Consider the following 67,828-nt stretch of genomic DNA (forward strand, 5'->3'; position numbering starts at 1 on the left):
CAATTTAAAATTAATGATAAAAAGTGAGTCCAACAAATAATAGTAATGGGTTTTAAACCCTTTTAATACTTTTAATTCATAAAACTTCAACGTAGATCTTACTTATAAAATTGTTGAATCTAATTTATTTATTTATATACTAAAACAAGGGTCTTGTTGCTTAACTAGTCTCCAAATCTCACATTTTGTAAAGCTATTCACCCCTTATTTTAGGATTGAAACAATAAATAAAGTAGGTAGAAATCTTTAAGAAATAAATGTGGCAGATATAATGCCAACCTCTATTTCTTTAAAATAAAAATGACTCCCATAACCAAGGATTCAACATTGGATAAAGACAATAAATATATGTTTTTTTTTGTGCTAGCAAAGATATCCCTCATATTTTTTGAGTAAGGAACTGATTCACTTCGGGGTTTGTGATTGTCTCTCCCAATAAATATCACTCTTAGGAATTGAATTTCGAACTTGGGATTTAATATGACCTTATATCACTAGACTAACATATTGATATCAAAATGTAAACTATTTTAAAAATAAAATAATAAATTATCAAACACAACTTTATCCCACATTCAAGTACCATAGATGATCCAGCCTCATATCTTTGTCTACACTTTACTATAACATCAAGAAAATCAAATGTATGGTGAGAGAGGCAATGAATTTTCTTATTGAGAGGGTTGGCTACATATTTATGAGGGTGACATGTATAACAATGTTTATAATATAATCATCTCCTTTTACATTAGCGTTGTTCAACATGCCACATGGGTTTGGTTATTTATGACCCCAAATTGCCTAATCAGGAATGACATGGTGCTTCTTCAAATATAAAACTTCTAAAAATAGAAATGACAAATAAAAAAGAGTAATGTTATATTCTCTTACTAATCCTCCGAGTGATACATATTATTTGTAAATCAATCATTAATGAATAAAATATCACTTTATAACGTATGTCACATTCTTATGGTCAAAAAGATTAATATGAAAATTTAGTACGAGGATATATCATTTTTCATAAAAAAAAAATACTTGCCAGCGGTTCATTTTCAAAATTATGCAAATGTGCTTTCTTAAAACTTGTGTTCATATTAGACCTATACCCTAGCAGAATAGTGCCAAACATTGTGAATTTTGATTAATACAAGGAAAATTAAAATAAAGTAAGTAGTGGTTGGAATAAGGTTGAATTTGTGGTGCTCATGGCACATTTAGCTGCCATTTTTCAATAAATTATTCGAAGGTAACAAGACAACCTTTATTTTTTTCATTTTGTACAGATTTGAGGTTGACTTATGAAGTCATGCAAAAGAAGATATTAACCACTCACTCAAAAACAAGATAAATCGATATTAACCTGACATATTTTCATTGGTACGAAACTGAGATAAAATTGATTTGAGAGAGCAAATCCCTTGTAAGTCCAGGACCACAATGCAACTGTGCAATAATATCCCTTCTACAATCATAATAACACAAAAGGAAACTCAAGACTTCAACCATATTCTTCATATGAAGTTACATGTGATGTAGTTTGGGACTCAATTTCCATATCCTGCTCTATAGCCACAAAATGAGGTTTGTCATACTCATATCTAAGTCATTTATCACTTTCCTTTTAATGGTATATTGCTATGTAACTTGTCTATGATTTCCTGCACAAGTACCATATTTTCTCATGAACATGAAAATCTACCTCCATTTTGTGCTAGTTTCACTCTATGTTTTAGTCTATTGTTGCTCCACTGAAGAAAATAATATCATGCTGGTTGTATGAAATATAACCCATCCAATAAATTGCAACACTCCTATAGAAAAGGGGTGAGGGTGTTGAAGCCCCTATCTAGTTCAAACTATAGTTACCAAAGTTGTAGTACTCTATGATATGCATACATGGTAATGGTACATGGTTCCTTATATTGTGAAGTACCATGAATTAGTACATGGTTCGTGAGGTTATTGAGACAAATCTATAACTATGGTTCAACCAAAAAAATGTAACTTGTACATAATAGTATCCTATTTTGTAGCTTCAATATTTATTCTGAAAGGTCTTTCATAGTTCATTTTTCTAAGATTATTTAGTAAAAGCTAGTGTTTTTTTGATGCAGCAATCAAATTATGGGCTTATTAAGATGTGGAACCATGTTTATCTATGTGCTCCTTCTGCTTGAAATCTGCATGGCCAATGATCAACACATTCACCAAATATATCCTGGTTTCGCCGCATCTCGCTTGGATTGGAATGACCATGGTGGGTTTTTCCTGCTATCAAACAGTTCAGCTTTTGCTTTTGGATTCTTTGGTACCTTAGATGTTTCATTGTTTGTATTAGTTGTGATTCATTTGAGCAGCTACAAGGTGGTTTGGACTGCAAACAGAGCCTTACTTGTAAGAAATTCTGATAAGTTTGTGTTTGATCATAGTGGTAATGCTTATTTGGAAAGTGGGAATGGTGTAGTTTGGGCAACAAACACCACAGGACAAAAAGTTAGAGCAATGGAGTTAGAAGATTCAGGGAATTTGGTATTTCTTGGGGAAAATAGGAAATCTATTTGGCAAAGTTTTGATCATCCCACTGATACCCTTTTACCTGGTCAAGCTTTTGTGGAAGGGATGAGACTCAAAAGCTTCCCAAACAGAAACAACTTGTTTCATTATCTTGATTATATATCAGGTGATTTGGTTCTCTATGCAGGATTTGATCCTCCACAGCAATATTGGTCCTTATCTGAGGTAGCACAAAAATATGACAGTGGCAAGTTTCACTTAGCTTCTTTGGTTTCCAATTCTTGGAATTTCTATGATAAAAGTGGAACTTTGATATGGAAATATGTCTTCTCTGACCATTCAGATCCTAAGTCATTGTGGGTTGCTATTCTAGATCCTAATGGTGCAATCTCTTTCTATGATCTTAACAAGGGTAAGTCTGCTATACCTGAGGTATTTAAAATACCACAAGATCCTTGTGGTATTCCTGAGCCATGTGATCCTTACAATGTTTGTTTCTTCGAGAATTGGTGTGAATGTCCTTCACTTCTTAAATCTCGCTTTAACTGCAAGCCTCCAATTCCAAACAACTCGACCTGTTCTAGGACTAGGAATTCAACCGAGCTTGTATATGTTGGTGAAGAGCTTGATTATTTTGCACTCAAGTATGCTGCACCTGTATCAAAATCATCCCTTAATGCTTGCAAAGAAGCTTGTTTAGGAAACTGCTCTTGCCTTGTGCTTTTCTTTGAAAATAGTACTAGTCGATGCTTCCATTTTGATCAGACCGGGAGTTTCCAACGCTCTAAGGGGAGCAGCGGAGGTTATGTTTCTTATATGAAAGTCTCTGTTGATAGTGATAGAAGTGGCAGAAAAAATGTAATGACTGAGAGGCTGTTAATTGCTGCAATAGTAATTTTTACACTTCTGGTTATAGTTGGTCTTATAACAGGATTCTGGTACTACAACAAGAAGCGGAATTTTGGTGAGTATCCTCAAGAGACATTGGAGGAAGATGACTTCTTGGATAGTCTCTCTGGTATGCCGACGCGATTTACTTATCTCGCGCTTTCTAGAGCAACTAAGGACTTCTCCACTAAAATTGGTGAAGGAGGTTTTGGCTCGGTGTATCTTGGTGTACTGGAAGATGGGACACAATTGGCTGTGAAAAAATTGGAAGGTGTTGGACAAGGGACTAAAGAGTTCAAAGCTGAAGTGTCCATGATAGGAAGTATCCATCATGTTCATCTGGTTAAGCTGAAAGGGTTTTGTGCCGAGGGTCCTCATCGCCTTCTCGTCTATGAATACATGGCAAGAAGTTCTTTGGACAAATGGATCTTCAAGAACAGTGACAACACTTTGTTGTTGAATTGGGATACAAGGTACAACATCGCAATAGGCACTGCAAAGGGATTGGCCTATCTTCATGAGGAGTGTGAAGTGAGGATCATCCACTGTGATATTAAGCCTCAAAACGTTCTTCTTGATGATAACTTCACTGCCAAAGTTTCAGACTTTGGATTGGCTAAACTAATGAGCCGAGAACAAAGCCATGTGTTCACAACTCTAAGAGGAACAAGAGGATATCTAGCACCCGAGTGGATTACTAACTATGCAATATCAGAGAAGAGTGATGTATTCAGCTATGGTATGGTGTTGCTTGAGATTATCGGAGGGAGGAAGAACTATGATCAATGGGAAGGGTCAGAGAAAGCACATTTTCCTTCTTATGTATTCAGAATGATGGAGGAAGGAAAACTTGAAGAAGTACTTGACCAAAAGATAGACATTGATGATAAAGATGAAAGGGTTGTGACTGCTCTTAAAGTTGCACTTTGGTGCATACAAGATGATGGAAGTTTAAGGCCTTCAATGACTAAGGTAGCTCAAATGCTTGAAGGTCAGTGTCCTGTACCAGACCCTCCATCATTATCTCAATCTGGTACTTATTCAGCTTTCTTGAAAATGACTAGTAGTGGAGAAGCTACTTCATCAGGACAAGGTAGTTTTTATAGTAATGTACCACTTTCATGTGTTCAGCTATCTGGACCAAGATGAGGTGAATGGATATGAATCATGCAAACCTATTTTTTTATGTTTAGTTTCATTGTACATTCTTTTATGGAAGTGTTAGATAGATTATTGAGGCTGAGTAGTACCAAAAGGTGTTACTTAAATTAAGCCTCAAATCAATTCTGATGTTGTTTCTATGGTGTCCAACACTGTTACATAATCTGTTGCAGTACTTGTGAGTGAAATTATTCTATGCAAATAGTAAAGTAGAAATTAAGCAAATATAAGTAATATGTTAATGGATGTAGTAACAAAATTATGCTAGAGAATTAAGAAATACATTATTCATAAAATTACATCAAAAAAATGACCATGGTATATATATGGCTCTTATCTCAGCTAAATAATTGCTATAGTTGGTCCATTTCATCAACAAATTTCTATCCCACCCCTTGAAATCTCAACACTATCACTTTTATTTGCCTTAGATTTCTTGTCATCTAGATAATGTTGATAAATATAGGAAAGAAAACCCCATAATGCTAACAACAAAGCTATAACCTTCACCCCATTGATGTTGTCATGAAAGAAAATAACAGCAAGTATAGGGACTATAGGCAATGCCATAGTACCTACTACATTAGAGAATAATGAAGATACCTCAAAAATCAATCCCAATGTACCAAGTGAAAAAATTTGCCATGACACTGCAGTCCACAAAAGAGTCATTATATATGACACTTTTCCCTTTTGGTATTCCTTCATTTCATGGTCTAAAGTTTTCCAATCTCCACTTGCAAACAATCCCACAACAGAAGCACATGTAGCCACAAAACATGTGTAAAATTGCATGTCCAAGACAGTAGAAAAAGTTTTTCTCTTTATAACTTTCTCAAAACAAAGCTCAGTCAGAGAGAGGTTTAAAGAAAATGCAACAGATGCACCAATAGTGCAAAAGAAACCAATGATATACTTTTCTCTTGAGAGACCCAATGAGTTCTCAGAATCAACATTGACTGCAAGCAATGAAGCTGACATAGTAAGGAGGATAATAGAATTGAATATGAGTGCTGTGAACTTTTGAGAATTGAAGAAAAAAGAAAATATTGCATTGAAGATTAACTGTGTTCCACATAGTAGAGAATATGTAGAAACTGGTAGATATAAAAGACCATAGGAATACATCATGTTATCACCTACTACAAGTAAGCCAAGAAATACATAGACCAAAACTAAGGTGGAAATTTTTGACTTAGTTTTTGAGGAATCATTGTTTGAGAATTTTGCATGGAAATGAAACATGATTGGAAGTAGAAGTGGGAACCCAGATGATTGAACAAATGTTGCCATCCATTCACTATTACCACCTTTGTCAAAATACAACCTTCCTAGAAGTGTTGCTGCTGATTGGCCTATAAGAAGAAAAATAATATAGAAGGATACTCTAATCCACCATTTGTATTCTTTGAATCTTGGATGTTGAGGTTGTTCATTGTTACTCATGGTGATGTTTGAGTTATGCTCAATTTTGTCACCTGTGGAATCAGCAAAAGAATGAAATAATTCTAAAATCCTTTTTATTACTCTCTAAATGAATTAAACATAGTGATGAATCACAAATATATTTGTCTCTTAGAGATACCCTTCAAATGCTAAGGGTAGCTGTTCAATCAACATTCTAAACCGTGGCATGCCAATATTCATGTGTTTTAATTAACAATATATAAAAATACCTTTTTTATTTTAATAATGGAAGCCAAGAGGTACTTACAATTTGGAGGATAAGCACCAACTTAACGATATTATTGGAGGTACACTTAAAGAAAAAAGGGTTGTTTCAAAGTCAAGTCCAAAAATAATATGATAAGCATGTTTAATTCATGTCAAATCATCACGTTACATTCAATGAAATGAATAGTGTGCAAGTGAGACCAATAACACTTTAGGCAGCCACATGCAATATATGTTCATGTGTTCCTTTATATCTAATAATTTGTGTATAACTCATATACAATCATTGCCATCAATAATGAGGAGAGAGTGATATGGTATTATTCCATTTACGGGAGGATGTCGTGTAAATGATTTATTTCCTTCTAAAAGTATACGTGTGAATCAAAGGAGAATTATTTATTTCTCTCTTATTAAAGTATACATGTGAATCAAAAGAGAATTATTTATTTCTCCCTTAAAGTATGTGTGACATTCAAGGATACACATTTGTTGTCTCATACTTTGTGTCATTCCATGTCTCATGTACATATGATTGATCAGAAAAATATATTTAAGTTAAAATTTAATTATTAAATATTTTTCTGACCAATCATAATCTCATCCCATGGTACATGTAGTGACATAAACGTGACAACAGATGTGCTCCCGACATTCAAAGGAGAGAGGGTTGTATGAATTATTTCAATTCTTGATGGATGGACATATAAATTAAGAATGAATGATTTATTTCCTTATGGTGGTTTGTAGTTCAATGATGAGAAGATTGTATGATTATTTGTTTCCTTACTTGGACGATTGCAATGCAACTTAAGGAGAGATGATTGGTTTCCTTTTGTAGCCTTATGATTAAATGAGAGAGTTTTGTATGATTTTGTTTCGTTTTTTTGGTCGTGTGGTTCAATCATGAGAACGAGGTATGATTATTTATTTCATTTATGGGAGGATTGCAGTGCAACTAAAGGAGAGATGGTTTGTTTACTTTTGTGACCTTATGTAATTTAAGGAGAGAGTTTGATATGATTTGTTCCGTTTTGGGTTACATATGAATTATGATGATATTTAATAGTAATTTTATTTATTTCCTTTTTACTCTTTTTGAATTCAAAATAATAAAAAAAATTGTAACAAGATTCGTGTGATATGATTTATTTCATTTTTGGGTTACTATATAATTATGATAATATTTAATAGTGTTTTTATTTATTTCCTTTTTAGTCTTTTTGAATTCAAAATAATAACATTTTTGTAACAAAATTTGTGTGATATGATTTGTTTCCTTTTTGGAATACCATGTGAATTATGATGATATTTAATTATGTTTTTATTTATTTCCTTTTTAGTCTTTTTGAATTCAAAACAATAACATTTTTCTGACAAAATTCGTGTGAGATTGGGGCTTATTATAATCAGCCATTAATTAATTTTTATTGTCATAACTAGTAAGTTATCTGTGCATATATATATCAATATTTTTTTGTCACATAATTAAGAACACATATGCTACATATATTAAATAAAATTGCTCATGTCAAAAGTTCCAACCAAACCCTGAGTTGAATAACCAAACTTTCTAAGAGACAACTTCATATTACAAAATTGTATCATATTATTAAAATAATTGCACACCTCTCATAGCCTTTTTTGTATCCGTCCTGAATATAAGTTGATATAGTGGGCCTCCGTACTGATTTATTGGACTCAAGGCCTCATATTGTGAGGCCCACTTATATGGATTCTTTCCTACGTGTCAAGCCCACTCTTCCCATGCAAATCTTGATAGTTATAAACATTCAGATTTCAGAATGACCCGTTAGATTCCAGAATGATTAAAATTCTTAAGGGTTCGATTATTGTGAATAAAAGTTATCGGAGAAATAATCGCGCACCAATTAGTTCCTTACTAGGTGATGTAGTACCAAAAAACTCATTCCAAAACAAGTAGAAGCTGAAGTGGAATGACTAATAAGGTAAACGAGGAAGAACCAAAAATTAACAATTAAAAACTAATCTCATCTAAGGAAGTGAGTACAAGTAAGTACTAGGTAGCTTGTGAATCTTGTACAACCAAAATTATTTTCTTTCGCTAATATTTTTTTATTACACTGAAAATATATCTTTCTCTGGCTAATATTTCATATGGAAGATAAGAGAACGTGCTTTGAAATCGAAGTATAAGATTTTTTCAACCAAAGTCAGGAATCTTTTTGATCTATATTATTACTGTAGTTTACAATTTCTTTTGAGTATTTTGAGTGTAAATGAAGAAGCAATGGAACGTAGCGAAAAAAGCGTTGGGGCATGCATTTGCTTCATGTGCTTAGTGCGAAAACAAGGTCTTGATTTCTACAAGCCATGTGTTTTTTCCAACTAGATTGTGTGAACTTTAATTTCTCCAACCCCATACCCATAATATTCTCAATTACTACTATACCTCAATATATATAAGATCCAAATGTTTTAAATAAATGAATAATAAGATAATAATTTAAGAGTGTAATATCCATGTATTATGTATTAATAATGTAAAGATTTACACATAATCAATACATCATGAAATCGTGACGATATATAAAAAATTCTTATATCATTAATGTATATTTTTTCTCACTGTTGTAATTTTTTTTATTTCCCAGTTTTATCTTTGCACAAGATACAATGTTGTATAAGCCGGGAATATCCACAAGTATGTGAGACTAACTGTCAAAGCTTTCTGCTTTTTATATAGCTCCGGATCATTTGAAAGGATGAAATTTCCTTTCACCCTCCTCCTAAACATTGAAGATTAAGCTACTATCTAGTTAAAAATAGCCTTGAAACGCAAGTTATTTATTGTATCAATAAAGAGATAGCAAAATTAACGTCTAAAGTCAGCTTCCAAATACAATATTGCTGTAGCCTTTATATATAGATGGAATAAGAACCTCAGAGTTACATAACATAGACATTGAGAGTGTGAAAAAAACTTCTCATGGGGCTCAAGAACACTACAATGTTTGATATAATGGTTAGGATATATACCTATACAGTCTCATTATTTAAGCATTTTCATATTCTGGTTTTAACACAATATATAGCTGTTATTATATGCTTCATTACTTCTTTGATTTAAGTATTATTCATTATATATATTTACTAATCTTATCATGTAAAATTAATGTTTCATGCAGGAAATTTTGTTCACCTTATTAGTGATTTTGAGCGTGGCTAAACCTGGATTAAGCAGCACAACTAAAACTTTCAATGTTTTGCATTATGGAGCAGTTGGAGATAAAATAACCGATGATTCCCCAGTAAATTAATTTTTTATTAATTAATCTGATAACATGGATTTAATATGTATACTATGACAGTTTAAGTATTTTTATAGTGTCAACAAATCATTCATCATTCGTATGTTAATTATTATTAACTCTCAAACAAAGTAATACAAATCAATGATAGATGATATGCTAACAGTGTAAACACTTACGATAGATAGATTTTAAACCGTAAAGTTTTCTCAACTGATCTCTTTATGAAGTTACATCAATAAAGTTATAGAAAAGCTTACTTAATAAGCTCTTTTTAACTTATCTTGTAAGTGATTAATTACATTAATTATTTACCAAAACATACCCTTATTGGTTTCAATCTCTTGAATAGGCCTTTGAGAAGGCATGGAAAGATGTATGCCAAAGCAAGTCAGATATATCTCAATTGGTTGTACCTGCAGGCAAGACATTCTTATTGAAGCCTATTACCTTCACTGGTCCATGCAAATCTACTTATACTTATATTCAGGTACTTATTTTTAACATTTTGCAATATAGAACAATTTTATATATCTTCAACCTTCCTTTAATTTGAATTTCTGAAAGACTGAAACTTGATCAATGGTGCAAAAACTCAAGGTAACAAAAACTTGTCTGTTTCAACTTTCAAGCAAATTGCATTGAAGGGTGGATATAGTATATATGTGATCGATTAATGCTACATAACAGAAGGAAAATTGTCATAATTAAGTTAGAACTTCTGATATATTTAAACTAGTAATTTCGATATAAGACTCATTAAAAATAATGTTAACTCATTCCAACAACAATTTTGGCAAAAACTTCTACCTGGTTAATAATTTCTTATATGTTCAATTAATATATTTATAGCATTAGAAATAAATGTAGATCAGTTGTCTCCAACTTTATCTACAAATATGTCGCAATCTAATAAAATTATGATACTTATTAAAAAATTGAGTAACGCAAATATATATGTTAATTTTTATCCAGTGTTAAAATTTTATTGAAATTGTCAAGGTTAGGGTTAGAAACATGCTTTTCAGATAATATATATATATATATGATCTAATTGACTGATAGTAAATGAATTAATATGTGTGAGCTCTCAGGTTTTAGGGAACATTGTTGCACCTAAAACAAAATCAGAATATTCAGGGCACCACACTAACACATGGCTAGGCTTCTCAAACATAAATGGTCTTATTATCAAAGGAAAAGGGATAATTGATGGTAGAGGCTCTGCTTGGTGGCAACAACCTTGCTTAGGAAATCCATCACCTGTAAGTGAATATGTGCTAGTTTTTTGGCCTCTCAGATTTTCTTTGATTTTTGTCTGTTCTTACTTTTCTTATTAATATTAATCCAATGTTCTATAGTTTTACAATATTGACCTAATTCTTATGATTTTCATTTTTCTTAGGGTACAAAGTGTCGTCCACCATCAGTAAGTATCAGATCTATCTTTAATCGTTGCATTCAACTCCATTGTTAAGAATGATACCAAATTAAATTTCACTAATCACAGTTTCTAGATATCTCTCTATGTGTGAGTGTATATTTATATTTATATTTATAGAGTATGTATAAAACAAAAGAAACAATGCTAGTAATGCACTCTTTTAAATTCATGTGAGACTATAAAGGGTTAACCCATATGTGATTTACAAGGAATCTTAGAAAGAGTGTGTTATTAACACTTTTCTTATTGATTTCTAAGAGGAAAAAAGAAAGTCAAAGAGCACTCATGAAGGAATCAAAATAATTCCTGCTTCAACTTTAGAGACTTCACAATCATTGTTTAAGTTTTTTAACCAATTCTTTCGCCACTTAACACGTGCATAAAGATTAACGGACACTCTTCCAAACACTTTTGTATCTGAAAAGGTCCATTTGAGATAAACAAATTCTTAATCTTAATTTAACAAATACATATCCCTTGACACACTTTATCATTAGATTTTATTTTCTGCAACTTACAAATTAACCAAAACTTGTTAAAACAACACCAACTTTCTCAAATATTTCAATCATGTAGAATTGATCACATAAAGGATATAGCATAAACACTTAATAGAAAGTTGTATAAGCATTAACAACTATATTTGTTTTTTGTTTAGGCATTAACACTGAATAGATGCTATCGGTTTCAAATAAAAGGATTGACACATATTAATCCTGCAAGAAGTCACATAACACTAACAAGTTGCAAGCATGGAACCCTCTCTAATCTCCGTTTAATTGCTCCTGGAACATCCCCTAATACAGATGGTATTGATATTTCTGGCTCAAGAAACATTCAAGTACTTCATTCTTTCATTGCAACAGGCAAGTAACACTAACTTTTCTAGTTTAATTAAATCTTTCAATGTCAAATTATAATTCGATGGGGACTTAATTATGTCTGCTAAACAAAAGAAAATACATGGTTTTTGTACTGATTGCAGGTGATGATTGTATTGCTATTAGTTCTGGATCCTCTAAGATCAAAATAAGTGGTATAACATGTGGTCCAGGCCATGGTATCAGGTTGGTACTTTGGTAATACTATAATGTATTGAATTATATATTACCCATTTGCTTCAATAGGATCACATACTTTTTTTCTTTTGTTGCTTAATTAGTTCATAATCAAAAGGAGGTTGGATTTAATAAATGCTCAACTTTTTATGAAATGGAGTCAACTTTGCATTTTCCCTATTCCAACTTACCTAGGATACATCACATGCACATGTGATTTCCTAACATCATATGTAATATAATTTGTGTCACTCAAAAAAATTAAATTAAAATTATACTCATAGAGTTTTCTCTGACTAAGGGAATTCCATTTTTTTGCAGCATTGGATCTTTGGGAACAGCTGGAAAAACTGACACTGTAGAGGACGTGCATGTGAAGAACTGTACTATAACAGAAACATTAACTGGAGTAAGAATCAAGACATGGCAGGTAAATATATATATATATATATATATATATATATGTTTCCTTGCATTTTTGATCATATGAGATTAAGTAAATTATTTAAAAAATATATCTTTGATGTGTATTTTGTAATAGGGTGGAGCTGGATTTGCTAGGAGGATATCTTTTGAGGATATTAAGTTTGTTAGAGCCAATAGCCCCATTATCATTGACCAGTTTTATTGCCCTAATAGAATTGACTGCCAAAACAAGGTAATAATACACTAAGACACCTTATCATTATCAATGTGGCTATTTTCATAAAAAAAATGATATTTTAATCACAAAACATTATGCTATAACTTTGAATAACAATTATTTCTTATTATAGACTGAAGCAGTTAAGGTGAGTGATGTTACATTCAAGAGAATTGTTGGAACATCATTGATGGAGGAGGCAATAAATTTGAGCTGTGACCAAAATATAGGGTGCTCCAATATTGTGCTAGATGATATTGATATAACTTCTGCTATTCCTGGGAAGGAAGTTTTCTCCTTCTGCCACAATGCGCATGGAAAAGCCATCAATACCAAACCAGCAGTAAATTGCTTGCTCAAGTAGATCTTTCTTAATAATTGAGGGAAAACAGAAGAAGTCTTCATCAAATTGTTTTGATTTGTTGTCCTCAGAATCAGAGTAGCTTCCTAGATTGGTCTGATATGATGTCTCATTATTGAATAATCTGTGTAAAATCAGTGTGTTTAACGAATACTATACTATAGGAGGAAGGCTATATCTTATTTGAGAGATGCAAGATTGGGCTAATGTTTAGGTGATTAGAAATTTTACATGAAATTATTATAAGTTTAAAGTTTAAATCTTGTTATTATGATTGTTTACATGGTTATACTTTTATTTATGAGCTAGCATACTATATTCTTATAGAAAGCAAAGTATTTTTGTAAAAATAAATTTAACTAAACAAGATGTGTTGGCATATTTAATTGAGCATTTTATAGAGTGTTTTATTGTATGACGAAAAGTATTTTATACTCCATCATTAAAGAATTAATCTTTTCTGAAATGTTATTATTGTATCTCTTAACAAATATTAATATTGTTACCAGTAATTATATGTTTGACTCCATTATAATGTATAAAGGGGATAGATATTGAGATGGAAATGGATAAAAATAAGCTTAGAAGCTAAATGGTTCTATTTTATGTAAAGTGGCATATATAACATATAGTATAAATTTTATAAAGGGGAAGTGAACTTACCTAATTTAACTACTAGCCAACCCAAACCAATGAAGAATTATTTCCTTCCTTTGCATGGCATAGCCATTTGCCTTCACAAACAAATATTTTTCTATTTCTTTGCCTGTGGCTATCCGTGTCTCTTCCATCATCACAGCCGGAAGCCATGGGGAAGAGGCCGCCCTATGCGACCGACATCGAAGGGGCGCGCTACCCTCCACCACCGCAACCTACCTTCCGGCCGCCACCTCCTACACAATGGACCTCTTGGCTGGTCCCTCTCATTTTTGTAACCAATGTTGCAATGTTTGTGTATAGCATGTACCTCAATGATTGCCCTTCACACTTGGACAAAGAGGAATGTCTTTTCACACAACAGCTAGGAACATTTGCTTTCCAACCCTTCAGAGAAAACCCTCTCCTTGGACCTTCTACCTCCACGTAAGGATTCTCAATATTTCTTCTCATCTCTCATTAATTGGCATTTCTGTGATTGCAAATGCATACATGCATGAGAAGATTTCTTGCCAAGAAAGAAAAACAACAATGTCAAGTTTGAGAAATGTTTAGAAAGAAAGAAAAACAACAATGTCTAAAATGAAAGACAATAATCTGCACACAACTAATATGTTATACATTTAATATTTTTTAGGATAACCTAATAATCTCTTGTCAAGTTTCCATTGCAATTTTTTGTTCATTTATCTTTTGGGTTTGTTGTATGGGAATTTGTTTCTTTGACACCAGAATAAGGACACTATACTATACCTTGTTTGATGTATTATATAGTTACATATATATGATGTTAAATATGGTATTCAAAACTTGAGGTTCTTTAACTTGGTGCAGGTTGCGTAAACTAGGAGCCCTTGAAAGGGACCTAGTGGTGTATGACAATGAATCATGGCGCTTCTTAACCTGCATGTTTCTTCATGCTGGAGTAATACATTTACTTTCCAACATGTTCAGCCTTCTATTTATAGGAGTTCGCCTTGAGCAGGAATTTGGATTTTGTAAGCATTTTACTGAGTTAATTCAGCAGCCTCTAGAGTCTAGCCATGATGATATTCTTTACTTGGATTTTGCAGTGAGAATTGGATTGTTATATATACTTTCTGGTTTTGGGGGAAGTTTGTTGTCTATTTTGCATTTGAAAAATGATGGAATAGTACAAACCATATCGGTTGGCGCATCCGGTGCACTATTTGGACTTCTGGGATCTATGCTTTCCGAGCTTCTAACCAACTGGACAATCTATGCAAACAAGGTAACTTGTGTTTACCTTCAATATATCTATTCTAACAATTAACAACACATAACAGAACTCGTGTTTTGGTCGTATTCTGTTCCGACATGTCTACCAAATACTAATAAAGAATATGATCTAATGGCAAAGTATCCTCGATGTTGAAGAAATTTGTTCCAATGATCTGCTATATTGCAGAGCATAATTGTATTGTGTAAGGATAAATTTGAAGTCTTAACCCTTTGCATGCTTCAGTGTGCAGCTCTTATAAGTCTGGTGGTGATTATTGGCTTAAATTTGGCTGTTGGATTTCTACCTCATGTGGACAATTCAGCTCACATAGGAGGGTTCCTCTCAGGATTTTTCCTTGGTTTTATTCTTCTAATGCGCCATCAATATGGATATGTAAAGCACAAATATATACCTCCAGGATCTGATATAAAACGTAAATCTAAGTACAAATGGTATCAATATTTCTTCCTGGTTGTATCACTATTAATATTGCTTCTCGGGTAAATATTTATTATGATTTCTTTTGTTGTCAATTGTCACAATGGAATTGTTCTATACTCAAAATGCAATGGCTAATTTGACAGATATGCATATGGCCTAGCTAAGTTATATGTTGAGAAACCAGAAGAGAATTTACCCTTCCTAGAGAGTCATCCAAGATGAATGGTTCTCATTCCTGACCCTGTTCTTCAAACTCCTAAATCTTCCCCTTTAAGGTACATATGTCAAGCTACGGTCCAATTCTCGTGTTTAGTATAAGATAATATCTAGTGTCACCACTTCTGATCGGTCAAAAACAATGAAGTTCAAAACTAATTTGATTTAATGTCCAATAACTTAATAATTTCGTGATCGATCGAAGGGCAGAAGGAACGGGACGATGAATGTTATCCAGCTAAAGACATATGCATTATTTATGGAATGGTTCATTGAATTCTACTTTGGAACTCTTTCTTATTTCCAGGTACAGGATTATCCAAGCTCCATCTAGAAGAAACAGAACCAATTTCAGTACATGGGAAGATTTGGCATGCTATACATGTATCTATAGTTCTTGAATACCAATCTCTTAATTTAATGACCATAAGAAATAGTGTTAACACATATTCATTATCACTTTATTCAAAATTGTTGTCTTATGCTTTCAGAATAATCTATATGTACATTTCATCACAACTAGAGCTATCAGATCAAAGAAAGAGTCTTTGATTTGCAAATACTTTATCTCATTGTTTAATCAGAAATTTACTAGCATGCTTCTTTGGTAGTTACTTTACACTTCACAGACTTCACATTCTTTACTTCTTCTGCATGCTTAGAAGTCAAAGACTAATGTAACATCAAAACAAGTGTAATATACTCAAAAGGACTAATGTAACATCAATTGAACCAAAACAAAGAATCCAGGTTCACTATAACTAAACAAAATCCAATACCTTTCTATCTTTCTACCAATTTAGCAACAAACTTGCACAAACTTATTCCACATTAATGCCAAATAACGGTGCTTCGAATCAATTACAATTTATTTGGATTCGTGATAACAACTTATTTTACCTTATAAAAAAACTTATGAAAATATTTTTTTTTAACTTATTTCAAAACAGTTTATTGCTTAAGCACTTACTTTTTACCCAAACATATATTTTTATATCAACAAAGTGTTGCCGTAAAAAGATCAAAATATTAAATATACGATTTTTTAGAATAACATTTGTTAGGAAAAAACAATGCATCCAGAAGGATGAATTAACTCCTTATCCATGAGATGAGGAAATATGGTATTACAAAAAAAACTTACATTTTTATAATAAAAAATGTACAATTTGTTTTTAGTTTTTAGGATAATTAATCTTAACGGAATATTTGCAATAAATTATAGGGTAACAGAATAAGAGAGAAGAAGAGAAGAAGAAGAAGAAGAAGAGAAGAAGAAGAGAAGAAGAAGAGAAGAGAAGAGAATGGGTTGGATTGGTGAGAGTGTTGAGTCCATCAGATCTATTCAGGTTCGTCAGCTCATCACACAGGTCGTTACTTTCGGTTCGTCTCTCTCTCTCTCTCTCTCTCTCTCTCTCTCTCTCTCTCTCTCTCTCGCTCTCTAAATACCTTGTCGTTAGGGTTTCTAAAGGATTAGATTAATGTCATCAACTCTGGCAACTTGAATGTTTTTTTAGTTCCTGTTGCTTCATAGTACCGTATGCATGTGCTGATTTTGGTTCATAAATTTTCTATGTGTATGCTGATTTTTCCACAAGTATTGGTAACATCATGGTTTTCTGTTCTGTATATATACTGTTTGTTCATTGAACTAGTTGGTATTCTGCCTCAGGCTTGATTGTTACGTCTGCGTTAATAATATGGAAAGGATTGATGTGCATCACTGGTAGTGAATCTCCTGTTGTTGTTGTTCTTTCCGGAAGCATGGAACCGGGATTCAAACGGGTAAGGCATCTCGTGCACAAATGCTTCACTAATTTTGTATCAAAGATTTTCTTCAGTAAATAGTATCATAGTTTGTATGTCTTCATAGTCCTAAATCTTGATTTATGCTGATCATCTACTAAATACTTGATGTTATAATGTTTGTTTCTTTGTGAAGTTAACAAATATTGGCTTTCATGCTATATGCAGGGGGACATCTTATTCCTGCACATGAGTAAAGATCCAATCCGTTCAGGGGAGATTGTTGTGTTTAATGTGGATGTAAGTTATCTGTCACTTTTATTCTTCAATTCATATTTTTAAATTTTTATCAGCATGATCTATATATAAAAGTTATATCACCATCATCTTGTATTACATTTTTCCAGAATAATAGGTTTGTTTATTCTTTGTCTGTCTCTCTCTCTTAGATCTGTTGTTCTTATTAGTTATATCCATTCTCTAATATAATTGACATTTATCCGTTTTTTGTTTAGGGGCGTGAGATTCCGATTGTTCATCGTGTAATTAAGGTATGCACAATACTATGGTTGTATTTAGTATATTCATCGTGTAATTAAGACTTAATTGTTGCTGTATTCCAACAGTTGCATCATGATTGATTTTGACTCTGTGACCAATTGTTTTGCATTTTCACATTGTGAGCCTTTCTTAAAGGATCCAAATCCAGTTAGAAACATAGTTGTCTTTTTGCTGGACTCTGGATAATCAGGAAAACGCTTTCCAGCACTGCATAGGGACTCATTTCATTTCATGAATGGGTTGGGGTGCCTATTGAAAATGTAACAACAGAAGTTACCTAAAAATTGAACTCACCCTGTTTGATGTGAACCCAATATCTATAAGGCATATGTGGTTTTTTTTTGTTTTATCAACTTTTAGCTACCGTCTGTTTTTAGTTCTCATTATCTGTCACAACTTAACAATTAGGTATGTAAATACAATGTCATTAGAACTTCACCTCCACGCTTTTTCTCTCTAAAATGTTACTTGAACTACATTCATGAATTTATTGCACAAACAATATTGTTGAAACTACAATCATCTAAGATTTCCCTGCTTAATTTTCAATACTTGATCATTTTGTAGGTACATGAAAGGGAGGATACTGGGGAGGTTGATGTTCTCACCAAAGGTAACAACTAAATAGTTTTACTTTTGCAGAAATACTGGCAATGCTGATTTTAATTATTAGGTCTTCCATATTATGCAAAACCTAACCTTGCGTGTTTCAAATTCCTTATTTTTTCCAATGTTCTATTTCATAAAATTTGTGTATTTTTCCATTTTAGTTAGTAATTATCTGTTAATGTAATGCTCGTGTATTTTGCTGTCTTCGGCAGGTGATAACAATTATGGGGATGACAGACTACTGTATGCTGATGGTCAACTTTGGCTGCATAGGCACCACATTATGGGTAGAGCTGTCGGGTATAGCATTTCTTCTACTTACGTGACTCTGCTCATTATAGACTTTCTTTCTATACCTATCTTGAAAAGGCCATTTGTCACTTATATGCTTTAAGTCTCCAACTATAACAAGGAAGAGCTCTATGTGACATTAAAGTGTTACTAGAAGAGCAAAGTATATCTAGTTATCTACTAGTATGGGGAATTTCAAACATTAATTGGACCTTTGAGCATGGTGTATAAGACAATATGCCAAGGGAGTTTAGCCTATAGTAATAATACCTATAGTTTTGCACTCAAGTTTTCTTAGAGTATGAAGCATGTTCAATTTTGAAAGGTATTTTCTTGTTTTAGGTGGTTTGGCCTATTGAAAGCACTAGTAAGAAGAGAAGATTAGATGGGAAGGATAGCCCAATGGTTACAGGTTCATGGAAACTAAGAAAAACTATTGGGAAAACCATTAAAAAGATTTAGAACTAGATGGACTTTATGAGGACAATAATTATGATAAAACATGTGCATGATGACATCATCTCCCACCTAGGGGGAAAGACTTTGGTTGTTGTATAATAGCAACAACAAAAAAGATATTTTCTTGTATTATATTTGATTGAAATCTCTATTGCTTATATTTTTCAATTGCAGATTCTTACCTTATGTTGGCTGGGTGACAATTATTATGACTGAAAATCCTATCTTCAAGGTTTGTTTTCTGTGCCAATCCATTGTTATCACTTAGCTGAAATTGATTTTTTTTATATATGTTCATGGTGAAATTTAGTTATTTTGTGTGTGATGTATGGATTTCATTTTAAACCAATCACATATGATGTTTTATTAAGCTATACATGCTGAGTTGATAACCAATTCAAAAATGAATCGTACATGCATGACTTAGATTTTGAATTGCAGCAAGTATCTTAATGTCGTTTCTTCCCTGCAGTATATTCTCATTGGTGGTTTGGGGTTGCTTGTGATCACTTCAAAAGATTAAATGATGAGTCTGGTCTTTACCTCCAAGAGTACTGTGAGCACATGTCATCCTTTTCTTGAAGGTGTCATTTTGTATCATTCTTAGTATGGTGGACAGCATAGTATTAAGAACTTTTATATCATATTACTTTTTAGCTTTTACCCTTTTGAAATTCAGATTCTGTTTAAAAGAAACCAAAAGATATGATACATATTGACTTTTACCAATAAGTCTAATATAGTTGGTAGATACTTGAGTTCTTTAAACATAATGTCGGGGTTTTGACTATTTAATGAAAGACACTCTTGATGCACACCAAACTATTATCTTCTTTTTGGTATACTAGGAAAAAACTAGCACTAATTAGTGTAGCCCTTATAAAGTATGAGCAATCAAGGTGCTGATTAGCTTTGAGGGGGTAATTTTAAATCTGAAGACAAGATTAAATGGACACTAATGTGGTTAACATGTACAACTAATGGATTTCTCAAGAGGTCTTGGATAGCACTAATGAGAACAAGATTAAATGGAAATGAAATGTTCTGGTTGCAACTAAATGTTCTGGTTGGTAGCCTGCACTCTTTGGGGTTGCCCAGGCATGAACTTGTCGAGAAGGGTCTCGTTCAACTCAAGTATAGAGTGTATTTCTGCCATATCACATGTTTTGATCATCAGAAAATGAGAGAAGAGAGGCTCCTTCATCACCCAATTATCATACTAAAGGGGAATATTACTTTCATGAATTGTGATGGAGTTAGTATGAAGAATGGAACTTGAAAGACAATAGGAGCCATTATTTCTAGATCTAGTGATAATATGTTTCATAATCAGTTGGGATAAAAGTGGGACCTAAAACTTAGTCTTACATTATCTTAACCATTGACACACTCCACATGGTTCAAATGATGCATGTCTACTTCCCCTTAAATAAGGATCAAATTTTAGTCTTTATATGGAGAGAATGCTCGTCCTAGTCTCTCTATATTGTAAATATTTATGGCTTGAAGGAGATTGTCTCATGACGGATGAAATTTTACATGAATGAACATTTACAGGTGATCCAATAATAGGTTTCACTCTAATATCATGTTAGAATAGTTGGGCCTAACTCTACTCCAAAAGCTAGTTAATAAAAGCTAGTTAATAAAAGCAAAACATTGTCCAAGTTATTAAAAATGTGTCATGGCCCATATCATCAATTGACTTTGCTCATTGAAAATGATTTTTAGCCTAGACCACATCTATCTACACATTAAGTAATCGTGTCTAAACTGAAAACATATATTATGATCAATTGTAATGAACAAGTAACACGCAAATAAATATACATTTTTTATATTATTAAGGATATTCTTACTTTTAGAGTAATGAACTTAATCTCAGTGATATATTTGAGTGTTCAGTTTTTGTGATAAATAAGTAAAATTAAAATAAAAAATTGTTTGAAGGGGTGGAAACCCCATTGGCCATTTCTCCTAAACCCTACTACGTATTCGAATGCCCACCACCAACACCACCATCCCATTCCTCCATTCCCATGTCTCTCTGTCATGATTCTCTCTCTTCACCTTCTCCCTGATCATGCTCTCTCTCCGTCCCCCTCGCATTCTCCGTCAATTCTCCTCCGCCACCACCACCACCACTCCCTCACCGTCACCGTTACAGCCACCAGCTCTTGATAAACTCAAATCCGAAAGAGACCCTGACAAGCTCTTCCACCTCTTCAAATTCAATGCCACTAACCGCCTCCTCGTTGAAAATCGATTCGCATTCAACGACACCGTTTGTAGGTTAGCCGGCGCGAAACGTTTCGACCACATCGAGAATCTCCTTGAACACCAGAAAACACTGCCACAGGGTCGCCGTGAGGGTTTCATGGTTAGGATTATTACGTTGTATGGAAAAGCTGGTATGACCGATCATGCTGTCAAAACTTTCCATGATTTGCATTTGTTTCGATGTCGTAGGACTGTTAAATCGTTCAATGCGGCGCTTAATGTGTTGTCGAAAACACGAGATTTTGATTCAATTTTGTTGTTTTTAAGAGAAGCTCAGAGATTTGATATTAGAGTTGATGTGTATTCTGTTAATATTGCTGTTAAGGCCTTTTGTGAATTGGGGAAATTGCAAGAGGCTTATTTGTTTATGTCAGACAGTGAAAACAATGCCATTAAACCAGATGTGATAACTTATACTACACTTATTTCAGCGTTTTATAAGAATAAGAGATGGGAAATTGGGAATGGGTTGTGGAACAGGATGGTTTTGAATGGTTGTATGCCGAATCTTGCTACGTTTAATGTTCGGATTCAATTTTTAGTTAGTGCGAGGCGCGCGTGGGATGCGAATACTTTGATGGGTGTGATGCAGAGAGTGGGGGTTGCTCCGGATGAGGTTACCTTTAATTTGGTGATCAAGGGCTTTTGCCAAGCTGGTTTTATTGACATGGCAAAGAGGGTTTATTCTGCATTACATGGGAAGGGGTATAAACCTAATTTAAAGATTTACCAAACAATGATTCATTATTTATGCAAGAGTCGGGATTTTGGTTTTGCATACACTATGTGCAAAGATAGTATGCAGAAGAATTGGTTTCCGAATATAGATACAATCTGTTTGCTGCTTGAAGGCCTAAAGAGAAATGGGCAGATTCAGAAAGCAAGGCTGATTGTCACATTAGCTGAGAAGAGGATTCCCCCCTTCACTTCCGGTCATTTGGCTGCTATGCAGTCCATATTGTAAGAGTTAAAGTAAATGCAATAGGGAAACCAGAAATCTATTAACTTTTCTGAGACGGCAGCAGCAGCTCAAGAATCTCATTCTTTATAATCCATTAATTTGTACATCTTCAAATTTCAACTAGTGTGGAAATTTGGAGCATTACGGCTATACAAGCAATCAGTGCTAATTATTTCCACTCAGTTATTTGATTGTACCATTCTTATACATTATTCTTTGCCCAAAGTGAAATTTCAAGAGGCAATTACCGCATAAAGTCTTGTAAGTTTGGACTTGCTCTCCCCCCTTACAGGCATTCTTTTGCAATTGCAGATGGATCTTGCATGATTTTGATGGTCCTATATGCTATTCTTTATCACGTTTTCATTGGAAAAGCAATACTGTCATGTGATTTGATCATGGTTGTTTTCATGTGTGTCAATAGTAACGAAAAAATATATTAGTTAATGGACTTACTCCATGTGCAATGTCTGCAGAGTTTAGAGTGGATTTCTGGTATTTAAGGCCAGTGCATATTATGTAAAACACTTCCCTTGTTTTTAGAGGAACATTTTTTATTCATGTATGCATACCTTATCATATGTCATTGTATCACGTCAGTTTCATAACAGTTGTTTGTCTTAGGATACTAATATTATACTTAATTATTTCAGAATCATGGTGGAGAACACATGATTCATTTTAAATAAGGGAAGTCCATCCTTGTTGGAGATCAATGATCAAATGTAAGCCTTGGTAACAATTTTTTATTTCATTCAAATTACATTTTTTTGGGATCCATACATAATTGCTTTCACATTCATATGCTGTCTGATTCTGATGACTTGTTATAGGTGAAGTTTTAGCTATACTGCTCATCCATTCTTGAAATGTCACTGGCACGACTGTTAAAAACCATTTTTATAAATAGTATTGAATTTTAAATTAAACCCGTTAATTGTCACTGTCCATTGCAAGAAGATATATAAAAAAAAAAGTGGAATGAGTGGATATTTGAGGACTACAGTTGTGGAAAGCATTTGCGTTGGATGTCTAAACTCAGCGTATTATTAACATGAAGTTTTTATATCTCAAATGATATTTTCAATTTTTTATGATTCAAAGGGTTTTGCTCGAATTTTCTTTCTGGTTTACTGAAGGGTTTGTTTGAGCTTCTTGAAGAGACATGTTTTGCACTATGCACTTGTCATACAATCAATGTCTTATATTCAAGTTGTTATCTTCATACTTCAACCTGTCCTTTATAACTTGGATTGGATTTCAATGGAGATAGCAATGTAGCATACAAGTTCTTGAGGCAGGAAACTCAACATAGAATTTAGGAACTTCAATTTGTCTATGATCTTTAACACTTTTACTAAATAATTCTGTCCTAATTGAACTCATAAAATCACATGTCCTCCCTTTTCCAAATGCCCTTTTCAAGAATTAATCCCCCTTTTGTAAATTGAGTATGCTATCAAACTTCTAAGTGGTTGATTAGTGAAATTATAGATTTAGGGCTAGTGTTTTACGACTTCGCAATAGAAGGAGAAAGTAAAATGGACCCCAAGTTCATTTTTGTCCTTGAAGTGCAATAGTTAAAGTGTTTTTGTCATGGTCTGATAATTTTGATATGCAATCTGGATTTTGTGTAGCAGAGAGGAGGTACCTCGATGTACAAGGAGCATTCTTACTCAAAGCTGGAGACTGACTGTTGTGCTTCTATCTACTGCATAATGTATGCATGAGGCTTAGTCAGATTCTTGAGGAGGAAACAAGTTGTTTACATCGACGGATTTATGTGTTGGAACACAGATCTTATCTCCTTGTGCTTTGCTTATTTGTTCTGGATTGATGCCATATTTCCTCCTTTCATTGGTTAAGGTTATGTGCTTCTATAATAGCTGAATGTTCACCGGGTTTTTAAGGTATCTCATTCTTATGATCCCAATTGAAGTTATTGTTTGAGAGAATATTCAATTCATTTATCTACCCAAAGTTTGGTTGAAGTGTATTGGAGAAGTTGCATTAGCCTGTTGCTGTAAAAGCTATTGAGAAGGGTGTAGGAGGTACAAACAAAGGGGAAGGGATAGTGCATTATTGCAATAGAAGGTACAAAATCGACATTGTCAATCTTCTGAGCATTCCTAGACAAGTGACATTAAGACTCTAGTACATGACCGTCATTAGAACATCTTGAGAGTGTAGTAATAACTATCTTTGATGTGCTGACAGTGCTGTTGGTCGAATGAAGTTCCTGGCTGACAAACAGTTTGTCTTCGTTGAGTTGAAAAAGACTTTGAACCAGTTTTATGAAGAAAATGGAAATATACAGAAAACGGGAACTTCACCTCCCCTTGTTGAAAAACTATTAATTTAATTGCATCATTTAGAAATGCTGATCATATAATTTATTTTCTCACCATGCTATTTCCAGGTGCTTTTGGTTCAAAGAAAAAAGTGTTTCTGGTTTAGGGATGTTACATGATTTTCATCGATGGCCGATTTCAATTTTTGAATGTTAGCTCTCCTCAAAATGTGAGCTTCATATGTTTGGGTTTGGCAGTTGTTTAGTATAATTAAATTGTCATTTTGTACAGATGCAATGATGCCATTGCCATCGGCTTTCATGTGAAATCATGATCATATCAGTCCAACACCTTTTCATTCTGCTAATAAGTTGGTGAAGCCAATGATTCTAACACTTTTTAGCTCGCTCATTCCACTTCAACTATATAGTGCTTTGCAAACTATTACATGGTAATATGAAGAATCTTTTTCTTCGTGCAGATAAGTATAATAAATCCATGTAGGTAATGATCGTTAATGGCGTTTTTTTACTACAGTGATGGAGTCAAAATGCATCATTAATTTTCCCCGTCCGTCAGAAATCAGAATTTGACGACCCTTCAGTTAAAAACTATACAAGACTTGTATTTGTTTATTACGATACTATGCAATTTGTACAGATCAGTAGCACCAATACCTTTTTCTCTTAAAGAAAAAGACTGCCCTTATATTCATTTTAAGTTTGGTACTTCGGCTACTACCTTACAATCCTTCATCCATTTATAAGTCAATTCACAATTCATAGTTATTTTTGAATCATAAGATACTTTTTTGGACATGCTATCTAATCCTACTATAATTCCATTATTACTCAATTCTAAGAGTTCAGTCGATACATCTAATATAGTGTCATTGATCCATAAATGACTATAGTCAAAATAATGTATTGTCACGTATAAAACAGAAGCAATTGGATTGTATGCATGTCATCTACCTAGAAACAATAGAAACGCAAAAAAGTAAACACTACATATTTTCACCATATTCAGGTGTAACTTTTCAAAAAGCTCATGCATTCTGCCCTTCAATTTCTCCATTTTCTGCATCTTCAGCGGCGGCAGCGGCCATCAACTCGTCAAAGTTTGCTGTCTTCCCAAGTACTATTTCAATCTACAACATGTTTAATCAAATATAGAACTTCAGAGGCAAATCAAAAACCAGAATCAAAAGGCAAAAAAGAACTTGTTTAAACACTTTACCTTGGCCTTTTGGACAGGTCTACCTCTAGAATCATCCTTCATGTCAACTGTTGATGTCAATATTTCTGCAATAACATTCCACCATGAATCAAATTAGATTACTGAACCATTGCGAGTATCGGAAAGATAAGGAACAGGGACGGAGTATCGGAAAGATAAGGAACAGGGACAGGACGGTCCCGGGAGAAAAAAGAAGATAAATTCGTACTTTTTTCAACAGCAAGCCCATTATTTTTCAATATCTCAGCAATAGTTACCACAGTGGCAATAGCTGTGACAATAAAATCGAAAAGAAATCAGAAAACATGTAATCCACATGCAGAAGCTTGTCAACATTTACAGAGATTTCCAATGAAGAAAAAAATGCTAATGTAGATTAATACTTATTCCAAAACTAAAATCTATTTTGTTCAATGAAGGTTATATTTACACCATTCTTCAGTTTTTCACAATTATCAATATCATAAAATTACACTTAGTGACCAATGTAACCCTAAAATACTTGAATCAATCAAATGACAAGAAAAAATCAATTAAAAGTAGAGAAAAATGTTAATTAGTTCCAAAGTTCCAATATTGCAAATTCAATTACCCATTCCAAGTGCTGAGAGTTCAACCTCATTATGCTGTTGCATATACCTCTGCAATCCAAAAATAACAGGTATCAGCAAAATTGTTCCAAAACAGAAGGTACCCATTATAATTAATATTTGGAGGAAAAATTGAGAAGCTTAAAAATGTGAAATTAAAACAGTAATAATACGAAAAAAGAAAGGAATTTTATTAACCTTGGCGAGATTAACGTAGAAAAAGAGGGGCTTCTTGGTGTTAGAGACCTGAATGCGATTCTTCTTATACGAATCAGTGATGTTGATATTGTTCACTCCTTCTGTGATAGTTTCCATTGCTTTCAATCTCTCTCTTCTCACTGTGAGGTAATGGTAACAATAAAAAACCCTAACTATTTGAGATTTTGTTTATTAGAAAGTGCAATTCAAAACAACTCTCTCATTCTAAGCCCATGAAGGCCCACTAAGCCCAAAGACTTCTTCCCTCACATTTAAAAAAAAATAGATTAATTAATCATTTTAGTCTGTCGTATTTTTTGAACTTACCAGTTTGGTCCTTCAAAAGTTAAAAATTCTAAATGGTCCCCAAAAATTTTAAATATGAGTCAATTAAGTCATTTTTAGGTCAAATTAGCATCTATCAAGTATTTTAAAACATGTTCAAAATGACTGATTTAGCCCACATTTAAAATTTTGTAGATCATTTTTATGTTTTTCAATTTTTAAGGACCAAGCTGTTAAGGTCAAAAAAACACGAGGGACTGAAATGAGTATTTACTCAAAAAATATTAAGTTACACTCACACCTCTAAGTTTTAGTGAAATTATATAAATCACCCTTATCTATTTTGTCCTACACAAATCACTCTACATTATATGGACTATCCCTTCAAGAAATATAAGTATAATCTTTTAAAGTATAGAACTACCTCTTGTATATTTCTATAATCACTTTTGTCAACTTCACTCTTAACCAATTTTAAGATGTGAGAAGAATGGGTTATGATGATTAAGCCTACTTAAATATAGCAAACTCAAAATTCTAACATTTGTGAAACAATATTTCTCAACCACTTGCCTTATTATGTTGTGATTAATAATACGTTTGAATACTTTGTGCACTATGCATATACTAAAGCATCAATATCAATAGTTTCACACCCTTATACTTAGAATAGGGATCAGTTGTCTCAAAATGAGTATGTCCTCATGTCCATAGCCAATGAAATTTCATTAATCTGGTACAGGAAATGGGACATGTACTCAAGACAACTTTCTTTATTATGTGTATGAATATAGAGAAAATGAGCAATTGCTAACTTATTGTTTTATTGGTGTGCAAATCCCCTTTCGATATTATTATTTATATTTTTCTGTACTTCTAAACCATTCCAAAATTTTAAGCAAACAACATTTGATTAGAAATCTGGCCATATATGCCAAAACCTTATTAATGGTAGCTTTATCTTAGAACTTTAACCACTCAATGTTGGTGATTCTTATTAAGGCTTATTATTCATTATGCATATGATAAGTTGACGTGGAAATCGTCTCCATTTCTTTACCTTTACTTTTTGTTTATTTCTCTTATTTGAAGATATTTTTTTAATTTAAATTTAACTTATTACTTTATTATATAGATATAGATAGATAAAATATTGAAGAGTTGAGATATTCTTCGTTTACTTCGGAAATTGAGAGGATTTAAATCCAATGAGTTTAGGGCATATACATTATAATAGCAGTCTATAACAATCGTTTTAATGAATATGAACTTTTCAAGTTTTGATTATGTTTGTATATTAATTTAAAAATTAGTGGAAGACAATTAATATAATTTATAGGTAGTAGCTTCTTAAAAAAGTTTATACCATAAAAACAAAAGTAAATTTGACGCTAGAAATTAATGATCTAACAAAAGTAATACTAAAAAAAAATTACATTTTATTTTCGAATTTGAGCTTAAGGTGAAAATTAAATGAGTTGAGTTGAGTTTTGACTTGTTAAATATTAACTTAAATCAAGTTCAATATGAACTACTTCTTCAGTTTATAATAATCAAATTAAAGTTCTCAAACTTTTAAGATGATTAATACTCTCAAATTTATATTGTTCATAAAATGAAATGATAATTATTAATATACATATATATAAAAATATAAATGAAACTTTTTTAAATCAACTTCAATGATAATTTTAATCGGTGTAGTTGATGAAGTTATGAGCATGAAGTTAGGTTTAGACCTAAACACGTGTATTGATACTTCACATGATGTCATAATGTAGTATTCATAATAACTTCAATTCTATGAAAGGGATACTCTAATTTTGAACAATTTGTCAATGATCCGAGATGAGAGAAATATCAAATATTTTAATAAACACTTGCTGCTTATTAATTATTAAAAATAAATCTGACAAAACTATATGGTTTGTTTAAGTAAAACGTGATTTATTCATTTAAGCATGAGATTATTCTAAATTTAATCTATAGATTCGATATATGTGAACACAAATAAAAAAACATTACTAACAGGGTCTCCATTAATGCACTTGATCGCACATAGAGACACTTCTTAGTTTCTTAGCAACCATGCAAGAAAGAAAAGAAGGAATTGAAAGAGCAAAAGGAGAAGAAAATATTGAACTTTCATTATTGGAAAATGTATCTAACAAAGGCAAAGTGTAAAGACTTTATACAATGGAAAAATTGGTAGTTGCTTGAAACTCAAGCTACCATTTAAAGTAAAACTAATCCTAACTACCATAACCGAAAACTATCTAATAATGAGTCATCTTCATCTTTAACAACACTAATATTTAACATATCACGTGGGAGGGTATCCTTAAAAACCAAATAAAAATGTAAAATCTTTTGTATAGTTATCATATGATTTGATAATTAAGTGAAAACTATAATATTAGTAATATGCAAAAAAACCATCATGATACAAAGTTGTGTGCAAATTTCATTTGAATAATAATACATAATATTTTTGGTACCACATTGAGTTTGAGTGATTTGATGAAAAAAAATATAGTTTTGCACAACAAATAGTGAATTATTCTGATTTTTGTTGTTGAAAATTAGATTTGGAATTGATAAGGAATATATTTTATAACAAAGTGATTTTCTATGATATGATTTTGATATCAAACCAGCTTTCCCTCTCTTTTGTTAATATGTTGTGAGCAATGCATGCTATTTTTATATTTTTCTAATACATTCTTTTTTATATCTTTTCCTTTTTTTTATCGTATCATCAATCACATTTCATTCATATTTTTTTTATATTTCTTCATAATATTACCTATACTTAAAAAGATTATGGAGAATAAACATTTTCCATATTTTTTAAGGATGGTCACAACTCATTCTATATTATTTGTTGGAACTTGTGAATAAGGTTGTACTACAACAATGTCAAAGGTCCAGCTCCTACACAAGTAGATCATGAACAACTTGTAGGGTTTTGCTATTATAATGATGAGTTGAATTTGTTATATTTCAAGACATAAATGGACCCTATAGCAGACTTATATGGTGCTATAATCACCTAATTGATTTGCGGTATTATTCTAAACATGTGTCATTACTATATTATTATGAAATTCAACTTCATAATTTACTAACAAAACTTGTAAGGAACCCAATTATAAATGATCCATGACTTTTAGAGACTCAATTTTAGATTATGAATAAGTTCAGAATTCAAAAAATCCTGATAAATTAAACCCATGATTAATTTAAAGAACAAAGTCATATGGAATAACTTAAAATTATATGATTAATTTAAATACAAAATAAACTCTTTTAATTAGATAAATAAATATATTTTGCATTTTTGTAGATAATAAATTAGATCATAGGCCACCCACAAATGATACATATACCACATCCAAATGACAAAGATGGGGTGTACTTGTGTTTGATAATTTGGAAGGAGATGAAATTGAACAAAACATATACACAATAAAAAGAAAGATGTTTCATGTTAATTCCATACTCAAAATTCAACTTCTAAATTACAGGTAGCAATATCCCATAAATAAAAATCATGAGAACCAAAATCATATATTAAAATTATATTAGAACCTATATTATTTGACTTTTTTAAAAAACAATCTAGTGTGAAATATATATATATATTTCCATTTGAGAAGAATTGTAGCCAGTTAAGCCTGCAAATCAATGAGTGTTGGTTCAAATGATACATACTTAATTCTATTTTCCTTAAGTAAGGTCTCGAATTTGAATTTTGTTGATGAAAAAAATATCGTTAGAAGAGTTAGCCTCATATACTTATAAATGTTATCGACTCGGATAAAATTGTCTTTATTACAAAGATAAATGTAGAAAACCAAAAAAAGTTTAATCTGTCCAGAATAATCATATACTCTCACCAAAAATCTTTGAACAAATCTATTACTTACTTGTGAGACTTGTTATTTGTGAAAGGTTATCTTAATATCTTATATTAATAGACATGTGTGATATGCATGAGGATCTTATTATTTCTATATATAGCGCATTGATTTCGCTTCACCTGGTGGATTTCCGTGCCTACCTCTTTCTTTCATCATTCACAATCTTTCTCTCTTACTATTATTCTTTAATTTTGATTACCATTTTCTTTGTGTTTCAACTTCTTTAGGTACCATTATTTTGTCTAGAAAATATAAAATATGAAGACAAGTGTAGGAAATCCTCTGCAACTAAAGTCTGTTAATCACATATCTCTCATTTGTGCATCAATTGAACAATCTATAAACTTCTACCAGCATGTTCTTGGATTTTTTCCTATCAGGAGGCCTGGTTCACTTAATTTTGATGGTGCATGGTAATTATTTCAATTTCAAAATTAGTTTGCTAGTAGATTTTATGATACAAAGAAATGGGAACTTGAAATTTGGTTGATTTTCTAACTGGGTTTTTTATTTTTTCTATGTGATCATCACTATACAGGTTATTTGGTTACGGCATTGGACTTCATTTGTTACGAGCTGAGGAACCAGAAAACATTCCAAGGAAGACAAAAATTAATCCTAAGGATACTCATATATCATTTCAGGTCAGGTTTTAAATAATGTTTTGTTATAAATATTTCAACTTGAACAAATTAATTAAAGAAATGAATCAATCTCAACATTAGCATTGTAGGGATATAACTTAGGTTCTTATGGCTAATAGATTGATTAGTTGTTTTTTATTAGAATAAGGAACATTAAGATAGCTACATGCATGGCATGAAACACGACATTAGAAAATGCCAGAGAAATAAAAAAATTGAAAATAGACAAAGGTATGATATTTTTAAGACAACATTGTTAATGTTAACTATTACCATAGAGAAAAGACACAACACATGTATTATATATGTGTCCAATTTTACTTGTACAAACTTGTAATTGAATTAAAGTATATATATATTATATGAAACAGTGTGAAAGCATGGGAACAGTGGAGAAGAAACTAAAGGAGATGGATATTGATTATGTGCGTGCAATGGTAGTGGAAGGTGGAATTCAAGTGGATCAATTATTTTTCCATGACCCAGATGGGTTCATGATTGAGATATGTAATTGTGATAGTCTTCCTGTGATTCCTTTAGCTGATGAAATGGTTAGATCATGTTCAAGAGTAAACCTTCAGATTATGCAACAGCTACAACAAGTTGTTCATCAACTTTGAAGCCTTTTGCTGTGGTTAAAGTGGACAACTTTAAATATTTAATATACCATCAGGATCTCAATCCTCTTTTATTTTTTTATTTTTTTATTTTTTTATGTTTCTACTTGTTAGTGTCCCTCCTCTTTTTATGCATAGATCCTTTGTTTATAATAAATAATTCCACTGTTGTGTTCATAAAAAAGTATATTTGTTCCATTTGCCACTATTTGTTTGTTTCAGAGTAGACTTTGCTTTTCTTATTTCATTTTCTAGAGCACTTTTGTTTTCCTACTAACCTTTGTTGAGTATAGTCAGCATTTGAGGTTGCATTGTCTAGGATTAAATCTCTGGAGTAAGGATTTGACTATTATACCAATTTGTTCATCAAGTTAAAATAAAATAGTTGATGGAATATTAGTACTAAAACAATTCATATAGTAGTAAATTATATAAGATGATAAAGAAATTAATTGATATATGAAACATAGGATTCAAACAAATTAGATGAAATGACGAAGTATTAGTGTTTCATTTGTTATTTGTGATAAAAATGTATCATTCAAACTTAAGATGAAACTTTACCGTACGATTATAAGACATACAATTTTATATGAGACTCAATGCCAAACGATAAAATATCAATAAGATAATAGACACATTATAACATAGATAATAAATTTTTGATCGATGAGTGAACAGACTAGATAATATAATTAGAAATAAATGCGTTATGGGGAAAGATGAAGTAATTCCTATTGTATAAAAGATGGTAGAATCACATCTTATATGGTTTAGACATGTGCGAACGAGACTGGTTGAAATCCCTTAAGGAGAGTATATCAAATGAATGCTAGTTCAATTCCTAGAGGAAGATGAGACCAAGAAAAACCAAAACCGAAATAATTAAGAATAAAACTAAGTGATCAATATTTTATGAATGTTATGATATTGTCTTTAGCTTTCACATTATAGTATCATAACCTCATTTGATATAGTCTGTTAAGGCTTATTCTTGTTGTATATTGTCCTTGATTTTAATCTTGGCATGATTTTTTTAGTGTCTAATGTCAATGTTCTATCAATGAAGCAAGTTATAAACAACTATAGTATATATATATATATATATAAGATACTGCAGCCACCTCATGGGATTTGATGTCACATTTACTAATTTGTTGACTCTTATTTGAATGCACTAGGAATATGAAAAATGATTTTTTTATAGCTCAAATCAATATGTAATCATGTTAATATGTATGGGATGAACTAACTATCATAAGCAGGGTTAGATGAAAGCGGCAAATCAACATAACTTGATTTTCAAGGACACATTAAATCACCTATGAAGTGATCATTCATAATGAATAATTAAAATAAGCATGTATATGGCAAGGAAATCAACAAATTTAGAAACTTTGTATTATATAAATATCTTATTACAGTCATAAGCCAAATGAAGAATACATTAGTTATATGTCTGACAATTCAATTTGGCAAGGACTGTATAATTCTTCTGTATCTTATTATTTCTCTTAGCCCCTCCAAAACCATGCTTGTGCACTAAAGAGCAGAAAAGGAAACAACAAATGAAGCAATATATGGATGATAGATAATAATACATGATACATATATAACCTTATCCTTATATAGTTATACAAATTATAATAGCCATATAAAGCAGTGCACATACATTTATAATGAAAGTGTTACACATCTTATACTGTTAGAGACCTCTTTGCAGCATTTGTTCATAATTCTCAATGGAATTGAGCCTTTGAATCAACAACTGTTTCTTAAAATTCTTGATGAAGGCATCAGCACTAGCATTAATATCTTCTGTGGTCTTTCTCTCTAGCTTCTTTGTCTCAGGGGCTTCTTTCTTATCTACCACATGTGATGGTGCTGATGAATTTCTCACCTCTTCTCTTATGTTTGTGCTACCTTCTTTTCTTTGCATGTCTGAAAAAGCTTGATGGTTGTGGCGTGAAGGTTGTTGGATATAGCTCCTTCTCATTGTTGCAGCTTGTGTTTGTGTTTACAATAGAATGAATGCTTCATAGGCATGGCTCATGTGGTTCCTTATATAGGGTTAGATGTAAAGATATGTATCAAGAAAAAGGGAACCCAGCAAGTAACATTCACATGTATGTGTGACTAACTCTCCCAGCGGATATTTTTTTTATCCACAAGACTCGAATCCGATAGCTTGCTTAAGGAGAATCAAACATGTACTACTTAAACCAAGACCTATTGGTTAGGGAATATGTGGTTTGTAAATGATACTTTAATTTATTTATTCATTTATTTTCCCTTAACCCTTGGTGTTAACTTTTCACCTTGTCCTTTTGCCACTCCTTCAAACCAAAGTAAAAGATCTAGCTGGTTAAGTTAGATATTCTAAGCTTAGTGAATGGATATGCTGTCAATGACACAAGATTGATATTACATTAATGTAAATTTACCTATTGATTGAGGAAAGCTTAATTCTTTGTTACAATATCATATTTTTACATCGCAGATATAAATAATTTTCTTCATTATTACTATTTTTATAATCTGAATTATACAACTACATTAAAAAATATGATAAGTATTACATAATTCAAGGTAAATGGAACCAATTTACACATTTATCATCTTATGTCTATTAATATAAGCGGCAAGGAGTTTCATTTATTTTAAGACTTCAAAGTAATATCCAAATACCGTAAATATTAATTTTCATAATTTATTTAATAGATATAATATTATTCTTCCATGCAACGCAAAGATAATTGCATTTCTTAAAGCAGGAAGGAGAACTTTGAATAGCACAAGAAGACCTAACATAATTAATAGATAGTTTTTTTTTAAAGTATAATGTCAAAAATTAGATATTGTTTTGTATATAAAAAATACACTTTATTAACGTACGCAAAACTCAGCACAATAATCTCTATGCCCCTCCAAATGAATAATAATATCTCATAGTTGGTGGGAGGGTACCTTAGTATTAAAAAAACTATGGATGAATATCAATGTATACACTTATAATATATAAATTTTATGCATTAATAATGTATGAGTTTTATATATAACCGTGCCGACCTTTTTTAAAGTTTGAATGAGATCTTATGCCACAGGGACGTGGCATGTTTATCAGATAGCAAACCATTGATTCAAATAATTTACCTTGAGGCTTAAGACGTGGATTAATACCTTTATGCCTATCTGGATTAACCCTTTCAAAGTGCCATGTTTGGCGAGTCAACACACCAATGTTACTTTAATTGAATTCTTAATACTAAGAGACAACATTTATTTAGTACTTGGCACCTATGCCAAAAACATGAATATTAGAATAGTTAGGTACATTGCATGGAAAGGTTTTTTCACTGTTTCAATATCGATTTATGTATTAATGCATAGGATGCCCATACGTGCCTTTCAATGAGAGGCATGGGAAGCTGTTATCTCACATGGGTTCTTAATTGTTTCCACACTAGATCTCATGTTTTATATATTACAAGTGTTAAAAAGGTCAACATATAAGGCTGTCTAGTAAATAAATTCATATTTAATTCGGTTTTTTATAACATGATTATGAATGATTTCATGTGAATCAATCAGTGTTAAAATATCATTACATTTATAAATAAATGTATGGAATTTATTTGAAATGCCATTCATTAATGAAACTAAATAATCACTTTTTACTTAAGTTATTTTAACAGATTAGAAATTGTTGAAACAAATCATATAAATAGGAACAGAATAAATAAATAAAACTAAAAATGTTATTATATACAACCTTGATCAAAAATAGTATATTCTATGGCCACCCTCCACCGTCCATCGCCACTAATTTGGTGATAGTATATATAATAATATTTGACTTTAAAATTGGAGTTTTGAAAATGGAAATACTGAAGCAACACAAAGCAATGTTATAGCATGTGATGAATATGTAAACACTAGTTTAGAATCTACGTATTTGTACCTGTATTTTATTGTTATTTTTTTATATTATGTGATGAATTGGACTCACAAGTTGTATATACCTTTTAATGGGCTTAGCCTAGTGAAAATGACACAGATTCTATCCAATCCAAAGAGATCCAATTTATTATCCATATCTAGTATGAACAATGATTATCTTCATTAATAGAGAGATATGTATTTGATTTTGCTTGTGTTTTTAATGATAAAAGTATTATTCCATTACAATCAAAAAATATTTTTATCAGATTATTTTTTCATTGTTTTTATAGTACTTATCTCTTCATTAATGGAGAGTATCATTATACATCCGATATTTATTTATATAAGGGTTTATCACTTATGGAAGCATGGTAGGATGAAGAAGCTTGCATTGAATTCTGGCCTAGCAGCATGCATATTATATATCTTCAACCTTCATCATTTCAAGTTTTCAACAAATAAAATAAAAATTAAGTGAAGTCAGTGCATAAGTTAATAAATTACAAACTTCTACATTAAGGTCTTGAAAATGCATTTCATTTTACATTCTTGGAGAGTTAAGGCCCTGTTGTAAAAGTTACATTCCAATTCCAAACCCAAATATCATGGCCGATTCACTTGCCTGACAAACCTTAAAAGAAAAATATGCTAATCTAATCGTCCAATAACATAACAATGTTGATGTGATGTCATACACATTTATTTTTAATTTAATATCTATGTATTGTTAATGTAAATATTTATATACAATAATGAAGATGTATTAACAATATATAAAACTCATATAATGTCAATATATACATGTTAGTATCTTTATTTTTTAGTTTTTACCTAATGTTTTTATATGATTTTGTGTATACATTTTCTTTAAATTACAGGTTAAAAAAACAGGTCAAAACGTCTTTATGTATAATTTATACTTCATAGTCTAATATCTATAATTTTGATTCACTTATGGAATAAAATAATGTCAACAATTTATCTAAAAACAATTCCTAAAATCGATTCACTTTTGTATAAGGTCTCATTAAATCTTAAAATCGATGGTTCAATAATTCCTAAATACAATATTAGTTTTTTTAAAAAAAAAACAAAACAAAAAAAAGAGTAGAACCTTCTTGAGTAAGAAAACATGTTCCGATGAAAAACATGGGACACCATTTTCCTCTTGGGTTTGGACTTAGGACACGGTTGGGCCTAATGAAAAAACTAAATATTTCGAGAAAACGAAAGCAGAAAGCTAAAGAGTGAAAGAGTGTGTGATTAATGGAGGCTTTGTTGCAGCGATTATCATTGTTCCGTAAACGTGCGGTTCCAACATCACTCTTGTTCCTTCAAAACATAAACAACAACAACACTCTCTTTCTCCCTTCATCTTCATCTCCAACACGAATCATTCAATTCCCACTATGGAGCAACACCATCAGATATTTGAGTTCAACAGCGGAAAGAAGAAAAGAAGGAGGATGGTTTATCAAAAAGCCCCCCAACATTGTAAAAGCTGGAGAACCTGTTCTTCACGAATCTGCAAGGGAAGTACAACCCAATGAGATCAAAACAGAGAGAGTGCAGAATATCATTGATGATATGATCAGGGTCATGAGAAAAGCTCCTGGTGTTGGTCTTGCTGCGCCTCAGATTGGAATTCCATTAAAGGTTTGTTTTTTTGGTTACCCATTTTGTGTTTCTGTCATTTCATGAGGAATAAACCATCAAATGTGGCTAAAAATTATTCCTTTTTTTCGGTTTGTATTTGTTTTCTAATGAGTTTGACAATTTGGGAATAGAATGAGAAATAAAAATGTGAAAATGAGGTCTACTTCATTATATTGTTTGTTTCTGTATAGTATTGTAGTGTTTAGTAAACGCTACCTAATTGAACATATGGTTCTGTTTTATGTTTGGTGCATTTTAAAATTGGAACACAATAGGACATGCCAGTAAAAAGTGTGACACTTTGGTTCTACTGGTGTCTGCTTATGAGTGTACTTGTGAACCTGTTTGCAAAATTGAGTGTGTATGGATTGAGTTTCACAAACTTGATTTTGATTAATTATTTAGTTTATAATGATTTATATTTAGATACTTTTGTGTTAAAAGTAATTTTGTTTCAATTGTTAAGCATACTGACTTTGAGATTTGTAGTTATCAAATTGTCTGGTAATTTGAAGTTTTTACTTTTGAACATTCGAAGGATGTCGAAGTAATTGATTTTCTAAAGGTATCTTTATTATAGCTAGAGAGGTTTTGCGGAAAGTTTGAGCAGTCAAAGATATGTATGATGGGGTAAAGACCGTTGTGAGAATACAAGATGAGGTCTCAGAAGATTTCCCTATTGCTATAGGACTATACCAATGGTCAACATTGAGCCTCTACTTGTTTATGGTGGTATTGGATGTGCTTACATAACATATCCAAGAACGATATCATCGTGTATGTTTTTTGCGGATGATATTGTCCTAGTTAGAGACTCGAGAGAGTAATTAAATGAGAAACTAAAGATATAGAGACAAACTTTAGAAGCACATGACTTTCGTATAAGTCAAAGTAAGACAGGGCGTATGGAATGTTAGTTAGAAGTGATGAATGATCCTTTTATGCTCTGAATGTTTATTGTTTGACAATATGTGGACTATAGTGTAGAAGATGTTTACTATACAGTATACTCTCATGTTATGAATATTACCAGACAATATGCAGCTGTATAAAAAACATGTCCTTTTGTGATTCAATGTATGCAGATAATTGTTTTAGAAGATACAGAAGAATATATTAGTTATGATAAAGAGGAAGAGGTCAAAGCACAAGATAGAAAACCTTTTGATCTTTTGGTATGTCCATCTGCAAACAAAAAGAGAGCATTCAAATTAAATTCACAGTTTTATCCTTAAGGTTTGTGTTACTTCAATAATACGTATTCATTCAGTTCTCTTGAGACAGGTGATCTTGAATCCCAAGCTAAAGAAGAAGAGCAACAGGACTGCCCTATTTTTTGAAGGGTGTCTGAGGTATGGCAATAATTTATACAAAAAAGTTTCTATCTTTTCAATTTCTATTGCTACACTTCTATTGGTTTGTTCATGCTCATAGTACAATTCAGTAGCCGGGATAAGACTTGGAAGTAGAAGATTTTTCATGTATTTCTTTTACCACTATTAGAAACTAAAAATTTAGGAATTTTGTGCTTGCTTCAGTTGCTTGATATTTCTGGCAATGATGTGTGCGGTTACAAATATAATCCAGGGTAACATTAACTTGTTCATTTGTAACAACATTTTTGCAGCGTTGATGGATTTATGGCTGTAGTAGAGCGTCACCTTGATGTCGAGGTTGAAGGTCTTGATCGTTATGGTGAACCCATCAAAATAAACGCTTCAGGTTGGAAGGCCCGGATTTTACAACACGAGTGTGATCACCTGGATGGAACACTGTATGTTGATAGGATGTTACCTAGAACTTTCAGAACTTCAAAAAACATCGATATGCCTCTTGCACATGTGTGCCCCAAACTTGGCCCTCGCTGACACAGGTTTTCGGGCATGAAGCTGGAGTTGCGTCTGATAAGAACATCAAGACAAATTTCTACACTGTAGTGAAGGAGTTGTCATTTATAGATCTTAACCATAGTTTATAGTCTCCATATGCATTGAGTTAGTAGAAATATTGTCCCAATTTGGGAATAAGTAAATTACCCCATTTTCAGTGTTATAATCCATGTTGCAGTAATTGTATTGCAATAAGCCACCTTTTCTGATAAGCCAGTTGACAAAGTTTGAATATTATATTTTATAGTAGAAGAAAACAATTTCATAAGCATTGATGTATGGATTAAGTAATATTCGGTAGATATCTCAGAATGAGGTGGAATGGAACATAAAGGTACTACTTATGTTTCAACATGAGAGTAAAAATAAAACATTTTGATTCCACTAAAAAGAGGTGGAACTAAAGAGACTAGATTAGAGCTTTCTTTTCACATGTTATGTCTATGTGCCAAACACTACTTATTGGTCCAGGTATGGATGAACTAATCACTTTCATGTGTGCGGTTTCTCTTCCTAACAAATATTGTTTTCAGTAATTGGATCTTTAATCTTTTGATTTTTCTCGGGATATAATGAAGTCTTATATCATTAGACTAACGTCTTATTGATTTAAAATATAATTTAAGCAAAAACAAATTATTATGTGTTTATCCACAGATAGGTAGATGTATTGGTGAAGAGTTTTTATAGTTTAACTAGAGATTATTGAGAGTTGAGACATAAATAGAGTTCTGATGATACATGTGATTTTCTTAAAGTTGACATTAAGAAAACCATTATATGATTATTATATATCATTGTGTTTTATTCTATCCCAATTGAGGCCAAAACCAGTTCAGTTATTTTCCTTATTATTAATACAAAATAAGTATATTTTTATAGTAAAAAATAAAAGAGTTTAAGCATATAAAATCATCCCAAACTTTATGTTAGTTTGCAAAAATATATTATGAGTTAAATAAAAATTGATCATTACATAAAAATAATATTAAAAAAATATTGATGAAAATTCATTTTAACTTATTATTGCATTGATACTATTATGAGTTTATAGGCAATTATTTATTTAACAATATTTCTATACAAAAGTCATATATATATTTTCCTTAACATAGAAATAACAATTTGTTATATTTGGGTACATGAGAAGAGGGAAGTTCGTTTTTTCAAATTTAGGGCTTAAAGAGTGAAAAGCTTAAACCTTCGGTGTTCGGCTTTTGGTAGAGGGAGAAGAGAAAAGTGAAATGGCGAACGAAGACATAAGCAATTGGAGTGATCTTCTACATTCTTCCACGAAGCTTCTAGAACAAGCTGCTTCTTCTGCTCAGTTTCCTCCGCTTCAGGTGAAACCTTCTATCTCACTCTCTTCATTTCTGAATCTACTTTCATACACACTAATCAACCGAATTAACGTGTTCCTCTTTTTCAAACATTTCTGAACTAGTCTCAAATCACTAAGAAAAACTTTAATTCAGTTTCACATTATTTCACCGTTGTTTCAATTATTGATTAGTGAAACTGAAGTATAGGTCTATTTTGATTATTAGTTAAGGACACCTTGCATTTTCAGTTAATTAGGTATTCTGTTAGTGAGAATTGTCGCTTGTACAAAATATAATAGTGTTGATTTAATATAATTTTGACTTCATTTTTATACGTTGTTCAGAGGAACTTAGATCAACTTGAAGCATTATCTAAGAAGCTGAAATCCAAGACCTTAAGGACCGAGGCGCCTTCTCAATCTATTGCTGCAACAAGGTACATTTCCTATCATGATTCTCAATTCCTCTTTTTGTGTGTGTAAATTATGTATGAATTAGACAACGTAGGAAAATTATAAAAAAGGCTTGAGGTTGCTTCAGTACATGTCCAACTTGATGGTTTTCCATCATTTTTGTTTTGTTCTTAGAGCAGAAAGTGCATGGTAACACATGATCGATTGTTGTGGTCGTCATTCTAATTTCTCTTGCTTGGTCAGGCTCCTTGCTCGTGAGGGGATAAATGCGGAGCAGCTTGCAAAGGATCTGAAGTCATTTGAATTGAAGGTGTTTATCTGCATACTACTCTATATAAACTTTTCAATTTTTTTACTTCGAAAGTTGCTTTGTTACATAGATAATCTATTCATTCTGTTAGACCTCAGAAAAACGAGGGCAGAATATGGAAGGTTTATTCCTTTAGGAATCCAGTGGTTTGGCTAGTTTTGACTGTGTTAGTTAGGCTCGCTGTTAGTCAGTTTGGTTGGGTAGCTAAATAATACTACTTCGCTGATACTTTAACAGTGGTTCTCTATATTTCTTGACTCATACTACTACTAATGCAACTTTGCTGATACTTTTCCCTTTCTCTGTTGTTATTTTTGGGTTAATTTTTCTTGGAAGACAACGTTTGAGGATGTTTTTCCTGTTGAGGCAACAAGTGTTGAAGAGTATCTGCAGCAGGTAATTTTCACTTTTAAATTGCCTGTTTAATCATTTGGACTTACTATCACATAAACATTTAATTCATAACTAGACCTTAAGTTGATTAATTTTGGATCTCTTTTGTATGCTAATTTTTTTTACTTCCATTCTCTAAATCAGTGAGAAATATATGTCCTTATGGATGCAAATAGTGTTAGAATTATTTCATTACATTACAACTTGTTAATGCTAAACTGTTAAAGAGATATTCTTTTTCATTAAAACTTATTAATGATTTCCAATTTTAATTTTAAATAATTTTTACTTTCCAAATGGGCATAGCATTATAACATGGTTGTTATATCTAAATGCTGTTTCTGCTGCCTCCCCCTTAGTTCTATAAGCAAAATATTTTGTGTTTGTATGTGAAGTTCTCTACCTTGTGGAAAACCTATGAAATCTTCATACGACTCAGTACTCACATGTCGTTCTTTTTTGAATTGAACTATACTCTGTTTTATTCTCAGGTTCATGAAATGGCAATGGTCTCTGCTGTCCAGGAAGCTCAGAAAGATAATAGCAGAAGTTTTAACAATTACATGATGAAAGTTTTGGAGGTAAGTGCGATATTGTCTTTATACTCTTTCTGTAAGTTGTTGTTTTTCTCTCTATATATTTAACTGGAGATATCTTTTGGAATGGAAATGGGTCTAAGCTAAGGCATATTCATAACTCAGAAGAAATTTTAGTGTAAGCAGTGCTCAACCATTTTTTAGCTTATTTGGTGAGTTTATGTGTGATTCTGTTTTCCTTTTATTGCTGAAACTAAGAAACCATTAGGGTTATATCCTATGTTATATTTGCTTTTCTTTGAGATTGTAGTAATGACCGCCCTTAGATTTCTTATGGCTTATGAGACAAGATTATTACATAGGGATTCAAGAGATTTATTGTATCAATAAAATTGTTATTGCTGCGTCCTTTGTAATGAGAATGTCTGCTTTTTCGGTGGAGTTAGCCTTCTTATATGAATTTCCTTTTTCTTTGAAAATTTCTCATTTTATTTCTTAAAAATTAATAAATGAAAAGAAGCAAAGAAATTGTTCTGCTTAACTCATATAACTTCATAGTTTTCACTTTTCATTATCTTAACCATGACAATTAGGTCTCTTGACCTGCCTACACTTGTACCAACTAAAACATCCCTTTTGGTTGATTGCCTTTCTATTAAACTTGATTAGGTTAATTTGTTGAAGTTCACATATGAATTTTATGAAATAAAGTAGCATACTGAATTATGTTAAATATGTATTTATTTTTTGACAATTTTATACTTGTGATGAGTACTTCATTACATTGTTATATTGGTGATGAAAATAGATTATTTTTTCTTGATTTTTCTATATATCTAGTTGCAATGATAGGTGGAATGGCCATTGCGTGGCTCAACCTTCTTACTGCTTCATAGAATTTAATGTTGAACAGGAGGATTGGCAAAAGGAAAAGCGTGATTTCCTTCAGAGTTTAAACCGAATTTCAACATTACCTCGGACAAACATGAATGCTAATAGCAACGTGGGTACCCATCAGGGTCAGATTGTGTCTATAGCTTCTAGTCCACAAGTCTCTTCTGGTATGGAGGTTGTTCCTCTTACTAGTAGGCCTATTGTGGAGAAGAAGGCATCCATCTATGCTGAAGTTGTAAAAAACCTGAATAAATCAAGGGAGCGCGGGTTGCCATTCAAAGTATGTCCCATACTCTTGCCATATCTCTTAATTTTTGAATGAGATTTCTACATTATCAAGATATTTTGGTCTCAAAATGTGAAGTCTTGTTTTAGCTAAAAACACTGTTTTTTAAGCAAAAAATTCTAAACAGTGCATCTCTTTTGCAGGACTGTTGATTATAATTTCAAGCTTATTTGTAATGATTTACAATTTTAACCCTCTTGGTTTCCAAGTATTTTCAGCATCATTATTTCCCATACCTATTTTTATATTTTACTATGAAAACGATTCTTTCTATACAATTCTATTTTTTTAATCTTAAAATCACTTTTCAGCTAATGTACACAAATTCAATTACATTCAGCTTATAGTCCATTATGATTATAATCAGTAATCAATTATATTCATAATCTAATTTTTGCAGTTTTACCAAACACACTATATTTAAAACTATCTGACTGCAGTTGCCTATGTAAAAGTCATGACTGTCTAATGATGGTCAACATAACATTTGGTATGAAGCTAATGTTTTAAACTATTAATCCAGTATAATGCCCTCTGATACACTTGGATTTAAATATATGTTTATTTGTCTTGAGATTTATTATTTTCCTGAAAGCTCTTACCAGCATTTGCCTTGCTGTATTTACATACATGCAAGTATGTTACTTATCATTATCTTTTCCCCTGGTTGTTAGCCTGCTGCATCTTTCAAGAGCGCATATGTAAGTTTGGACATTGATGGTGGTGGTGGAAAATCAGTTACAATGCGGAAGATATGGCACCTTGTTCAGGTTGTAGTTAGCTGTATACTGTTAACAAACAAAACCGAAAGATAAACTTCTCTGTGCAACTATCTTTTTCTCCAGTTGTGTCGAAGTATTATTTTTCATAATTTGGCTCATTGAACAGATGATGATGGATGGAGACCCAAGTCAGCAACGTGTCTCAATAAGGATGTCACTGACTATTGGTGCAAGACGCCACCTTGAATTGGGACACGAGAAATACATCATGGACACCATTCACAGTCATCCTGCACAAGTAATTTGTTATACATGACTTCAATACTACTGATGTAGTCTGCAGATAATTTTTCAAATACTTTATGATCCTTATTTTTTTCTAGATCGTTAATTCTTCTTTTCTTTGATTCCCTGTGTTTGCATGCTATATTCTTTTGAGAGGGTCACTTCAAGAAAACTTTGGCAAGATTCTCTCAATTCGTTTGCTTTATACTGCTTGTTCTTTAGGACAGAGAACATTCATGAATTTGCATTGTTTCTTTCAACAATAAGCTTAAATACATTTATCAGTTATTTATTTTTTATATTGATTATCTGTATTAGGACTCCTTGTGTTTGCATGCTATGTTTTTTATTGATATGCTTTGGAAAATGCCTTAGCAAGTTTGTCTCAATTTGTTTGCTTTTTTATGTCTGCTCCTTTTTAATATAAGATAGAATGTGCATGAATTTTGCATGTGTTGTATCAATACTTATTTTCTGCTTTTTTTAAATCTAATGGTAGGCTGCTCTTGGCGGTGGTGTTGGAAATTTGCGAAGAATACGTGCCTTCCTTCGGGTTTGTCTCAATTTGAAGAATATATGTGCTGCCAAATATTGTAACATGAATAATAATTTTCTAAGTTCATTATTTTAATTGTTGCTGTTCAGATTCGGTTGAGAGATTATGGATTACTGGATTTTGATGCTGGTGATGCTCGGCGGCAGCCTCCTGTTGATACTACCTGGCAGCAGGTCTCTGCTATTTTATCTAATTCAAAATGAGTTATATTTCATAAATTCTTGGTTTAAATCAGTTCATTGATATTTCTTATTCCTTTTTGTTTCTAGAAACTACTATTGATGATGGGAGCTTGTATTTCTTTTACAGATATATTTTTGCTTGAGGTCTGGGTTTTATGATGAAGCAAGGAATGTTGCCCTATCTTCACGTGCTGCACATCAATTTTCTCCTTTGGTAGATACTGTGGTCACTACTGATTTTGTAGTAATTCATGGTGTAATCATTGTTATTGATTTACTGTTTCTGACAGCTTACAGAGTGGATTAACACTGGAGGAATGGTACCAGAAGAGATTGCATCTGCTGCATCAGAGGAATGTGAAAGAATGTTGAGAACTGGTGATCGGGTTGGTCGAGCTGCATATGACAAGAAAAAGTTACTGCTGTATGCCATCATATCAGGTTCTCGAAGACATATTGATCGTTTGCTTAGAGATCAACCAACTCTCTTTAGTACGATAGAGGATTTCTTGTGGTTTCAGTTGTCAGCTGTACGTGACTGCCCTAGTGGACCTTCATCTATTGTTCTAAGTGATGGTTTGGTTCCATACAGTTTGGATGATTTGCAAATTTACCTCAATAAATTTGAACCATCATACTATACAAAAAATGGAAAAGATCCTCTGGTATATCCCTACATCTTGCTTTTAAGCATTCAATTGCTACCAGCTGTATTATACATGTCTAAGGAAACAGGAGATGAAGGATATAACATTGATGCTGTCCACCTATCCATTGTGCTAGCTGATCATGGGTTCCTTTCTGAAGGTGCTGGACATAAGTTAGGAGTGATGGATGTTTATGCGGAAGTGTCTACCATTATTAGGCAGTATGGGTCCATGTATTTGCGTCTTTGTGATCTCCAAATGGCATTAGAATATTACGCTCAAGCTGCTGCTGCAGTGGGTGGTGGACAGTTGTCATGGACTAGTAGAGGTAATGTTGATCAGCAAAGGCAGAGAAGTTCGATGCTGAAGCAACTTCTAACTGAACTTTTGTTAAGGGATGGAGGTATATATCTTTTACTTGGTGCAAGAGGTTCTGGAGAAGAGGGTGAATTGGGTCGTTTTGTGACTGATCCAAAAGCGAGGCAACAATTTTTAATTGAAGCTGCTTTCCAATGTCAAGAGGCTGGGATGTATGATAAAGTAATTATTTTCTTTCCCGTGCAACTTATCTTAGACGAAAAATAATAAGAAAATCTTTGACTGTTACCAAATTATGACAGTATGACACTTCCTAGCTGATAAGCGGCACATTATCCTACACACCCTAAATAGGTTCCTCAGGTACTTAAGTGTGGAGAAGAACAGGGCTCTCCTTTTTCTGGTGAAACTAATTCTATTTTAATACATCCAGGAATTTTGCTTACTCTTTATTTTCAATATTTAATTTCTTCAACTACATATAATTTCCCCCCCTCACATTATCGAGTTTATAATACTTGTTCATCTTGGCTACTTTGATTTTTATTTCCAACAATGTTGTCTACCCTTTTTATTTTTTCAATTCCCCCCCTTTATTATTATCCTCTGTTGTGTATTTCTGGGTTTTATATAATAAAAATGCTTTTGCTGATAATGATTTTTTTGTTTTGTTCAGTCTATTGAAATTCACAAGAGAGTGGGATCCTTTTCCGTGGCCCTGGATACCATCAACAAGTGCATTTCTGAAGCTATTTCTGCCCTTTTTCGTGGAAGATCAGATGGTGAAAGTCGGACTGCTGGCCTTATCCATTCTGGGAATGATATTCTGGAGACGTACACTTATTACCCTGATGTCAGGTCATTTTGAAACTCTTACCTTATTTTTTTTGATTCATGCATGGTTATGCTTGAGGGTGAGCTTGATGTAACGATAAGGTTGCTGCTTAGTGACCATGAGATTACAAGTTCAAATCCTGGAAACAGCCTCTCCACTTGTAGGGGTACGGCTGCATACATCTATCCTCCCCATACCCTACTAAGTGGGAGTCTCGTGCACTGGGCTATCTTTCCTATATACTTCATGAGATCAATAATGAATTGGTCCTCACTCAATTTTTTCCTTACACGTCTTTTAACATGGAGTAACCTTGAAGATCAAAACTCTGCCTCTGTATCTGGGAAGTCTATCTTTTCTATATACTTCACGAGATCAATAAAATACTAGTGATGATTTCCTTGTAAAACAGTTGCTGAAGGGGATAATATAGTCTGGTGATTTAGGATGTATCACCAGAAGGATTTGGTCATCTTCGTTTGGTTGGTTCCGCTCAGTTGAGGGGTATAGAGGTTTTAGTTTTGTTTTCTTCCTTGTATGCAGAAAAAAAATTCAAAAGTTTAAAAATAAGACCTATGCAATATTTAAATTTTATAAAATTTCATGGCTTATGTGTAAATTTGGTTTTCATTCATTTGCAACTATATATTGAGTGGAGATATTTCCTTAAATAGTAGTTTGTTCATTGCCAAATCATGAGGCCTTCCTTGTGCTAAGTTCTTATAAAGAATGATTTTGGAAATTCCAGACTGCCTTACTAGTTTGCTTGAGTTACTGCAACTCTCAGAATAACTTAGTAAGACTTTTACACTGTAATGAAATGTAGGCCCTAGTAATATAGGTTTTAGCACTTCGAACAGAATCGCTAAGACCAATGCATTAATTATGAAAATTTATTATGTTGTTCATTCTATCTTACATTTTTGCATCCCGTTAGTTAATAAAATGATTGATTGAATTCTTTGCAGTCTTCAAGAGAGACAGCTTGTCTTTGAGCAGCAAAATGTGTTAAGACAACTTGAGTCAGTATTGTCAATTCACAAATTGGCAAGACTAGGGAACTATGTGGATGCAATAAGGGAGGTTGCTAAACTTCAATTTCTTCCGTTAGATCCCCGAGGCCCTGACATTGCTATCAATGTGTTTGAAAATTTATCTCCTCATCTAGAAGCTTGTATTCCGGATCTGTTGAAGGTTGCACTCACTTGTCTGGACAATGTAACAGATTCTGATGGATCACTTCGTGCTTTTAGGGCGAAGGTATTGTCTTGTAGATCCCCTTGTTTGATTAGGAAATGTTTATTTAGTTGCTTTGTTGAAGTTATCTAATTCACTTTAATTTTCTTGAAAAAGTGTTGGGAGCACTCATTGAAGCTTATGCCTTCTATAATCTATAATTCTATATACTATGGTAAACGTTTTGGCTAATTTGAAAATAACGTCTATGCTGAAGCTTCATGAGGAGTTTGTTTGCCTTAAAGTGTTAATACAACAAATCCAGATCATTATTTTATATTATAATTTTAAAATAATAAAAAATATTTTCATCTAATATTTGGTATTTATTCCTCTGCCCGAAATCTATTTTGGTTTAGCTAATACTTGTTTATTCCATTTTGCCATTCTTGTATAAAATGTATTATTTATATCATTGATGTTTAATCAATTTTATACACGAAAAGAAAGGAAAACGGAGAGGATAATATTGGTTGATTTTGTACTAATTTTGTTACCTTTACCAGGAAAAAATTAAAATTTTCTAAAGAACGATACTGCTTTTAGTTGATTACGCCAAGCATTTGGCGTGTGAATGGGATGATTAAAGTGCCATTTGATAGTTAATTTATTAATATGCACTCTTGTTTCTTATTTCATAAATGCTAAATTGCTATTTTTGCAGATTTCAAGTTTCATTGCAAATAATTTGAAGAGGAATTGGCCTCGTGATTTATACGAAAGAGTTGCACAGAGGTTGTGAAAGTATAAATATGAGATCGGAATTGTTCTAGTCTTTAAATTCTTGAGGTTTTCAGTAGTGTAACAATTGTAAAGTAGCTCTACCTTAACAAATTTTGCCTGTCATTCGATACACTTTCTGAACCGAACTATTGCAGAGCAATTCAACTCAAGGGTTAAGTTGTCTTGTATCTTAAAATTTATATAGCAAAATAGTCTGAAACAGATTCATTTTTTTTATTTTCTCAATATCAACAGGGCTCAGTGGATGGGAAGATTATTCATTTAGCTTTTACCTTGAAGTAATTTTCTCATGTAGATGGGAAGATTATTATTGGTGAATATGTTATTATGTTTTGATCAATAATTTCGCTCATTGTGCTTCAAGAGCTGAGTTTATGTAATACAAAATACAAATACAATTATTAGAGATGGCTTTAGATATAGACTTTAGGGGTTAGGGGCATGATGTTTGCATTTTCACGCCACTAGTTAAAACAAGTCCCATCCACCCTTTGGTTTAATTGGCAAGATGAATCTGTTTAAGATTCCAATTATCATAAGTGATTTTTATGCCCTTTGGATAGACACTCGTTCTACTTTCCATCCTCATGCTACAGCTTCTCCACCTTTTGATCCAAGTCATACTAGTTATTATTTCTTAACCATTGATGATGACTACATCAATATCTTGGTTATAGGTTAGGCATTGGCTATGTTTGATGCATTTCAAATCTCACATAATTGGATTGTGTGAGCAAAGTTAAAAAGACGTTGGGCCTAAGAGACATAGGTGTAGAGATACTTGATGGGCTATGATACTAGAGTCATGCAATTCCAATTGTGGCGGTGGTGTGGGGTCTTTTCAGCAGAAGCCAACGAGAAAATGTTATAATCAACTAACTTCCAATTGGTTCATTCAATTCAAGCTTAGTTTTCTTTCACAACCTATGTGAAACGTGACACAAATGTTGCACATGCCACCAGCATCCTTAGATTCAATTAGCATGTAAACAAAACATTGAATTAGAAGTGTTGTGATATTAGTGCGTGGGACCACTTTAGAGATTGATGCGTATCAAACTCAACAATTGAATATGATGAATTAAAATTATCACATTTAGAAGCAAATAATGAGTACTAATTTGTTTATCTTAAAGTTATAATATTTGTTATGATCTTAGACTAGAAAAGTTTCCGAATTTTCATGTGTGGAGACAAAAGTAAAAACAATAAAACAGGTTGTCAACTTTGGTGTGAAGTTGTGAACTCATGTCTTCTTCTGCACAAAGCCTTTCAATTTTGTTGGTTTTTGTTCATTCATTCTTTTACTCTGGAACCCAAATGGGGTTCTGGGGCTACTAAGTTTCATACACCATAAATAAAAAGAAACCATTTTGGGTACAGAGAAGTATCAAAATTCTCACTTTATTGGGTTTTTCCATTGGAAATGTTCGATGTCACATTGACAATGTCTTTCCACACATTGAGTAACCCATCTCATACATTATTAGGTTCTATAAACCTGTGCAAGTTAAGGTCTCGTCATGTTCAAGCTATGCCTCCATCTTCAGTTATTATGAATGCAGATGAAAGTGGCAAAATTTCTCAAAGTAAGAAGCTTCATGGCTCAAATCTTGCTCCAGGAATAAAGGGTGAACATGTTTCTCCTTTGATCAGTCATGGTAATGCTGTTGGTATAATTGGAGGGGTGTCTGTTGATGCCACCTTGATTTTCTTAAGAAAACTTGTGGAGTTGAGTTCAGATTCTTCAAAAGATGGAGTGAATTCAGATTCAAATTCAATTCCTTTTGTGCTATGTTCAGATCCTTTGTTAAATAAGGAGGTTTTATCCTATGAAAGGAGCTATTTTGTTTCTGGTAGAAATAAAATGGAATTTCTGAAACTGGATTCTTCTCCAATTGTGCAGAATCTTAGGAACAAAAGGGTGTTTCTTGAGAATTCCGGTGCTAGTTGCATTGTGATACCTTGTAATGTATCACACACTTGGTATGAAGAAGTATCAAAAGGTTGTTCTGTTCCTTTTCTTCACATTGCTGAGTGTGTTGCCAAGGAGCTCAAGGAAGCTAAGTTAAAGCCACTCGAAGCTGGTAGTCCTTTGCGGATTGGATTGCTTGCATCAAATGCAACTCTAGCTTCTGGATTTTATCAGGAGAAGCTTCAGAATGAAGTAAATTTTTCTGTCCATTTTTTAATAGCTTGCCATCCTAAATCTGAACAGCATATACTTTTAGTGCATACAAGGTCAAGAGAAAGTATATGTTCTATTTAGTGATATATTTTCGGTAGCTTCTTGTGCTAAATGTGATATGCATTTGAGTATCTCAATTAGTATACGTTCCAGCTCAAATGAATGTACTTGCTCTGAGAATTGCCCAATACAGCCTTGCCATTTCATAGTATTTTAGGAAGCTTTATGTATTGCAGACCTTTATAATTTTACCTTTAACATTAGCTGCTTTCTTATGACTTATGAGAATTGATTAATTGTAGCTGTTTTGGTTGAGTCTCAACAGAATCCTGCACATAAAATTTCATAACAGTGATATAAAATGTGAAGGCCCGAGGCAGTTTATTTCTTCGAACAATGATATTTGGAAGCTTCAATTTATCATGAGAAATGTGATAGATGGAAGTGATTGCCTTCTAATTTGATTAAGGGGCATTTCAAAATTCAAACTTTTGTCAAATGTGAGAAGCCTTATTTCAGCTCGGGCAATTCATGACTTTTCAATTTCATATTTATGTACTTTTGTGGGAACTAGCTTTCTTTGTGTCCTAACCAGGCCATCAAATTTTGATCAAAACGACATTAAATCTGAAGTTGTTAAAATTCATATGAATCAATAGTTCAGTACTGGTTAACTTCTTATAGCAGCTAGACATAAGAACAAAAAGTGCAAACTAAGAAGGATAAAAAATTCCATACCTTAAACTTTCCCTTCTAATCCAGAACAGGATGAACCATTTTCGTCGCCATATATAACCTATTCCCCGTGTGAAGAATAACCCTTATGCTTACATATTTATTAAAGATAATTCGTAAAGATATTTGTATATCTACACGTGTGCACATACAACTTTTTGCAATTATGCCATTTTCTTTTTTGTAAGCATGGTGTTGACCGCCAATTATGCACTTTATGAGTTATTTATTTTTCTGCAATGCTTTGTGATCATGTTGAATTGTGTTAACAAGCAAATAGAGATGTAGATATTTGTTAACCTTAATTACCTATATGCAGGGCTTTGAGGTTGTACTACCTGATAGAGCTACTATGGAGCATGCAGTCATACCTGCCACCGAAGCTTTGAACAGAAAGGACATGGAAGGGGCAAGCAATCTTTTGAGAATTGCCCTTCAAGTTCTTCTAGTGAGTGGAGTTAACTCCATTATCCTTGCTTCTGATGATATGCGGGATCTCTTGCCCCGGAATGATCCTCTTCTGAAGAAGTGTGTCGATCCAATGGACACCTTAGCCCGGTCAACCATCAAATGGGTAAGATCTGCTGGGGATAATACATGAATTACACAAAAAAGCAACAATTGTAGTTCATATTTTATCAATATTCTTATGGTCTCATTGATATCATGCATCATGTTGATGCAAACTTTTGCATTCAGCAAAATTTTAATCAAGCCAAAGATGAGTTGAGTGTCAGTACATGTATTCCTTCTGTATTAATGTGCAAATCAATGTTATCTGTGGTTAAAGAACAACCTGGAATCAGTGAACTCACTACATGGGTGTTGGGCTAAATTGATAATTTTCTTTTTAGTACATGATAACTATAGTTAACATTCAGTTTGGTCAGCCAATCATTTTAGTTTGAAAAATATTATACCCTCCTAATAAATTAGCCTACAGATCCTCTTAACCATAAAATTGTGGCATATGTTCAGTTTCACGTGGGTAGAAAATGACACATGTCAATTTTCTACGACCAAGAGAATTGTAGGCTGATTTATTAGGATAATATAACATTTCTCTTTAGTTTTCTTATATTTTGGTGTTAATACACATGGAGAACATAATGTGAAGCTCGATAGAAAGTGTCAACACATGACAGACAATGGTGTCATAAATTTGCCAGGCTCTATAAAAAGTGGTCTATTTATATATGCACAAAATACTGAACAAGTTTGGTCAGAATGAAATGAAATAAAGCTCTTGATTCTTGAATCTTCCCTTAGTGATAGAAACAAACATATGATTTAGTGTAGCTCACTAGTCAGATTGCAGAACTATAATGCAGGGACACATCTTAAATCCAATCAGCACGATGCGACTGATCTTTTGTAGGTTTGCAACACCATATTGTTCATACTTATGCAAAGAATGGGTGGTAGAGGCATCTGTAGCAGCAGTAGAAGCTTGCATTACCCTTCATTTTGCAGAATGTAGTTCTACATTTGCAAAAAACTGAAGTCAGGATTTATTCACAGGAAGACAAATAGGCTTATATCTTGGTTCATACCAAAAGGGTAGACAAATAGTTATTCTTGGATCAAACTGTTTTTTTTGGTTCACCAGTGAGTAAAAGACTTGTTTCAGCAAGGATTTCAGCAACATATATTGGTTGTCTTGTAATTACTCTCACAAATCACAATACTAGAGTTCTGAGTCTAATTATGTTTTTGACCATAGCAATAAGATCATGTTCAAGTTAACTCAAGGTTACTTGATTGAAACACTGCTAATTAGAGCAGAACAATAAACTAATCACACAATAACTGTTGATGCTTGTTGAAGAATCACAGATGATATGCAAAAATGTGATTTGAACAACTGATGAAGACAACATAGTTCATTTGCAAAGTACATGTGCTTGTGCATAAAATTATTGGTGTCTATGTCACTACAAGTTACACAAGTCACTTATTCTAATAATACTATTGTGAGAAGTTGTCTGATTCAATTGTTTAAATAAAAAGTTCAATGAAATAATAATACACAGTAACTTGAAAATCCAGCACAAGAGACTGAAAAAAGATGCAGAATAAAATATGTATTGAAAATTGGAAGATTGCATTGCCCTGCATTTTGCAGAAGAGTAGTGATCAAGTTTCTTTAGTTCTGCATTCCCAAAAACTGAAGTCAGATTTAATTCACATGATCACATTTCCATTGTTTTTGCTGAATAAGGTGGTTGTTATTGTTCATTCGTCAAATAGTACACTCACTAGAAAGAGATAGGGACAACATCTGTTGTTCCACAAATTGTGTCACTGCATGTACCACAAGCCTATGATTGGTTAAAAAAAATATATTTGTGATGCTGATTCAAAGTTATTATATTCTAGATATTCTTCTTGTCCACCTACAACTTGAAAGATGGTTCCTTGTTAAATAGATTGCTTGAAACACTTGTACTATTTTGTGTTTAGTTCCTTTTTGTGTGCTGAGTTATAAAATAGTAGTAGTAGCCAAAAAGTTAAGGAAACTGTATCCTACATAACAACCTGATCCACTCTATCTCATTTAGGAACAAGCACTTTTTCATCTAATGACAAAAAAAAAGAGTTTCATCTTCATTGAAGAAAACCAAGTACCATACAATAAGTGAACTCTCTTAACACAAACATCAAAGAAACTAGCTTAAACTACCATGACAACATTGCTATAATTTTTGTAAATCTAAGAAAGTGCAAAAGGGATGTAGCTTCTCTATAATATGGCATTTAAACAACCTTTTCCTAATTCATATTGACTTTAAAATCCTGAAGAAATTAATCAAGAAATTGTGCACCATCTCTAGTAATTATAGTCTCCCTTGCTTGGCTACAATCCCTGAAAACAAAGCCATGAATAGTATTTCAATGAACTATATGCCAAGAGTTTTATACATTATAAGAAGAGGTAAGTGGTAATTCATAGTGAACATACCCAAAATTGGTTAATCTCACATTTCTAGAAGAACATCTCCCTTGGGGAAGAACATTTAAAACATACCATTCTGCTAGCAAAGTTGTGTTCATTGCATCCAAATCTGTTGAAAGAAGGTTTTTTCATGACAAGAAAGACTACTGTTAAAAGTAGTGAAGTGAATCTTATTTTTCACTATCACTAAGGAAAAGTTGTGCTTAACCATTACAATATTGCAGATACTTTATGCCATTGTAACTACAATTTAATATCAGAAGAGGAACCAATAAGTATAGTAGAATCTGCACTCACCTGTTGCATATCCAATCACCAGATTTCCATCCCGGTCGGCCACCACCACCACCACCACCACCGAAACCTCCTACCTGAAGATTGAATGCACTGCTGTTATTATTGCATCCACCAGAAAATTCATCTTTGAAAGCACCACACTTGAAGCAGCTTGAACGGCTAGCAAAGTTATGTGCACCACAGTTACCTGCAGCACAATACCAGTCACCTGGCCTAACATCTGAACCAGTAATAGTACTGAACCCAAATGAAGACCCTCCTCTTCCTCCAAACATTCCAAAATCATCCCTTTCCCCGTATTTTGAGTCCCCGCATCGTTGACAAGAATCGCGCCTCTGAAAATTCAAGTGCTGGCATGACTTGCAGTTCCAATCTCCTGGCCTACTCATAGTTACTTCTCTGCAAAGTTAATGTTACATTTACAAGATTATGATGCAAGCAATAGTGCATAGTTAATATGTTATATCACTTAGAAGATACTAAATTTTTTAAAAAGTTTACTTATTGTCGCGACCCGATTTTCGGTTAGAAGACTGACTCAGCAACTCCTATTAAAACCATAGCCAAATTTCTTGCATACATGGAAATTTAGAAAGAGTAGCAAATAATGAAAAAGAAAGAGTACCAACCTAAAATAATACAAGATGTAACTTGAACTTATGAGAGATACAAAAGCTGAATAGAGAGTACTGATGAGGGAATGTGATATAAGGGGTGGTTTATATAGTGGCAGAGACTACAGAAAAAGAGAATATATGAAGGGCCATGTAGTTCTTTTTAGTGTTCTTTAAGGGACAATCTTGATAAATGGAATCAATGAAATCTAAAGGAAGAAAAAGAGATAAAGAAAATTCATGCTGCAATTCCAAAGAGAGGATACTTCGAATTTTGAACTTACACTTTGGCAGTGTCTACAACATCTTTTTGGTACGGTCCTGCATGCAAAAGTGCATATAGAATAAAACATTTGTTCTTTAAATGTGTCATGGTTCATGAAAAAAAGGAACACTTTAATTTCAAGCAAATATAATACATGTTGTTCAATACTATATCTTATGTTTTTTAGCTTCTACCCTCTACAATATTGCAACCTAGCATGTAACCTATTAGTAGTACATAGTACAAACAATGTCAAAGGATCTTATCAATCAATCAAAGAAGCATGGAGACTTCACAATAGTTGTTATGTCTGCTTCATGTCCATCTTAGACACATTTTTTATACACTTCTAACTATATTTTATAATATATTTACCTATCTACCAACAAGGCGTTAGTTTAGTGGTGTAAGGTCTCATTGGATTCCTAAAGTCGATGATTCGATTCCTATAAGCGACACTTGTTGAAAGAGACATGTACAATTAACCATAAATCCTCACAAGATCTTTTTGACCACAGCATTGGTTATTTGCAGCCCCACCAAAAGAATCCATGTATACATCAACAACAAAAAATAAAAAGAAAGGTTATTGGGCAATGTGGAATCCTAATCAATATTTGGTACCATATAATGAATATTCGTAACATCAAAATCAGAGGTCATGCCACAAATTTATCCCAATAACAGACATAAGGGGATCTAAGTCTCTTTCATATATGTCATTATCAATTACTCTTTGCAAATCAACACAATTATTTTCATAAAAAGTTGTTGCTTTTTACATATTGAAGATTATTTCATTCTCCTATGTACTGTCAATTAATTATAGATGTATACATATTGTGGCCAAATTGAGAATGTGTTCCATCACAATAAAGATAATAAACTCATGAAGACTATGTAATGGACATAAAAATTATGTGAAAAAACAAAGAAAACATAAAATGAAGTAATTTGTATTTTTGTTGGTTATATTAATATTTCACTTTTACTAAAACAAGTACGACTTAAGTATAACATATTCTTGATTTAGTATTTCGATATATATATATATATATATATATATATATATCGAAATACTAAATCAAGAATATGTTATACTTAAGTCGTACTTGTTTTAGTAAAAGTGAAATATTAATATAACCAACAAAAATACAAATTACTTCATTTTATGTTTTCTTTGTTTTTTCACATAATTTTTATGTCCATTACATAGTCTTCATGAGTTTATTATCTTTATTGTGATGGAACACATTCTCAATTTGGCCACAATATGTATACATCTATAATTAATTGACAGTACATAGGAGAATGAAATAATCTTCAATATGTAAAAAGCAACAACTTTTTATGTATATATATATAATATTAAGAGAAATTTTTATATGTATGTGATATCCATGGGTTTAACACATTAATTTCATTTTGGAAGCTTTATAGATGTGTGTATAGTGGGTAAAAGGCTAGCATATATAGGAAAATATAGTAGTAGAAGAAATGAAGGAAAAGAGAGAAGAAAATTTTGAAGTAATGGGAAAATGGAGAAAAGAAAAGGGAAATGTTGAATTTGAATAAAAAGAGGAGTGAAGAAGTGTTAGATAAGATTAAGATCCATTATCTTGGAGAAGGGTAAAGGGAAAGAGAAACAAACTGTAAAGACTAAAGATGAATAAACACCTTTTTTTTATTCCCTTTGGAATTCGTTTCCATGCAAGACCATAATTATTTCTACATTTTGTGACTCATTCTATGCTACTTTTAACAACCAAAGTGCTCTCAAGAGTTCAATAATGTCAAATTTGTATTCAAAATTTGGTGCATAAATTAGATAAATCTGGTTTATATAATTAACTAAGTTAAATTTAAGCATAAATTAGACATTCTCTTTTGTTTGCTAATACTTTTTCTTTATTTCCTTTTCCAATTTGTAGTAGACTACATCTGTCTTAATTGTTATGTGATGCTTTTCCTTCTATTTCTTTTTAAATTTGCAGTAAGTAACTTAATGGTTAAGTACACTGCATCTAATTATGATTGTTTGACTACAATATGGAGGAAAGGAATCAAGACATCCAGAAACTTTAAATGTATAATACCTTATTTGAGAGACCTAATTTCTTGTTCATCATAGTGGAATTGCTTCTTTCCACAATTGCTTTTTTGGTAAGTTGGGATGCCTAAAATTGTAAGGTACTTGATACAATATATTGTAAATAATATTTGCAATAATTCTGGTTTATGGCAATGGGTTTCCAGCTAAATTTTAATTCAAACATACATCTCTGGCTAACTCTGACATGGATTTTCTTGTTCCTTTTTCATTTGGGAGAATTAATGCTTCAGATTCTCAATCTCTGGTCTAGTGACATAAGTCCCCACTAGATCCTCGAGATGAAAGTCAAGAGTTCGATTCCTGAGAAAGACACTTGTTAGAAGGAACAACTACGAATAAGATGAGAAGATACCCTTGGTAGTACCCAAAAAAACTAACTTACCATGTTTTTAAATCCATTTTGATTGTTTAAATCCATTTTGATCAACCATGATGAACTAAATCCCTTTAAACTTTATCTAAAATAATAATAAACACAATTGCAGTTGATAATTTGAAAGTATCAGGAAATTGAAAGGTACACTAGTCACACCAACTTTATCATTTTCCATTCTGCACTATAGTAACACACGCCCACTAGAAGACTACTTAATTTAGCATCATTTTCAAAAATAGGAGACTTTGCTGCGGCAATAGTGCAATATACCATTTTCATGTACATTCATTCTAGCTTTCAATATCCAATTTTATCAAAACCACCATAAATCATTTTCCTCTTTGATATTGGTTGAAGAAGCATTACTTCTAACGCGGTTTTACTTCAATACCCTTTTCTGCTCCGGCTACTAGGACTGGATACATTCTTAGAACTGGGAGATTCAGCTGAACCCTGTAAGTTCCTCTGACCAAGAGAGGAGCTTCCACGATGTACTTGACGGGGAGATCCCAAACTTGCTTCACTCACTCTAGATGCCTCAGCCTCCAGATTTTTTGCTTCTTCACTCAGAACTCCTAACTGTTATATCAAAACACAGATAAAATGATTGAACAAATGTTGAATGAGTAAACCCTCAGTTTTGTCTCCAAAAGATATTAGTATCACTTGTTAGGTCCCCCTTCTGAGTTCTGGGTCACCAATTAAGTTGTTGAAAAGGTTAAATTGAAGGACTTAATTGGTGAGAAAAACTTGAAAGGGCCTATTTGATGAGACAGTATAATCTTTCCAGGACTGAATTGCAAGTTTACTCGATGTTGAATACTAGAGGTAACAAAGAAATCTCAAAATTGCCAGGTCATTAAATAATTTATCAGCAAGCTAAAGAAGAAACTACATCTAAGAGCGGCATACAACATAATGAAAGACACTAAGCAGGTTAGTTCCCAGTCCAAATCCTCTAAACTCTATCACAATGCAACTTAAAGCTATTTCTCCATTCAATAGAAGCCAAAATAAAAAGAGGTGAATAGGGTCCCTAATAATGAGAGATATGTAAAACGTGGGTCTGGTTATGCCTAATCCTAAATGGATCTATATGTAAAATATACCCGAATTTCATTCTCTCTCAGTCGATCTTGTAGTGCACTTATTGCAGGACTTAAACTGCAAAGACAGAAAACAATAATTATTTATTTTTTAAAAGAAAAAACGACGAAAATGAGGAGTTATTGGAAGGAAAAAATAGAGATTTTGCTCTAACCAATATTCCATCAATTTGCACAAGGAAGCCTGATATGTTGAGGTATGATGTATGAAAGTGAGTGGATGCAATTTCCCATCCCTACAAAGAAATCACATGGGAAACTAGAGTCACTACAATAAGGATGATAGATATAATATTGAAGTGAATAAAATGCTTCCATTTAACTAAATAAAAGATCACATAAAAAATCAGATGTATTGAGAATAAGGATGTAATTTATCACCTCATATTTTGCACAATGGCTTGGTTATATGCAGTCCGCTCCTCTTCAAATAGTACATGTTGCAGATCCGTGTATGACGATAGTGGTGAATCAAGGTTGATAAGAGACGCGGCAGGCAAAACATAAAGGGGAATTTCTTTTCTTACATACTCTGCAACACTGTCCCCAAATAAAAAGACTTTAAAACCCAAGATTGGGAAACTATCATGCCAGCCTCATAAGATATGAAACATGGTTGACAGAGTAATGATAATACAATAGAGACGGAAACATGCAATATCAAACTTTTTCATACTCAAAAAGTTTCACTATAGTTATAATTTCCATTTACCATTCAAAGTGTAACTACAAACACACTAAGAAGCATTTACAGAATTCCCATTCTAATCTCCTACATGGTTATATTTATTAAATAAATATTTATGGTGTGCCATGTTTTAAAAGGCCTATCATGCACACTCGGTGCTAATGTATCATGGAAAGCTTCAATAACCAATGGCAACAGAATCATTACTGAGGAGCACTAGAAGAGATTTTTAGGATAGGCTGGAAGGTATAGTTCATGAATACTTTTAGGAGAAAAGATTTTCCAAGAAAGGGATCTCAATAAACATGTAGGGAGGGGCACTAGATGATATGAAGGTTTTCATGGGGGTTGGCAAAGGGGAAGCAAGTACGGAAGGTAAGGACTATTCTAGATTTGTTCTCAGATTTTGATTTTACAATAGCTAACGTGTTTAAAGAAGCAGGGTGGTCTGTTCTCAAATAATTTCGTAGAAGGAAATCAGAAAGTTTTGCTTCGATTGCAAAGTCATACCTGGAAACAGTTTGATTACCCAACACATAACTTTGGATATGGATGTAAGGGTTATGAGTAGAGTGGAGAAAAAAGGCCAAGATTTACCAAGAATCAGGTGGTAGAAATTGAATGGTGAGGAACAAAGGAGCTTCCAACAAAGGGTTTTGGGAGGCATAAAGAAGTGCTAACAGCGTAGGATAAGATGACCAAAGGAATTAGGAAGAGGGCAAAGAAGACACTAGGTGAATCTAGAGGCTTTGGACCAAAGGGTAAATAATCATGGTGGTGGGACAAAAGTGCCCAAGAGAAAGTTCAGGTGAAAAAAGAATGTTATAAAACACGTCAACAACAACCAAACCTTTATCCCACTAGGTGGGGTCAGCTATAAAACATGGCTATTTTGTAAAAATATTGCATGTGTAACAATAGAGCTAAACTATCTAGTTCATAGACACAAAGATATTAGTGTTCAATTACGTACTCATTCATACCTCAAGTCCAAATTTGAACGATGCATAGCCTCCTGCATACTTTCTGACATATCCATGGGATCGACATCAACTATGGTAGTATCTGAATTGTTGGGATGGTAGTTTCCTCCACCTTTTCCGCTCCCTAGATAGTTGGCATCAGCATTAGCGAAGAAATTCCCCAACTCCGATGATCTCCCCCCACCCTAGACAAAGATATATAATCACATTAAGTATTTTTATCCTCTACTGAAAAAACAAGTATATTTTTATTGATATGAAGGCACCTAGAGCTTCTAATAAACCTGGAGTATTTCAGCTTATACCCACACCACCTACACCATATCAACAGAAAAAATACACAGAAAAGCCAGAGCAATAAAAAAGAAATACCCTAACCTTCATGTGCAATTTCTCTTGGAAAAACATGCAGATTGGCTGGTTTACATGAATGACACATTAAAATGGAACATAACAAGGGGGCTTTAACATATTCATGAAAAACATTGTTCAATATGAGACATATGGCCTTTCACTGTTTGAGGTTAAGAAAAACTAACAGATCAAACAAAACATTAGACACTCTAAGAATACACACTATCTGACGTTTGTAACAGTTTACATCAACACTTCAAGATTTAAAAAAATTGTCTGTAGAGACATCCAAGAGATATGTTTAAGAATTGACAGAAAATAAGACAAACAGAACTGTGTTCTTTTAATAAAAAAACACCCAGCTCCTACAGCAATTTCAGCTTTTATAAGCTGCAACAGGTATTATAATTCAACATTCAAGTATACTCAACATGTTTGAAATCATTGCCCATTCTTTGGCCAAATCACATTATGCAATACACCAGAGGCTAAACCTATTTGAGACATGATAAACTGTACCTTGCTAGTACCAGCTATTCTCGAATCACCAGTGTCCTGCTCAGGACCCTCTACCTTCAAGTATCCAGATCTTATTGATACATTCTCAGAGGAACTTGGTGATGAATCTATATCAATAACGGAGCTTCTATTTACAGGAGACAGAGGTATAGGTCTTAACACCTGACTCTGCTGCTTCCCATCAGATGATTGGAAAGCAATTACTTGAATTCTTCCTACCTGTATACAGTCCAATTCAATTTCATGTTAAAATTAATGAGCACGTAGCATAATAGATGTTTCACAGTGATCATGCAATGAAGACAAACCTTGTTTGCATCTTCACTGTAGCATGAAAAAATCAACCCAATAAACCCAGAATCAAGAAGTTGATACATCGCCTGAGTTCGCACATCTACAAAATAATAAATATGCTTGATACATATTGTCACTTTGAATTAAACAAAAATGTAAGAAAAATAAAAAAGACAGATATTCAGAGGGGAAAAAAGATATGTGAAAAGGCATGAAAGAAACAGTCAAAGTTCCTAGGTAGATGATATTGTTATAAAGAAATGTAATCATTTAAAAAAGTTCTCTCCAACCCCTCCTAATCCAACTTGGATATTGTCAGTAATTTTCAATTTTTACACATGTACACTGAGTCGAAGACATACAAAATTAATGATACTATCTTCTTATAGAGAGATTAGAGAAGAGATGCTATTTGGAAATTTAAAATAAAAATTCAAAAGTGTAAGAACAGTTAATACATACTTTAATTAAAACTGAAGTATGATAAAAAGTCTGTCAACCTAATTTCTGGAGGCCTCCAGCTAAATGAATGTTCAATACATGACATGATGAAAGTCAAATATTATGCATTTACACAAACTATGTATGGTTCTACCATCTTTTTTACGATAGTTGTTACCTCGACTTTCTCTATAATGCATTCATTCCTAATCATATTTCATCTATTGTGACCATTCTTCCAACGCATGAACAACATAACAAGAAAACATTGAAGGATGTTTCATTGAATGAAAAACAACAGGAAACTCTCTGGTTGAAGTAAAGAAGTTATTGAAAACATACCAACATGGGAAGGCAGAACTGTAATGTGAGGATGTGAATGGTACCAACCAATGACTCTCGTTGTTCTTCCGGTCGATGCAGTCATTCTGTGCTTATAAAGTTAATGATACAACAAACCAATCATTTTGAAATGCAGCAGAAATCAAGCAAGGAACAAATGACTTCATAGTTCTTAAGTAATGAGTAAATAAAGGTTGCTTGGAAGAACTTATAGAAAGCTTATTTGGCCTTTATGACAATATCTTGTGAGTAATCAGTCCTAAATAGAGGAGCAGCGCAGCCGACCCCACAAATGGGATAGTGGTTAGCGGGATGAATAGGATTTTGGACATTCAGGGAAACTAAATAAGTATATATACTATACATATATAAATGCTCTTAGATAATAATAAACATAGACAAAATTAAAGACATAACTCAAATCCAATAAACCCAAATAAAAGTATAGCTCAAAACCAATGACATATTCCAATAACAATATAACTAAGATGGTTGTGAAGAATGCCAAGAAAGAATGTTATGAAAACAGAGAATAGTGAGAGGTTGAGAAACAGTGCTTTGCTTTGTTCGAATGGCATGAAAGCTAATAAACCAAAAGCCTTTAGTTACAATTAGGGTTAAGGATAACGCAAAAAGACAAATGGGTCAAAAAAACATTGGAGAAATCACTTGACATGATTAAAACACGAAACAAAACACAAAGATTACAAATATGATGGTGTTATAGTAGAAAAATGATAGATCTGAATAACAAAAAAAGGATATATCAGCGAGAGCAGAAGCAGCAGTTAACTGTTCAGGATTAGTTTCAACGCGATCTTTTCTACGATCAGACCTAGTTTGAGGAGAAGCTCCCCATATTAATGCAATTACATTCCCATTTTTCGAATGCTGCATCAATATTATCACAATTATTATTAATTAGGTTATTAATTGAACTCATAGTGAAGAAGAAGAAGAAGAAGTGAATAACGTTACTTGAATATCGCCGAGAAGAAGACCCATAATCTCTTCGGTCTCAGTGGAGAGTGAATGAGTGACGCATGTTAACCAAACTTCCTCCGTCATTCTCACCCCCGTCAGTGCCATTCTTCTCTCTATCAATTTCTGCCTTTCATATTATTATTACTGCATTTATATTATACAATGGCTGGAACATACTTTCATTCCATTTTATTTTTTGGATCAATCATATGTGTATTTTTCAAAAGATAATCATGTTTGAGTAAGAAAGAAACATAATATAATAGAAATTGTTTATGGAGTTATTAGTTTGGAAAGATAAAATTTTATTATAAAATAGCATTGGATAAATAACAAATAATATATTTAATTTTTCAATTATGAGATATGCAACCAAAACCAATCACAATTATGGCCTCTCATGGAGAGAATAAAAATCCAGGGCTTAAAGTTTTTAACATCATTATTACATTATCTATACTACTTTTATTAAATTTATTTAGAATTTAATGATAATTATGATAATAATATAAAAGTGAATGCATAAACTATTTTATCTTTTCACACTATACATTATTATAGTAATAAAGGGAGAACACACATTCTAAAACACAAAAACCAGGTTGAAAATATTTAGAATTTAGTTCGATAAGAATTTTGTTTGACAAATTTGATTCAATTTGAGTTTGCAAACTATTTAACTTGGTCTATCACCTCGAATTGATTTAACTCGTAAAAAGTTCACAAACTATTTAGTTCATCTCATTAGTTTGATTATTTCATCTAGCCAACTCGATCAATGATTATTTCATTAATGCATATATATTTAAAGATTCTCTTTTTATATATAATCAAGTCGCTGAAGGTCTAACTACTCAATATTTGCTTGTTATTTAACAATTTAGTTTTAAGCTTAGTATCAATTCATTACCAATTGTTTCACTTCATTTTCTTCCGCCTTTAGAAGAAACTACGAGTGAATATAGATGGAGTAAGGCTACCTAACCCTAAATGTTGGTTGAGTTACTTTTTTTTTAGCCTAAACCTAAATCGAGAGACTAACTTGACCCCATTGTTAACTATGCTAGCTTTTAAACATAACCCTAAACTCAATTAAGTATAACACATACATTTCTTCTCGATATTACTTCTTATCAGTGATATGTAATTTAATATAGGAAGCGAAATATACGTAGATATTTTATTAATCATTTATATATATAAATAATAAAAAAATAGATAAACAATAAATTCATTTGAATCAAAGAGATATCATTACTTTGTTAGATGAGAGTTGACCATAAAACAAGTCGGATTATATTTGCCTTTATCGGTTATAAATATTGTCCGGTCTAATTTTTAAATATGAATATGTAATTGAAGGAAAGGTGTTTTGTTGAGAGACAGAGTTGTGTCCGTGATCGAACATCATCAAGCTCCTCACGCATGGCGGTGTACTTGTCAAATATTCTCTCTAAGGGAATCTCATATCGTTCTCTCACCACTCATGTCAGTATTCCTTTTCCTCCATCTATTTCTCTCAATTCTACAATTTTGCATCCTTTCCGCACTTTACTATTTTCCTATCATTTGCTCAATGTTTTTTCAACTTCGATTCATCTTTGGGGTTACGCTCTTACATTAAAGTTTTATTTTTTTTCCCATCTGAATTCTTGAATCTTACTCTCATGTTATTCATATTTACCCGTAAGATTGAGCTTTTCAAAAACATACCCTTTTCTTTGTTTTTTAAAAGGGGTGAATTTAAACCTATGCTGAAGTTTGAATGCTAAAATGGAAGGAAAAAAAGTTGATGGAGTATAATGGTTAACGGTAAGAATGATGTGTTGGATGGGTGTACACTCTGACACACTAGAAGCAGTGTAGTCTGATAGCTTGAGGTTAAGAGGCCGAGAAAAACTGTAGGCGAAATCATTAGAAATGAGTTAGCTTTGATGGTTTTTTACGATAGCATACCATGTCATTATTTGATTTATGTCATTGTGAGTTGCATTATCCCTTTGTAACACTGTTCCTTCATCATGTCCCAGCTAACAAGTTCCTGTTATTATGGAATGAGATACTTGAATACGGTGTCAAATGGTTCTGACACACACGATGGTTTCAAGCCAGCCCCTAAGCATGAGAGTTCTGGTATTTCTTTGTCTGATGTTGTTGAGCAGGTGAGTTGCATATTAATTTAATCTCGTACGTGAAACATATTAACTATTTCTTCTTTATTATTTTAATAACATAAGGTGTGACCGAAAGTGGTTAATGTGCGCAGGATGTGAAGGATAATCCTGTTATGATTTACATGAAAGGTGTGCCTGAATTTCCACAGTGTGGATTTAGTTCTCTTGCAGTTAGAGTTTTAAACCACTATGGTAAGTAAACACCTTTTTATGATGCATTCTTAGTTACAGAAGAAATTTTATGTTCTGAACTTGTTTCTACATGGGTAGGACAGGAGTGTTGCTTTTCCTCCATGTTCCTGATTCTTGATACCTTTCTAAGTTTGAAGGCTTAGGTCCGGTATGGATGCAGGTTTACATTTCTATTAACAATGTGGTGATTACTTCGCTGAAGACTGTTTATGTCACAGCAGTGTTCTATAGTTTAGGACTATATCATTTTAATGACAACATTGAAAGAAATAAGAAAATATTAGTCTATGGCTGCTTGTCTGAAATTTAATTATGATGGCCTATATTATGATCTTTGCTCAGATTATATGCCTTGCTTTTAGGTTTTGGATGAGTTTTTATAGTTCATGTTTTATTAATCCCTTTAGTTTAGCTATGTCACTGAAGTTTCTTACAAATATATTTTGCATTACCAGATGACAATTCTACAAGGTGAAATTATCATTATATGTTGCTAATGCAGATGTTCCTCTAAGTGCTAGAAATATTCTGGAGGATCCTGAACTGAAAAGTGCTGTAAAAGCCTTCAGGTAAGCTCATACTTGCAGATTTTATTAATATCTAGCTTCATAACAGTAATGCTCTTTCCGTGAGTCCATGAGCATTATTTTCAAAACTAACATTTATGATAATAAGTGGAAAAAGTTCAGTAAAAGGAAGAAAGTTAATTAAAATTATAGGCTTGTGCGGATAATAACTGAAATTATGATAT

At 32.6% G+C, this 67,828-nt stretch overlaps 14 protein-coding genes across 27 annotated transcripts in view; 10 read left to right on the forward strand and 4 right to left on the reverse strand.

Annotated features, from left to right (window-relative positions):
* Nucleotides 1,444-4,773, forward strand: LOC109358777 (G-type lectin S-receptor-like serine/threonine-protein kinase SD2-5). 2 transcript variants are annotated; one of them, XM_019603217.1, is made up of 3 exons: nucleotides 1,444-1,584; nucleotides 2,118-4,555; nucleotides 4,685-4,773. In XM_019603217.1, the coding sequence occupies exons 1-2, from the start codon at nucleotides 1,580-1,582 to the stop codon at nucleotides 4,552-4,554; spliced, it is 2,442 nt and encodes an 813-aa protein (XP_019458762.1). In that variant the 5' UTR covers nucleotides 1,444-1,579; the 3' UTR covers nucleotide 4,555; nucleotides 4,685-4,773. The 2 variants fall into 2 exon arrangements, with proteins under 2 accessions (XP_019458762.1, XP_019458761.1); XM_019603216.1 differs by lacking the exon at nucleotides 1,444-1,584 and adding an exon at nucleotides 1,799-1,902.
* On the reverse strand, nucleotides 4,829-6,118 carry LOC109357713 (probable purine permease 11). Its single transcript, XM_019601730.1, has one exon. It carries the CDS (start codon nucleotides 6,010-6,012, stop codon nucleotides 4,939-4,941), a length of 1,074 nt encoding a protein of 357 aa, XP_019457275.1. The 5' UTR covers nucleotides 6,013-6,118; the 3' UTR covers nucleotides 4,829-4,938.
* Nucleotides 9,157-13,214, forward strand: LOC109358860 (probable polygalacturonase At3g15720). Its single transcript, XM_019603340.1, has 10 exons — nucleotides 9,157-9,247; nucleotides 9,411-9,533; nucleotides 9,886-10,023; nucleotides 10,628-10,798; nucleotides 10,939-10,962; nucleotides 11,636-11,843; nucleotides 11,963-12,044; nucleotides 12,357-12,465; nucleotides 12,577-12,693; nucleotides 12,812-13,214. Exons 1-10 carry the CDS (start codon nucleotides 9,212-9,214, stop codon nucleotides 13,040-13,042), a joined length of 1,239 nt encoding a protein of 412 aa, XP_019458885.1. The 5' UTR covers nucleotides 9,157-9,211; the 3' UTR covers nucleotides 13,043-13,214.
* LOC109358861 (RHOMBOID-like protein 5) lies at nucleotides 13,707-16,083 on the forward strand. Its single transcript, XM_019603341.1, is given in 7 exon segments — nucleotides 13,707-14,122; nucleotides 14,531-14,694; nucleotides 14,770-14,948; nucleotides 15,183-15,439; nucleotides 15,524-15,576; nucleotides 15,579-15,655; nucleotides 15,904-16,083. Coding segments are annotated over 6 exon segments (969 nt in total). The 5' UTR covers nucleotides 13,707-13,847; the 3' UTR covers nucleotides 15,620-15,655; nucleotides 15,904-16,083.
* Nucleotides 16,834-19,991, forward strand: LOC109358862 (signal peptidase complex catalytic subunit SEC11A-like). The gene is made up of 8 exons (XM_019603342.1): nucleotides 16,834-16,979; nucleotides 17,269-17,381; nucleotides 17,571-17,642; nucleotides 17,858-17,893; nucleotides 18,471-18,516; nucleotides 18,725-18,812; nucleotides 19,437-19,494; nucleotides 19,735-19,991. Exons 1-8 carry the CDS (start codon nucleotides 16,901-16,903, stop codon nucleotides 19,783-19,785), a joined length of 543 nt encoding a protein of 180 aa, XP_019458887.1. The 5' UTR covers nucleotides 16,834-16,900; the 3' UTR covers nucleotides 19,786-19,991.
* Nucleotides 21,208-25,136, forward strand: LOC109357674 (pentatricopeptide repeat-containing protein At1g80150, mitochondrial-like). Of its 9 annotated transcripts, none has more exons than XM_019601674.1 (3): nucleotides 21,208-22,764; nucleotides 23,157-23,238; nucleotides 24,144-25,136. In XM_019601674.1, exon 1 carries the CDS (start codon nucleotides 21,346-21,348, stop codon nucleotides 22,504-22,506), a length of 1,161 nt encoding a protein of 386 aa, XP_019457219.1. In that variant the 5' UTR covers nucleotides 21,208-21,345; the 3' UTR covers nucleotides 22,507-22,764; nucleotides 23,157-23,238; nucleotides 24,144-25,136. The 9 variants fall into 9 exon arrangements, with proteins under 9 accessions (XP_019457219.1, XP_019457220.1, XP_019457221.1 ...); XM_019601675.1 differs by having other exon boundaries at nucleotides 23,157-23,228; nucleotides 24,141-25,136; XM_019601676.1 differs by having other exon boundaries at nucleotides 23,157-23,228.
* LOC109357805 (uncharacterized protein At2g34160-like) lies at nucleotides 25,668-26,991 on the reverse strand. Its single transcript, XM_019601859.1, has 5 exons — nucleotides 26,822-26,991; nucleotides 26,626-26,674; nucleotides 26,242-26,304; nucleotides 26,034-26,098; nucleotides 25,668-25,944 (listed from the first exon to the last, which is right to left on the reverse strand). The coding sequence occupies exons 1-5, from the start codon at nucleotides 26,936-26,938 to the stop codon at nucleotides 25,843-25,845; spliced, it is 396 nt and encodes a 131-aa protein (XP_019457404.1). The 5' UTR covers nucleotides 26,939-26,991; the 3' UTR covers nucleotides 25,668-25,842.
* LOC109358301 (metallothiol transferase FosB 1-like) lies at nucleotides 31,175-32,359 on the forward strand. The gene is made up of 3 exons (XM_019602458.1): nucleotides 31,175-31,442; nucleotides 31,568-31,673; nucleotides 32,045-32,359. Exons 1-3 carry the CDS (start codon nucleotides 31,288-31,290, stop codon nucleotides 32,291-32,293), a joined length of 510 nt encoding a protein of 169 aa, XP_019458003.1. The 5' UTR covers nucleotides 31,175-31,287; the 3' UTR covers nucleotides 32,294-32,359.
* On the forward strand, nucleotides 37,439-40,022 carry LOC109358300 (peptide deformylase 1A, chloroplastic-like). Its single transcript, XM_019602457.1, has 4 exons — nucleotides 37,439-37,888; nucleotides 38,974-39,063; nucleotides 39,173-39,240; nucleotides 39,516-40,022. The coding sequence occupies exons 1-4, from the start codon at nucleotides 37,499-37,501 to the stop codon at nucleotides 39,754-39,756; spliced, it is 789 nt and encodes a 262-aa protein (XP_019458002.1). The 5' UTR covers nucleotides 37,439-37,498; the 3' UTR covers nucleotides 39,757-40,022.
* On the forward strand, nucleotides 40,919-49,463 carry LOC109358297 (nuclear pore complex protein NUP93A-like). 2 transcript variants are annotated; one of them, XM_019602452.1, is made up of 15 exons: nucleotides 40,919-41,120; nucleotides 41,444-41,535; nucleotides 41,756-41,822; nucleotides 42,159-42,218; nucleotides 42,707-42,796; nucleotides 43,665-43,925; nucleotides 44,606-44,701; nucleotides 44,820-44,951; nucleotides 45,438-45,491; nucleotides 45,584-45,667; nucleotides 45,804-45,890; nucleotides 45,967-46,863; nucleotides 47,318-47,499; nucleotides 48,445-48,736; nucleotides 49,377-49,463. In XM_019602452.1, the coding sequence occupies exons 1-15, from the start codon at nucleotides 41,022-41,024 to the stop codon at nucleotides 49,452-49,454; spliced, it is 2,571 nt and encodes an 856-aa protein (XP_019457997.1). In that variant the 5' UTR covers nucleotides 40,919-41,021; the 3' UTR covers nucleotides 49,455-49,463. The 2 variants fall into 2 exon arrangements, with proteins under 2 accessions (XP_019457997.1, XP_019457998.1); XM_019602453.1 differs by lacking the exons at nucleotides 40,919-41,120; nucleotides 41,444-41,535; nucleotides 41,756-41,822; nucleotides 42,159-42,218 and having other exon boundaries at nucleotides 42,740-42,796; nucleotides 43,648-43,925.
* On the forward strand, nucleotides 50,642-53,168 carry LOC109358299 (probable amino-acid racemase). The gene is made up of 2 exons (XM_019602456.1): nucleotides 50,642-51,623; nucleotides 52,699-53,168. The coding sequence occupies exons 1-2, from the start codon at nucleotides 50,883-50,885 to the stop codon at nucleotides 52,978-52,980; spliced, it is 1,023 nt and encodes a 340-aa protein (XP_019458001.1). The 5' UTR covers nucleotides 50,642-50,882; the 3' UTR covers nucleotides 52,981-53,168.
* Nucleotides 55,118-56,349, reverse strand: LOC109358302 (asparagine-rich protein-like). 2 transcript variants are annotated; one of them, XM_019602459.1, is made up of 4 exons: nucleotides 56,262-56,349; nucleotides 55,633-56,031; nucleotides 55,342-55,444; nucleotides 55,118-55,245 (listed from the first exon to the last, which is right to left on the reverse strand). In XM_019602459.1, the coding sequence occupies exons 2-3, from the start codon at nucleotides 56,019-56,021 to the stop codon at nucleotides 55,366-55,368; spliced, it is 468 nt and encodes a 155-aa protein (XP_019458004.1). In that variant the 5' UTR covers nucleotides 56,022-56,031; nucleotides 56,262-56,349; the 3' UTR covers nucleotides 55,118-55,245; nucleotides 55,342-55,365. The 2 variants fall into 2 exon arrangements, with proteins under 2 accessions (XP_019458004.1, XP_019458005.1); XM_019602460.1 differs by having other exon boundaries at nucleotides 55,633-56,028; nucleotides 56,262-56,290.
* On the reverse strand, nucleotides 59,082-64,852 carry LOC109358298 (lys-63-specific deubiquitinase BRCC36-like). 2 transcript variants are annotated; one of them, XM_019602455.1, is made up of 11 exons: nucleotides 64,706-64,852; nucleotides 64,493-64,618; nucleotides 63,728-63,815; nucleotides 62,959-63,044; nucleotides 62,651-62,869; nucleotides 61,778-61,962; nucleotides 60,488-60,646; nucleotides 60,262-60,342; nucleotides 60,110-60,164; nucleotides 59,349-59,579; nucleotides 59,082-59,282 (listed from the first exon to the last, which is right to left on the reverse strand). In XM_019602455.1, exons 1-10 carry the CDS (start codon nucleotides 64,814-64,816, stop codon nucleotides 59,385-59,387), a joined length of 1,305 nt encoding a protein of 434 aa, XP_019458000.1. In that variant the 5' UTR covers nucleotides 64,817-64,852; the 3' UTR covers nucleotides 59,082-59,282; nucleotides 59,349-59,384. The 2 variants fall into 2 exon arrangements, with proteins under 2 accessions (XP_019458000.1, XP_019457999.1); XM_019602454.1 differs by having other exon boundaries at nucleotides 59,082-59,579.
* LOC109357649 (monothiol glutaredoxin-S15, mitochondrial-like) overlaps nucleotides 66,074-67,828 on the forward strand; it is a 2,995-nt gene continuing 1,240 nt past the window's right edge. The window contains exons 1-4 of one of the 2 annotated variants that reach the window (XM_019601634.1): nucleotides 66,074-66,199; nucleotides 66,742-66,873; nucleotides 66,978-67,077; nucleotides 67,580-67,646. In XM_019601634.1, coding sequence (XP_019457179.1) covers nucleotides 66,137-66,199; nucleotides 66,742-66,873; nucleotides 66,978-67,077; nucleotides 67,580-67,646 — 362 coding nt within the window. In that variant the 5' untranslated portion in view covers nucleotides 66,074-66,136. Of the gene's footprint in view, nucleotides 66,204-66,741; nucleotides 66,874-66,977; nucleotides 67,078-67,579; nucleotides 67,647-67,828 lie in introns of both variants that reach the window. The other variant, XM_019601635.1, reaches the window with a different exon arrangement.

The sequence above is a fragment of the Lupinus angustifolius genome, chromosome LG10 (genome assembly GCF_001865875.1).
Source record: "Lupinus angustifolius cultivar Tanjil chromosome LG10, LupAngTanjil_v1.0, whole genome shotgun sequence".
Taxonomy (NCBI): Eukaryota; Viridiplantae; Streptophyta; class Magnoliopsida; order Fabales; family Fabaceae; genus Lupinus; species Lupinus angustifolius.

Excerpts from the sequence above, each read along its gene's own strand:
- LOC109357713 (XM_019601730.1), bottom strand. The coding sequence starts at position 6,012 with ATGAGTAACAATGAACAACCTCAACATCCAAGATTCAAAGAATACAAA.
- LOC109358860 (XM_019603340.1), top strand. The coding sequence starts at position 9,212 with ATGGGGCTCAAGAACACTACAATGTTTGATATAATG. Across the intron at positions 10,963-11,635 it reads CAAAGTGTCGTCCACCATCA|GCATTAACACTGAATAGATG; the intron begins GTAAGTATCAGA and ends TTTTTTGTTTAG. Across the intron at positions 12,045-12,356 it reads GGTCCAGGCCATGGTATCAG|CATTGGATCTTTGGGAACAG; the intron begins GTTGGTACTTTG and ends ATTTTTTTGCAG.
- LOC109358862 (XM_019603342.1), top strand. The coding sequence starts at position 16,901 with ATGGGTTGGATTGGTGAGAGTGTTGAGTCCATCAGATCTATTCAGGTT. Across the intron at positions 17,643-17,857 it reads TTGTTGTGTTTAATGTGGAT|GGGCGTGAGATTCCGATTGT; the intron begins GTAAGTTATCTG and ends TTTTTTGTTTAG. Across the intron at positions 19,495-19,734 it reads CTGAAAATCCTATCTTCAAG|TATATTCTCATTGGTGGTTT; the intron begins GTTTGTTTTCTG and ends TCTTCCCTGCAG.
- LOC109357674 (XM_019601670.1), top strand. The coding sequence starts at position 21,346 with ATGCTCTCTCTCCGTCCCCCTCGCATTCTCCGTCAATTCTCCTCCGCC.
- LOC109357805 (XM_019601859.1), bottom strand. The coding sequence starts at position 26,938 with ATGGAAACTATCACAGAAGGAGTGAACAATATCAACATCACTGATTCG. Across the intron at positions 26,305-26,625 it reads ACTCTCAGCACTTGGAATGG|CTATTGCCACTGTGGTAACT; the intron begins GTAATTGAATTT and ends TTATTGTCACAG. Across the intron at positions 25,945-26,033 it reads GACCTGTCCAAAAGGCCAAG|ATTGAAATAGTACTTGGGAA; the intron begins GTAAAGTGTTTA and ends AACATGTTGTAG.
- LOC109358301 (XM_019602458.1), top strand. The coding sequence starts at position 31,288 with ATGAAGACAAGTGTAGGAAATCCTCTGCAACTAAAGTCTGTTAATCAC. Across the intron at positions 31,443-31,567 it reads CTTAATTTTGATGGTGCATG|GTTATTTGGTTACGGCATTG; the intron begins GTAATTATTTCA and ends ATCACTATACAG. Across the intron at positions 31,674-32,044 it reads ATACTCATATATCATTTCAG|TGTGAAAGCATGGGAACAGT; the intron begins GTCAGGTTTTAA and ends TATATGAAACAG.
- LOC109358300 (XM_019602457.1), top strand. The coding sequence starts at position 37,499 with ATGGAGGCTTTGTTGCAGCGATTATCATTGTTCCGTAAACGTGCGGTT. Across the intron at positions 37,889-38,973 it reads AGATTGGAATTCCATTAAAG|ATAATTGTTTTAGAAGATAC; the intron begins GTTTGTTTTTTT and ends CAATGTATGCAG. Across the intron at positions 39,241-39,515 it reads TTTTTTGAAGGGTGTCTGAG|CGTTGATGGATTTATGGCTG; the intron begins GTATGGCAATAA and ends ACATTTTTGCAG.
- LOC109358297 (XM_019602452.1), top strand. The coding sequence starts at position 41,022 with ATGGCGAACGAAGACATAAGCAATTGGAGTGATCTTCTACATTCTTCC. Across the intron at positions 42,797-43,664 it reads ACATGATGAAAGTTTTGGAG|GAGGATTGGCAAAAGGAAAA; the intron begins GTAAGTGCGATA and ends AATGTTGAACAG. Across the intron at positions 45,891-45,966 it reads CACATCAATTTTCTCCTTTG|CTTACAGAGTGGATTAACAC; the intron begins GTAGATACTGTG and ends TGTTTCTGACAG.
- LOC109358299 (XM_019602456.1), top strand. The coding sequence starts at position 50,883 with ATGTTCGATGTCACATTGACAATGTCTTTCCACACATTGAGTAACCCA. Across the intron at positions 51,624-52,698 it reads AGGAGAAGCTTCAGAATGAA|GGCTTTGAGGTTGTACTACC; the intron begins GTAAATTTTTCT and ends ACCTATATGCAG.
- LOC109358302 (XM_019602459.1), bottom strand. The coding sequence starts at position 56,021 with ATGAGTAGGCCAGGAGATTGGAACTGCAAGTCATGCCAGCACTTGAAT. Across the intron at positions 55,445-55,632 it reads GGTGATTGGATATGCAACAG|ATTTGGATGCAATGAACACA; the intron begins GTGAGTGCAGAT and ends TTCTTTCAACAG.
- LOC109358298 (XM_019602455.1), bottom strand. The coding sequence starts at position 64,816 with ATGGCACTGACGGGGGTGAGAATGACGGAGGAAGTTTGGTTAACATGC. Across the intron at positions 63,816-64,492 it reads CTGCTTCTGCTCTCGCTGAT|AGAATGACTGCATCGACCGG; the intron begins ATATCCTTTTTT and ends CTTTATAAGCAC. Across the intron at positions 61,963-62,650 it reads GAATAGCTGGTACTAGCAAG|GGTGGGGGGAGATCATCGGA; the intron begins GTACAGTTTATC and ends ATCTTTGTCTAG.